Source organism: Schistosoma haematobium, chromosome ZW (assembly GCF_000699445.3).
Source record: "Schistosoma haematobium chromosome ZW, whole genome shotgun sequence".
Classification (NCBI taxonomy): Eukaryota; Metazoa; Platyhelminthes; class Trematoda; order Strigeidida; family Schistosomatidae; genus Schistosoma; species Schistosoma haematobium.
The window spans coordinates 43,086,159-43,149,286 of record NC_067195.1 but is presented as its reverse complement, the minus strand read 5'-3'; the positions used below and the strand labels follow the sequence as shown (position 1 = coordinate 43,149,286).

Below are 63,128 nucleotides of genomic sequence, written 5' to 3'. Positions count from 1 at the left end.
TCTCAGAGAATTCCACGTCGTGCATTATTTGCCGACTCTGGGACTGGTTGGAAAAAGCAGAGAGGTGGTCAGTGCATGACATGGTGTCGTGGCATGAAAGAAAGCTGTAAAGGACTGGCTTGTGCTGGTCCTTCACGACTCCCTGGTTGGGGTCTGAGAGATGGTGCTACACAGTGGCTAGAGACGTTATCAGATATGGCTCAGAATAGAAGCCAGTGGCGATCCTGCTGTAACCTTCTTTTACTTTCTTCATAAAAAGTGGTTCTGTCTCCCTTACCTGAAAGATTTCTTCCGATTGTACCTTTGCGTTCCCTGATCACTAGCACATTACCTTACACCAATCTCTCCGTTATTGTTTTCTTTTTTTGTTGCGCTCCTTAGCTTTTATTTTCTTTCTTTGTATTCCTCTCGAATTTTCAGTGTTTTGTGTGGCGCAGATATATTGGCGCTTTCTTGTACCAATATTCATGTGTCCAATATTCATGTGTTTGGAGCATTTTCTTCTTCGTGATCGGAGTATAGCAGCATCTTTCCCGTACCTAACCTGTGCTGTTCAGCTTGAGTCCGATAGGTTTCGGTGACTCCGAGCTCTGCCGATTTGTATCCCACTATTTAAGTTGCTATTTGACTGGTCCTCCCGGTCTCACACACTGTCCGGACATTCCATGTATCTATAAAAATTGTTGCTCCGGTTGTTAGAAGGGCATCACCCTCGTGACTTCCGAAGAATCTCGGCTTTCATTATGAGGTGTCATAATTCTTGTAAGTAAAAATCCTTCAACTCAAAGATCAAATTTTAAATGATCTAATTTGTTGATTTGATTAGCGTTTTTTAGCAAGGCTGCTTTGTACGAGATTGGGTTGTCAAACCCATGCTCAACTCTCTTCTTTTATTCGAACTTGGGACTGGCAGTAATCCTAGAGTCGCTACAGGCGGAGTTAGGAGTCACAAAAATCAAGCAGAAATTATAGAAGTGAGCCTAAAAATCATGGGGTTAAAAGCAAGAAATCGACTGATTAACTGAACGACATTCTGTTCATTAGAACAGTGGATAATAACCAGGAAATCCAAGTGTAGGTAGCTTGCCCGTGCAATCACATAAGGTCATTTGGATAAACAGAATGAGGAAGCTCACGTGTTTCAAAGTGACTGCATAAATTGCTTATATATGAACGCTGTGGATTTGCGGAAAGAGTGGATGAGTTGAGTGAACTCAGAAATGCTAACAACACTCATATGATTAGAATCTCTGAACCGAGAACGTCCTCTCAAACTGCGTATCAGGAGCTAGCAGTACTCTGTATGTCTTTGTTTCGCAACAACAGAAAAACAGGGATAGCGTGGGGTAGAGTAGCCCTTTACCTATGATCATGTTTGGTAGCCCACTCAGTGTACACACAGGAATTTATCAATCTTTATGAATTTGCATAATGCTGTTTAACACCTTGAGGTATCCAGTTATAGTTGGCTACAGATAGTCCATTGCGAACACGGAGTTAGAAAATCGTATTGCGGGAGGATTATCCGCTCTACTCACCTTTAATACGCTCATATCCCGATTCTAGGGAACTTCAACCTTTCAAAGTCAGGCTTACTGAACATACATTTGAAATAACAACTCTACTGAAACTCGGTTCGTCAACCTCATTGAAGATATTGGATTATTCGAAAATGTCAGGTCAGTAACTCATCGGAAAAGTAGCTAAAAGCCATTGTGCCTAGACTGTGTTTTTACAAACAAAAGATTCCTATTCGACAACCTCTCAATCTTGGCTTCCCCGAGTGAAAGTGATCACTCAACCATAGCCTTCAGTCTTATCTGCAAAACTGAGCTAAGTCATCCTACCTACAACAAGAGTTTAAATTTCAAACAGGACTCTCAGAAGTAGACATGAGAGTTGAATTGGTATATTGGAAGCTGGAGCATCCAGGCAAAGACACTTCTCCTGGTCCTGATATGGTTCATTCTTCCATAATGAGGGAAGCAGCTTCAATCTTGTGCGAACCGCTTAGCGTGATGTTCACATATTCGCTAGGCCTATGCACGACACCAGAAAATTGGAAGCTGACTCATATTACAACAATTTTTAAAGGAAACTGACGCAGCGTGCTTTCAAACTACAGGCTTTTAGCATTTCCCTCAATGCCTTCAAAAAATATTGAACCTATAATATGCGACGGTCTACGCGACTACTCACTATCCATAAACTTCTTTTCACCCCAAAAACACGGTTTCGGGAAAGTCCGCTCTTGCATAACCAACTTGCTAACTGTAGTAGACAGGTGAACAACCATCCTTGGTCGCAAGCGAAGATTTGACCTAATGTGCATTTACATAGTTACGCAATACAGCAGAAGAGACTATATATCCATCTTCCATTCCTTGAGAGTAGCCAAATCCTGGAATTTGCCGCTGGCTGAGCTAATCTAAGCGACTGCCTAGGAGTTCCTAAAAAGGGAACTTGTCATATTCTTGTGGACTAAGGACAGTATCTCGCTTACATTTACTAATTTTATTTTCTCTTATAAACGTATCTAGGTTCTTACCTGTAAGCATCGATGATTCATTACTGCTAGATAAGAGGACATGTTAAGCAAGAGTCTCTTTCATTTAGTCTAGAACCATTTGAGACTATATGATGCATGCTGTGAAGGCATTGGATTTTGAAACCGGTGCTCTTGAGGACTAGGTGCGTAGTTTTATACCTTACGTTACCGTGTTGTTAAGACCATAGATTCAATAGCTGTAACCGTTATTGATGTGTCGGAGTTCATTTTTAGATGTAATTACACTCAATGTGTACGGAATATGCGCCTTATTTCCGAGCCACGAGCCTGATTTTTGTAACAGTGAACCATATACATAGGAACTCCTTATTGTTAGCTTTTCAAACTGTGTATCTAAAGGGAAATTTATTTGTCTTTTCGTGTAATTCAGTCTATACATACGAATCTTGACTTTCTTTATCTGCTTTATCAGCGAACGAGTTAAGGCGTTAGGTGACGCGAGTGTAATAAATTAATTTCTTACACTTGCGTGAACAATTGTTCAAGAGATCGTCGATAATGACATCGTGTGTTAATAGCTGGCTCTTCGTGTACATAACCTAATATCGAGATGATATTCTGCGGTGCATTTTCAGTTGAAATTGATCGTACGACACTGGCAGCATATTTCATGAAATATCAATGTATGGAATTTGTTATAGTAAATCACGTTGTGTCAGTCAGTCAGTCAGTTACAACATAGAACCAGGCACAAATGTGCATCGTTCCAAGTTGCCACACCTCATTAACACAGCAAGAAGAACACCGGATTCATAGAAGCAGTCAACTCAATGGTGTAATATATACAGGAAAGATTGCACATAAGAATATAGTACAGGAAGAAAGAATTAATTCGTAGAAAGATATGAGACGATTTTAATCTCACGGTTGAAGGGAAGAAGGAGAGTGTATACACCTACGCCATTTTGATCGATTCTGAGCCATGTCACTAAGAGTCTCCAACCATTGGTTACGATAGTCACGCGGACCCCAACCAAGTAGTCTGCATCTACCAACATGGCTCAGACCAGAGGTTAGTGACTTCAAGCACTGATGCCACGTTGTTGTTCGGCCACCCCTACTTTTCTTCCAACCGTCTCCAACACTAGTCAGCATTACGCGTCGTGGTAGTCGGTATTCAGGCATACATAACACGTGGCCCAACCATCTCAGTCAATGAAGATTTACAACCTCATCAACTGGTTTGCCATAATTCCCTAATACCATGAGTCTAATCTCATTATTATTTACTTGGTGATCCCAGCAGATTTGAGCAATATTTCTAAGGCATTTGTGATCAAATACTAGTAGCTTACGAGTATCTTCTACCCTTTATAGCCACATTTCGCGGTCGTAAAGCTGAACGGAACGAACTGCCGCGCAGTATACTCGTCCTTTTATTGATAGACGGATACTTTGCCTTTGCCATAGGTGACGTAAGTTGGCAAAAGCCAAACGAGCTTTCTGAATTCGTGCAGAGCTTTCGTCAAACACCAACCCATTATGGCTGATCAGACTTCCAAGATAAGTGAAGTTATCGACGCGTTCGACTACTTTATTCCCTATCCTTAGTTCAGGTGTTGACGAGGCCAGTCCTGAAGCAACAACTTGTATCTGGAGGGAGAGGGACGCATGCCAAACATCCTGGCATTGTTGCTCAGTGCTATCAAAATACTCTGCATTTTATCAGCGTCTTCACCAAACAGGACTATATTATCTGCGTATTCTAAGTCGATAAGTGGACATCCTGGAAGGAGATCGATTCCCGAAAATTCAGTCGACCAGAACCTGATTCCCATCAATATGTCTATGGTGAAGTTGAACAAAAATGGGGAAAGTGGACAGCCTTGACAGACACCACTTGAGGTTGCAAAAGCAGATTACAGTTCGCCATAAGCTCTGACTCCACTAGTAGTGTTCGAGTAAAGAGCCTTTACAAGGTTTTTGTACTCCTGAGGTACGCCTTGCAATGACAGACACTGCCACAGAACCTCTCGGTCTGTAGAGTCGAATGCTGCTTTTAAGTCAAGAAAGACCACCATTGTCGGATGCCGATAAGCATGCCTGTGTTCTAAGGTCTGTCGAATGGTGAATATGTGGTCTATGCGGCCACGACCAGGTCTGAAGCCAACCTGATTTTCTCGTGTTTAAAGTCCACGAGTTTTTGTTAGGCGTCCGATCATTATCGAGGCTAGTATTTTAAATGCTTTATTAGTCAAAATAATCCCTCTATAGTTGTCACAGGATGATTTTAACCCTCTCTCATATATTGGGACGATAAATGATTATGACCAGTCAGATGGAATAACGTCCAACTACCAGATTTTAGCTAAAATATTAGTCAACCTAATTGCTAAAATTAGATCACCATCCTTAAAGACCTCTGGAGCTAATCCTTCTAGACCATCTGCCCTTCCTCGTTTCAGATTAGCTATAGCCTTCTGAACTTCAGGTAGAGTCGGGGGACCTACTTCAATGTTCCATTCAAACTGTGTCGCATTGTGTACATTTTCATTAATGAAGTAACCTAAATTTTAACAAGTGCCAGACCGTTCTAAATGCCAGGTTACTGGAAGTATATAATGGTGACTTGAAGATTTTAGTCCATGAGTTTGTCCTACTTGTTTTATCGCTTTCTCAACGGTCATATTTATGTGGTATGTCCTGTTCATATATTAGAAAAAGTTTAATATCCATCCAATGTCTTTATCCGCAAAATAGGAATATATTATATTAAACGGTAATAGAAATAATCAGTTGCGCGTAGAATAACTGTCTTGTTGAAGATTACTTCGTAATGTCTGCACTTCTCACCTGTTTCCCATAGAGTTGGTGTGCTTGCCAGTTATGGTATCTCCGTAAAAGGCTACAAATTTTTGTTTCTTCGTCCACCAACAGTCATCTACATTAATGATTAATGTTAATAATCCACAATCTTACCGATTCTTAGCCTGGCTCTCCAAAATACATACATGTCAGTATCGTAAATCGTTAAATAAGTGTTACTGGCAACACCGGCTTTTCATATCAGTTGTATGTAAATGCTGAATATAGTTATTTCTATTGACGGAGTCGCTTTTTATATAAATACTCGTTTATGGAACCAGATCCTCACATATCTGATCATACTTACAAACCCGTTTGATACCTACTGACTACGCCGTTGTTCCATCAATTTCTTTTCTCCAAATAAAACGTTTGTAAAAATCGTGTATGTAGGTAAAGAAAATAAAATGTATGTACAAGATTCTGAAATAATTAAACACTTACACTGTGTGCTATGAGGTATTTTTGGAAAATGGTAAATATTTTCTAACTACTTGTTGATAATCAATTGAGAGGAACTCTGGAAAATTTTCGGGTTTGTCCTCAACTTGCGATTTGTTTGTTTTCAATGATACTCTAACTTTCGTATTTTGTCGTTATTAACAAAATTCTAGGCGGTTGATAAAAGTCATTTAAGGCCCTAGCTCTTCATTTTGAACCTTTTTACACTCATCTGGAGGACCGTTCTTGAACCCTTAAGTAATCGTGCCATCTGCCCATTATATTTAGATCTTTTCACAGGTTGAAATCATGAGTCAGTTGAAGCTAGACCATTGAAAACCTGGAAGCACTGGACGGCCGTTTCGTCCTGGTATGGGACTCCTCAGCAGTGCGCATCACTGCTTCAACTGACTCATGATTTCAACCTGTGAAATGTCTAAAACTCTCCACAAAACCCATTCAGATATTTAGATCTGTTGTCTTTTTAACTAACGATTCAGGTGGCTTTAAAATGAAGAATATGTCGTCTAGTAGTATTCACTATTTTCGGATCATCTTTGAAGTGTTAAGTCAGTAATACTATTTTATAACACCTACTTTATTTTATTTTAGATTCTAACGGTCCTGTCTTATACGATACAAAATGTTTTTAAAACCATTCGCCGTGAGATTTAATTCTCAAATTAAGTCTTGTGAAAAGTCAGAGCTTTATTTATTTCTGTACTTAATTTTTATTTATAGGAAGCAACTTCTAAACTCATTCTATGATCAGTATGAATTAGATCCTACAAATATTTTGGAAATCTTTAAAACAAAAGATGTTCACCGTTTAAAAGTTATAACTTCTTCAGAAATAAAAGTGAATATCTACAAATTTGGAAATATTCCTTTAATTATTGAAAATGAAAAAGAACGTCTCCCCACAGGTAGTTTTTCATCTTCTATAGTTCATATTGGATAAGTTTACCTCCTATGGCATCTGCCGAACCTCCTCCCACACTTCAAAGTACATGAGAACTTAGTTTCCGTTCTAATGAAAGGGGCTGGTAAATACAGCTTTTTTAGATTCAAACATTTTATAGACCTTATGCTTCCTGGAGTAGTAACTGATGGTCCAATTCTTCCTTATACTTTTAATAAGATAGAGAAGGGTGTTCTTTGTTGTATCAGCACAACTTCCAACCGGTAATTATATATATTTTATGTATTTGATGTAATATAGCGCACCAATAGCTATCGGGCACACAGCTATGTCAAACTACGATATGTACATGAGTGCCGGTAAGGGGAAAGCTGTATCCGTGTTTCATGTTATGGGTGATCATGTGTGGTACGTTTCAAAGTTTAAGTGTGTTTTCAATTTCTTATGAATATGTTGTACATATTGTTTTGTCATTGTGTTGTTACACAGTTCAACAAAATCAACGTATATCCTCTATCCCGTGCTTTCAGCGGGCTATTTTTGAAGTTCTCAACTGTTGCGTAAGTTCCAATTCCTGATGGTCCATACCATTCCTCAAAATTTTCCAATGCCGATTGTCAATCGATTTCAAAATTTCCAGATCTACTTCCAAAGCACCTTGACAACTGCCTTCAAGTGTAATACCATATTGAACGACTCAGATAATTGTCTATTATACAAAAATGTTAAGTAAAGTAAGATAGTCATTTGATGGTTTAGCAATGTGTAGAAAAGAATACGTTTACTTTACTGGTGTTTCTCGATTCGTCATGTTTCGATGAAAGTCATCATTTTAATGGCACAAGACATCAGATATCATTAAAAACGGAAGTTCAGTGTTGACGTTATGGTCGTCTGTTTTATTTCTATGGAACGTTCGAATGCACCTTCTGAGTAAAAATCTACTGCGGTTATGTGCTTACTTACTGTTGTTCATTTGTATTACTTAATATTCTCTCTCCGTTCTTTTGTTGTAATATTAGTTCGTTTCTAGCAGGAGATTTCCTGGTGCCCTGTGGAACCAAGCTTTGCTTGTTTTACGATTAAAAATAAATTAAAACTGACGCGTTCCATGCGGACAATATTTACAGCTTATTTATATTTACAAACGTGTAGTTTTGTATCCCCTGAGTCCCACTTCTGTATCATCTTATTCTAACAAATTATCCAATAACAACTTGGATCAATCACAACTTATTCAACTAGCCTATAGTGCTTTTGCAAAACACATTACAATGAAGCGCTTCACATTCGTAACATAGCAGTATATCCCCATATTTTCTTGAATAATTTTAGAAGATCATTGACCAATGTTACCACGCTTCATTCCCATAGTTTTATTTGTTTTCCCGGAATAAACTTTTTCCATTCGTTATTCTTGATTGAGTTTGATTTATAGATATGTTGTGTGCTATTTTCTATTTGTACACGTTTAGTTCCCTGGTGTCATCATTCAACCGTCCCATTCTCCCGTGGCCTATTATCGATGAGAGTTCTCCTAAAACAAATGAAGAAATAGACAATGTCGATGATGGGTCGAAATCCCCAGTAAATATATTGTCTCAACAAATATCAGACGATAAAAATATCAGCGAAGAATTGAATGATCTTTATTTGAAAGAAGCAGTTGGTTAGTCACAATATTCAATTGCTAGATGATCAGTATATTCATTTATTATATTGCTATTATAATTACTTAATACTCTTCTATATTTTAACAGTAAAAAACGATGATGTAGAAAATATTAAACAGTCATCCTCTTGCATAGGAAATTGTTTATAACCAGGAATCCGAAGCATTGTAGTATTTGTCTTATTTGTGGATTCGTTTGACAACTGATTTTCTAAAATTGTTTGTTTGTTTCACAAATGTCAGTCAATCATCATTGTCCCACTTCAAAGAACAGTGAGAGGAGAAAAAACAACAAAAGTGGAGTTAATGTGAACAAATGCAACAAATCACTAAACTACACAAGCTGGTCGATACGAAGGATTCACCTACGACAACTGGAAAACCCTAATTCCAAACCAATAGTGCACATGGGCTCTATAATCCTGAGGGAACAAATGGCTAACGTGAGACTGTATCTCCTAGCGTTGCTGCACTGCCTTGTAGATTGGACCTCTGGCTAGAAGGTCCTGGGACTGACCACATAAGAAAACCACCTGCTTCGGTTTGAGCGCACGGGCAGTATTTTAGCCAACAAATAAACTAAATGATGAATGCAACTCGAAAAATTATTCATGCTCTAATTCTCATTCTCTCAAATCGTACTCAAAACTATTTGATAACATTCGTTTTTATTATAGATCGCGTTACTTGTCTATTCCTTTATGCTTCAACTCCTACAGCAGTTCACCTATAGTGAAAATCTTGTCCTATCTAAACGATCTTAAGTCACTGACTGGTCGAAAGTTGAATGCTACCACCGACATTAGAGGTAATTGTCATCTCATTAGATTTATGTGAGCGCTGTGATACTGCCCGGATGCCCAGACCGAATCAGGTGGTTTTCTTGGGGGGGGGCACACCCGGAGCCTTTGACCTAAAGGCCTGATCTACAAAGCAGTGGAGCAACGTAAGGAGATGCAGTCCCATGGTAGCCGGTGACCAACGATTGGTTCATGCGCCCTTTGTTCCCTCGGGATATATTAGAGCCCATATACACCATTGGTTTGGAATCAGGGTTTCTCAAATCCCCTAGGTGGACCCTCTGTGTCTACCGACCCGGTTAAGGCGCCGGAGTTTCGCCTTTCGTCCTCTCAATTTCGTAAACAACACCCCTGCCACGAGAAGGCAGTGAGTATGAAATCCCTGTCAGAAGCTATATACGCGTAGCCATGTGAAAGCATTTCGAGGAGAGTGGTCTCTCCGCACCTTCGGCCGTACCAGGGCATTCGGGAGCCCGATATGTGGCGCATATGTATCTAATGCCCCACCGTACCAATACTTGTGTGTTCAAATAAAATAAAATAAAAATAAAAGCTGCCACCGACTAAGAATACTGAACCAGTCTTTCTGAAACCACGTATGCCATTCAAACTCGCTTCTTTCAACGTCCTTACACTAATGCAGGTCGGACAACAAATAGGGTTAGCTGTGTCTGTGGAAAATCTCAACATCGATGTCTATTGTCTATCTCAGATCCATTTTCAAGACTGTAGTGAGATATTACAAATTCGTTCACCATCTGCCGCTTCGCAAACCATATTTCGTGTCTGTTCATCCGTGGACACTGTGAGATTGTCTGGTTTTGCTGGCGTTAATGTCGCATTAAGCGCCAGAGCTTACGCAACATTAATCGACTGGAGGCAGCTTAAACGTAGGCTGATAAAAAACCTAAACAATCGTGAGCAGTGGTGGATAGCCAAAGATGAAAAAGACAGCAACGATGGCTAACAGTAGACAACTGTTCAGACTTATCAAGGAAATGGGTATTAAAAATCCGGCTGTTAATGTAATTAGCTCGGATACCCATCTACCAACAAAAGGCCGAGTTCTTCATATGGATGAAGTGCGGTCAAACGGATGATCACACTGTGATCCTATCTGTACGGTTTCGGAGATGTAATGTACGTAAATGACTGGAGAGGCTTGTTGTCTTATTCAGTATAAAGTACGAACATTGATAGCTCCAGGATGTAGTTCAGAGCACAATTCGAGACCATTTCGTAAAATCGAATTGTCAGCACTGATGATTAAGTCATATTAATAAGTGATGAATGAATTTGATCGTGAACAAAAGGGTCTTGAGTACTGTTGGTATGTGGACAGTTGTCTCTCCTCGGTTGACTGCACTGTGATGAGGGATTTCCTGAGTTATCTGTAAAGAAAACCGGAATAATAGTAGTGTTTGCGAATTGGGAACATGATCCAATGCCTAAGGGAAAACTGCTCGAGGTTGGTTGCATACGGTTTTTAGTGATACTTTTAGATGTGCTAAATCCGTACGTACAAGCCTTAGCACGGGCGACGAAAATCCGCAACATCAAGTGTGCTATTTTTAGTGCTGAGCTTTTGTATTTTCCTTCTGTTTTAAGACAGCAGTTTGTTGTACAACCTCACTCTCAACCAACGAGCGTCATTTGTGGCGTAGGCGAGATATCCGTCTACCAACCAAAGACCGAGTTTACTGTGCGGCAGCTCTCTCCGTTCAGCTTCATGGACGTGGGACATGGCCATTAGGAATAGGGATGGGTGGTCGATTGATGAGGTAATAAATATTCACCAACTGATGTGGTTGGGACGTGTATTACGTATGATAGTAATGCAGAAGTTCGGCAATGTGAGTTAGGACACAGCGAAGATAATTCGGTTGGAGTCACCATCTTGAAACACCGACTTTGGTGGCTTGGACATTTCTTACTAATCTTGTCTCAACGAATTTCGCATTGCGCATCATTTGCCGACTCTGGGACTGGTTAGAAAAAGCGGTGAGGTCAGTGCATGACATGGTGTCGTGCTATAAAAGAAAGCTGTACAAGACAGGCTTCTGTCAGTCATTGTCGACTCCCTGGTTGTGGTCCTAGAGATAGTGCAACACAATGGCTTGCGACATTGTCAAAAGTGGTTCAGAATAGAAGCCTGTAGTGATCCTGCTGCAACTTTCTTTTACTTCATGAAAATGAGAGTAACTTCTTTGATTGAAAGAGTTTTTTTTGATTGTACTTTTTCTAACTGAACTGCTCTTCCCATCATTATCATTTCAGTTTTATACATTAATTTCTGTTCATTGTTGTTCTCCCTTTTTACTGTATTCGTTTCCCTTCCTCTATTTTTTCACAACCTCATTTTCATTGTGTCGCACATATATATTTGGTGCCTCCCTGCACCAATATTTATATTTTCAAATAAATAAAAAATACACAAGCTGTCTAACTTTGCAATCGTCTCAGTAAAAAAGGAAAGGATTTAACTGTCTCATAGTTGGTACATTGATTTTTTACGTTCATTGATTGGTTTAATAATTTCGTATATGCATATAAATATTACTGTCTATTAGTAAAGTCTGATGAGAATCTAATCGAAAACAATATTGTTCGCTTATATATGTTGTTCTAAATTTACAATATGGGAATTTTTCAAATTTTAACATTCAGTTGACTGAGTAGATGTGTAATCAGTCAGTGATTTAATTTATAAAACTAATACTACTAAAATTTGAAATAATTCATAATAAAGACAGTTACTTTACTCTGACTAATTTTAAGGATTATTGCATATGATCTCTGACCATTGATTTCACTTGTCTTGCTTGTCCCAATGCGAAAGCCCACGGGTCAATAATAATCGATTCTCCACATATTTTGGCTTAACAGACTGAACTTGTCTTCCTATATGCCTGCTTGCTTCGACATCATAAGTTGAGGTTGTTGTTGATTAGTCATGTGCAGCATTAACTATTTTAGCAGTTACAAATTCACGAAACGATACATCGAATTACCCTTTGTAGCTTTTATCCTCCATCTAAGTGTGACATTTGTACTTTTTTGGTTTTATTAATCGTTGCCTGGCTATTCAGATGATTATTAGCCTTCAATTTCTATCTTTTACCACAGCGAAAATGAGCTGATTCCATTCATGTCTGCATTTTTATGCATTCCTGTTTTCTTTTTGCAGAGTTACAACCATCACTTGATCTTGATAAAATTCTACGGGAGTGTTTTTTGAAAGGTCTTAAGTTGATCAAAACAAATCAACTTCCAATACAAGTGAATATTTTTTATTCTCAATACGTTTTGGTGCACAAGTAAGTTCCTCTTTTGTAAATAATAATGTATTGGTGATTTCTTTTCTTCAAAAAGTAATGGACGCTTACTATTATGTTGATTGTTTATTTGCTGTGGAGATCTAAAGGGTATTTTCGGTGTGATTCGGTTAGAATTACAATTTTCTACCTGTATGTGACCCAGCTCACCTGTAAGCTATATTTTTTGATGATGACCAGTAGCACTACTCGATTGCTCGAAACGATATAAGTGGAGCATAATGTATGCAAATCGGAACTATACACATAGATTCAAATTTTATTTGCAAATATCGTTTAAAGCAAAGTATTTGGCCTTAAGGTAGTAAGTAAGTTGCAAGTCTGTATCAAACGAACTAGCATTAGAAGGAATAAAATATTGAACTGATGTTACATCCTCTCTCAACATTCAGTTGTCTCATACATTCGTTACTCTTCTTGAAGTAGAACTCAATAACATTGACTCACTTGGTGTTCAACACTCTGTCCTACACTGATAGATGTTCTTTCTATGATCAGTACTCACAATACCTATCAAAAGGGATTGACTGTCTAGTATTTCACAAAAGTTAAAAAGTTTTGTTTCTGATCTTCTAATTAAGCATTGATACATAATACCGATAAATGTTAGACTAGGAAACTCCTCATTTGTTAGCTTTCTGATAACATCATGTAATAAAAATACATTTTAGTAAATATACATTATAAATCAAAACAGTACAATTTTCAGTATTTTCTTCCCTTTGATCAAACAACTTATTCTACTCATAGTTGGTTAAATTCCTTTTTAGTTATGAGAATTATGGTGTAGGTTTTCATAGTTTACTATTCATTTATTATCATTACAGATCTCCATCAGTGGATCTAGATATCAGGAAAACAAAATTTAAAAAGGTGAATCATTGTGTTACAATTCATTAAAGTTATAGTAACCATACGTTAAATTTATGGAATATCTTTAATAAATATATCTTTTAATAAGGATGATATGATTAGTAATTGTTTTTCATGAACCGAAAATTAAATATTCGAAAATTCTGTATTATTTCCGGAGTTACATTTGTCTTGAGCTGATTTTATACGACTGCTGTTATTACTGCTACATTGTTTCCATTGATCAGCGTCCAAATCTACCACTACTTGTTAGCAACTACTTAAATGGTGCAAAAGATGGGAAAAAATACTAAATAGGAATAGTAAAATGAAGTGAGCTCCCTGTATTTATGTTCGGATGTCCACAGTTATCACAGTTGATTTAACTTTCTAAGTAATTAAATTACTTGATACTCTCAACCACTGCCGCCTCCTTGGCCAGATTAGACATCCATAAAAACCTGTCATAATACGTCTAGCATTTCAAAGTACCAAAAGAAATACTTTTAACTATCCCTCAGGATATTCAAAAGACTTTATTTAATACCATCTTCATTAAACAGAACTGTGTCGCATATGTACTTCAGTTCGTTACACAGATTTCTGAGTAATTGGAAAGTCAAATAAAAATAGTAGTATCTACAGGTGCATATTCAGGACTAAGTTAAAAATAATGAGAGAAAGAGTATAGAGAGTGTTCTACTTTTATGTTTATTCATTCAAAAGCACTCTCATAAGTAGGTTATTTTTAATATAACTAGAATATTCACTTTGGGATTGTAACCGGAGCATAATCAAGTGACCTAGCTAAATCGTATAATTGTAGAATTTCTTCGGTAGATACAATACATGACTTAAAATCGTTTCGTAATTGGCATCTATTCACTTCTTCGAAATCTTAAACGTCCTGTTGTATAACGTTTTAACTATTATATTTATTATTCTTTTACTAATCCACAGTTCAACAACATTTATTATTGCATGTCCCACTATTTCATCTACCTGTAAACTTCTAGTAGGGGTAAGAATATAACCGATTATTCATCTTCTAACTAGGATGAATCTACTTCATTTTCTGTTTTGTTAATCTAGGTTGGCCTATTTTTGAAAGCTATGCAAGATGAAGGTTTCGTCGAGGTGACTGAACCGAAATCTGGTGTATTGATGTTAAATCATATTAATAAAGATCATATTGAGTAAGTATGGAAACTTTTTAGTGTTTCTTCAGTCGATATGTTTTTTCTGACAAAGTGGATCATTGAGTCAGTTTTTGCAAGGTCACTTCAAATTTATGTTATGAAATGCTGAATAATCTGTTACGTTTGGCTTTCAATCAGAACTTCGCACGTTCAAACACCGCTCCACCTGCTTCGATTTAGGCTGTTGGGTGATATCACTATCTCATGCGCAAAACATGCAATCTAAAACCAAATATATAAGCATGTATCTCGGTAAATACATTACATTAAAACATTGTATTTTTATTTTACTTTTGAACTATTCGTCTTTTTAGGAAAATATTAAACATTGATAACGGATTGTATTAAATGTATATTGGTGTGATTTTTAGTTGGATTTTCACCCTTTAATTTCGCATTACTGAAATTCCGTTCCTAGGGGAAACAACGCTGGTCCTTACACAGTATGTGTCAGTTCAAATTTAGTACACAAGTATTGTATTTGAATTCTGAGTTCCATTACCTTTATTTTCTGTATCTGACTTCAAACTTTCATTTAATGTCTTCGAAACAGTATCATGCTAACTTCCTTTAAACCGAACACTATGTGGCTCACTCATCCAGTACAAATTTATATGTTCCGTACTGAGCCGCATCTTTTGTGTAATGACTAGTATTTTTGTGAACGAGGACTCAAGCGGGGACAACCGGTTTACTGTTTAGCACAAAGTTACAGAATATTTTGGCAAAATATGAGAACCATACACCGAATACTTCATTTGCGAATTTCCATCATTTGTTCTTCACGTTCTGTATGATTCTTCCAGTCCACAATTCCTTTCTATTATTTTCAACTCAATCTTCTTAGCCTTCTGTTGCCAGGTTTTCCACTTCCGATTGGTGTTACATACTACTTACGTCTGTCGATATAATTAGCTTACACAACAGTATTACTGTCCAAACAGTAGATTGGGCGCTGTTCAGACTTGCTACTCAGTAGTTTAAAAGCGATCACCTAAACTACCAAGACTTCGACATACTTTAGTTCAGTTTATATTACTTGATATCATTAGCTAACGAACGATTGCCATGTATATACTGAGTGACATCACTTATTTCTTTTCCTTTTTATTTATGTGTTTATTCGCATTTGACAAATTTGAAACCTAGTTCTAGTCCCATAATTAGTCTTTTTATGATTTCAAGAGCTTGAACCAGCCAATGCTCTTTCCTTGCATTCGGCTGAACGTAGTACGTAAAATCCAAAATCAGTGCTAAGGGAACATGATAAGCTGAAGTGAATATATGTAGGTATATATCCCAGAGGACTAAAGTGTTTCTGTTACTAATTTATGATTTAAGATAATTTATTCTGTGGAGACTTTCATGTTATCGATTAGCTTACGCTGTGTAATTCATCACAAAAGTTTGATTATCTTTTTAAAATTTCATATTCTACACTCATCTAGATTACGAGGAGTAACCGTTCCTGCTTCAATAACAAATCCTAAAGTTGAGTGTCATTGGCCAGATGACTATATGGGCCCACCCCAAATTGAAGATATTCGAATAATTAAAGGACCTGTTACAGCTTTATTTTCACAGTTTGGTTATAAGTAAGTTTATCTTTTGTTTCATTAAAATTATGAACCGATATAATTTAGACCATCATTGAGAACCTGGAAGCACTAGACGGCCTTTTTGTCTTGTTACGGGATTCGGCAGTGCGCATCCATGATTCTGCACGCGGAAGTCGAACCCAGAACTCTCTGTCTCGCGTCCAAATACTTGATATCTAAATCACTGAGCTGGTTACCAACAGTAATAATGCCTAACCTCAATCAATTCACGAAATTGCGCGACCACCTTTCATTGTCTGTGGTGGGTAACTGCCTCACTCCTTGCTCTGCTGGTCGCGGCTTCTCACTAGAACCCCGGAAATTTCCTCTTAAAGTTAGTTGCTAGTGAGCATATGATAATTTCCAGTATCGGGTTGTGGAGTTCGTTGAATTTCATTGAAATCATTGAAAACCTGGAAGCACTGGATATATATATATATCTTATTATCTATTCTTTACATTTTCTAGGAATGTAACTGCGAAAACATGTTCTTAATTAAATTAAAGTAAGCATATAGAATTTCATGTTGTTAGATAATGGTTTGAATCCCAACCAAGATTAATACGTACTCATTTTTCTGTGTACGCAGCCTTTAACCGAAAATTATGACGTAATTGTTCAATAGTATTTACTAAAATTCCTAGAAGTAAATAAATCGAGCTAGATTTGTGTAAAAATACTTCATCCCTGTAATGCTAAGTGCCTACATAATGAATGTCACGTTTTCGCAATCTGTTATTTGTCGTGATTTGAGTTAGTGGTTCCAGTTATTGAACTTTTAACCAATTATGCCACCGGTCGATATATCATTTCGTATACTTTGATTGATATAACCATCTAGCATTGTTTGTCTTCACACAAAAAGGTTTGGTTTAAAGTCATGTACATCAGTTTGGATTTCACCATTTTAAATTAGAATTGTTAGGATTAAAGAAAGGTATGTTTGCCTTAGACAATTTTTATGCTGCTGATGAATCCAAATGCAGATCGAATAATTATAGATACTTTTCTAATCCAAATTTACGCTTTTAATTTTTGTGAGATTAAAGTTTACACAAGTAATTTTCTCACTAGTTAGTTACAACTAAAAACGTGTAGAAATAGGGACGTGAAATGGAAGCTTAGTTAAGTTAAATGGAAGTTAGTTTTGTTTGTTGTAAGTTATTCTTAATGATAAAGTATGGTATTAAGAAACACGTTCTGCCAGAGAAGCATGGGCTTTCAAAACATCTTATCTCAAAAATATACATATGCGCCACACATATCATTCGATTTGTGTGAGGGCTGTGATACTGCCCGGATGCCCAGACCGAATCAGGTGGTTTTCTTGGGGGGGGGCACACCCGGAGCCTTTGACCTAAAGGCCTGATCTACAAAGCAGTGGAGCAACGTAAGGAGATGCAGTCCCATGGTAGCCGGTGACCAACGATTGGTTCATGCGCCCTTTGTTCCCTCGGGATATATTAGAGCCCATATACACCATTGGTTTGGAATCAGGGTTTCTCAAATCCCCTAGGTGGACCCCCTGTGTCTACCGACCCGGTTAAGGCGCCGGAGTTTCGCCTTTCGTCCTCTCAATTTCGTAAACAACACCCCTGCCACGAGAAGGCAGTGAGTATGAAATCCCTGTCAGAAGCTATATACGCGTAGCCATGTGAAAGCATTTCGAGGAGTGTAGACTCTCCCCACCCTCGGTCGTGCCAAGGCATTTGGGGGCTACTTAACGAAAATAATTGATGGCTACCATAAAATGTAATTGTTAATTTCAGTTGTATCAACCGAAACCTACAAACGCGTGCACAGCGAACTTATACCTATTTCATTTGAAATCTAAAAACCAAAATGACTAAGCAAAAATGGATGGTGGCTAATAGTAGGATCCGGGACGTGCGTTTCTTCCTAGTTGAGACTCGTCAACTGGATGTACCTGCATCCTAGATTTGATGCTCACTCCGGGACTCGAACCCATTACCGTTCTCCCCAAACACCATCGCATTACCCACTTAGCTACTGGGTCCTTATAGCCACCAGCTTGTGCAATGGGGCTTATTTTTACTTCATTTCGTATTATTTGTTTGAATCTTCTCATTAATGTTTAGGACCGCAATTGACCAGTCTATTGTTAGCATATGTATTCGAGTCCCGGGCTGAACATCAACCATGGGATGCAATCACGTCCATCTGTGCTTATAATGCTTATAACTGAAGGCAATATCGAGGCACCTCACACAGGATACACTTATTCTAATTGCAGTCCTAAACATCAATGGGAAGATTCAAACAAACAATACAAAATGAATCAAAATAACTAAGCACGTTTATAAGGACATTAAAAATGTACGACATTATTCATATAAATCCAATTACAGTGATAAAATAACAACCTTTAGCTGCATATATTCTATCCTTTCCACCCAGAAATCTACCGAATATACATAAGAATTAAGAACAGTTTAGACGAGTTATGGCATTCATTCATCTGATGACAATTCGACGCACAGTATCCAGAAAATTAACTAGAATAGAGTTTTTTCAACATGCTACTATCCACGTTGATGTTTCGAAAATACGCTTACGTAAATTACCTCCATCACAGAAAAACCATCGATAAACAATGAAGTCTCGGATTAAAGCCATGAAAAATTATTCTAACAAAGTCGTCGAGGAACTTAATATTGAATCTTGAATCAAGTTTTATAATTTCCTTCAAGAGGTCCAGACAAAAGTGTGCAGAAACCTTAAGAAGACCTTATCAGAAACCCTTGTCAAATCTCAACTATTTGAAGCTATTCCTGAAAATTATAGAAAGTTTGTGTGCAGTTTATCAAGTCTTAACTTGCGTCGAGTTGAGATGGGACCAGTTTCATTTGGATTTAAATTTGTTTAATCACTTATGTAAACTAAAACCAATAGATGAAAAAAATCAAAGTTGGCTGAAATCTAGTTTTGTTGATATTGCCCGCTAATACAATAAATCTCAGATTCCACAGTGAAAAGTATTTTCTAAAGATCACTAAAAAGCTTTACGGTAAAAATACTACTAACCAGGACGCTGCTTTAGTCCTAAACGGTGACTAATATTCAACGATTAAGGATTTCATTGTGGGAATCTTACTGTGCAAACAAGTCACTAAATATTAAATAGGTTTACGTTATAATCCTAAGTACCTTCTAAATTAATCAGTTTCAACTTGATCTGTCTCCCTAAACTTATCAATCATTTTTTCTGTTCCCTAGATCAGGTGAATGTATTAGCCAATCAGAAGCCAGACGGACTATTGATAACTATGTTCGAAACAATAAGCTTCAATTGACTACAGATCCGAGGTAAACATGCAGAATATGTTTTAGTGCTTATTTGCTGAATAAATGTTTTTCTTTATTATTAACTCTTTTGAGCTAGTTCATAAGCAAAATAGTTTTATTAGTTTCTCAGTCGATTTCATTACTTAATGATTATGCCAATTATCATAGCATTCACCTCCTTGGTTATCTTATCATAAAGTTGGATATTTCCCAATAGAACATTTCTACAATGTTCAACCATTGTAGACTGGTAAAATATATTTGTATACTGTTTTATTTCTTATCGTTTTATCTTATTTTACGAATATATCAGTTGTGATTTATGCAAAAATAAATGTATTCTGACTCAAGATATAAATGCTACTATGACAGAAGTTGCATCTGGCTGTCCATTTAGTCTTTAACCTCACTTCAATGACATTTTAACCATTATTTTTACTACCAACTCTGAATGAAGGAAAATTTCCTCTTCAACTGAAAATAACTATAGAAACAATATTTAGTTACTAAGATGAATGTCCACACTCGGGCCTTTGATCATGAAATCGATTGTCAGTACAGGTATATAAATAATGAATATTTGATCGTGCATGATTCCAAAAAAGGTACATCCGCCATTTTCTCTTTCAAATTGTTTTTATCACCAACTTTAAATTGACTCAGCTGTACACAACTTGAAGATTATTTATTTTCCTTATAGTTTAGTTCATTTAGACAAATTATTAACGAGCATATGTGAGCCGAAAACTTTTATTGAATCCCCTGAAAGTACCATAACAAATCCAATTTTTCACATTCGTTTTGGTGATCTTATTTCTCAAGCTTTAAAGAACTTAACTACTGCTTATCGCATAATTTATCCGAACATGTCCACCCCTGTCATCTGGAATAAAAAAGAGCCACCTCATATACATTTGTATACTGTTACGAAAGCTGGAAAGAAATTGGTAAGTTAGCGTTTGTTTTAAAAGCAGTGATAGTGATCAACATTTTCTTTATGTATCACAAACGTTTGTCCCGAGCACAACTGATTACCAAAACTTCTAACCTGTCCTACCTCAGAAGAACAATCTGAAGAATGACCTTTATCGTTGTTAGGACTGTCAACTAACTTTAAGTTAAAAATCTCTTAATTGTTTATACAAAATTGTCAACCAGTATACTAACATGAATCAAGCGATGATTTAATCTAGAAAACACATGTTTTAATACTTCATAGCTACAACTCCAAGCATATCTTAATTTTGACGAATTGTTTAATGTCAATTTATTTGTAACTATACTATCGAAAAGAGTTCTATAATTTACTTGAATAAAGGGAAGTCTACATACATTGTAATTCCTTGGTCTACAAATTTCTGTATATAGGGAAAATGGTCAGGATAAAATTGTTATCTTAAAATATATAGTAAAAAAACATGAAAGACCTAGTGGTATATAGTTTTGAACTCAGTAAAAAAAAGTGCAAAAACATATAAACCAAGCATTATTTCTAAATGTTCTTTAGGCTTAAGTAAATGATTGGTCCGTAACGCTAATTTCAGCTAATCTGATTATCTTACCTAAAACTCTTCATAAACTCACGACTATATTTATACACCGAATAGTCTACAATCAACTGATTTGTTTGCAAGCTTATGTTTATGTAGCTACCATTCATTTCCGGGTTGATATTTATTAAACGTTTAAGAACAATAAACGCAAGAGAGGTTGGGAGAGTGATAGTTGAATGGATACAATAACTTAAGTTGCTTAGAAAGGAACGAGTTTAGAAACTTAACATATATTGTCAAATATCAACCTATCATCGGAAGTCTTCATTTATATCTAACTATATCAAATACTTATCCATCCATCTCAAAAAGCTATAGTCATCTACGCAAATTCAACTAATATTCAGTTATGCAATTTAGCTACCCTATAGTTCCTGATTTTCTGTGTACAAGAAATATAATCTATTACTCCTCAGTTGATCTATAGTTACTGTCTTATTTTCATCAGGCGAAGAACACGATAATAACGAATGTCAAATAGTAAATGTTGATTATTGAATTATAATTCAGTATGCGTAGTAACCACTACATGTGATAGTTCTGTTCTTTGAATATGAACTGATGAAATAACTCGACGATGAAAAAAGTTGTCATATGTTTCCCGGTTTTTTTTCAATTGTTCTTTAACTGTTATCGCTTCAAAATAGCGAATTTGTGGGAGAAACAGATTAGTAGGAAAAAGTTTTATTTTTAGACGATGATTTTGTTAAATTATATTCTCAAACCTTTCTTATAATACATGTGACTCTTATCTTTAAATAAAAGATAAAATAACAACACATTATCCCGACCACAGCTGCTACCTTGATGCAGTAGTCGAGCTCGCCTATCGTGATCCAACTGAGTTTTATTTTCTGGAATGCATTCCTTTCAGTTCTGTCATTACATGTAGGTCCGTTGGAATGTAATAAGATTAACGTAGGAAAACTAAGATCAAACTACAAAGTCATACTGCCAAATGTGCTAGAATTTGAGTGTAGTAAAGTGTTTCACTTTTAAGCCTTCTCAAAATGAAAGATTTTAACAAAAATAGACCCTAAAATTACCACATTTCAGTTTTCCCTAGGGATTTGCGCTGTTGTCGATGAGGTATGAAAAAATTGGAGCTGATAGATCCAAAACTACTCAAATTTGTGCATGATCAACCTCAAACATCTGTTCCTTGGGCCCTGTGATCATCAAGACCACTTTACTAATCCAGTCTGCTTATCACACCCAGGAAACTATCGTTCCACTATTTGGACAATCTAAAAGTAACAACCGCGCACATACTCCTAACAACAACACTGATGAAAATGAATTGTTAAATTCAGTGTCAATGTATTGACAATTCATTTCCACATCCATTATGTGTTTGTAATTTTCCGCCTCTTTGTATTCTTCACTATCTAATTATTTACACACATCTTATTACGTAATGATTTTAATGTTTTATGATTACTATTCCTAGTCCATTTACCCACGTTTGACCTTCCATTTCCAACGTTTAACTATTGATAAGAGTTTTGTTATTGTATTTTATTATTCTTACTATTATCAGTTCACCTGTCTTCCTACTATAGGCTTGTACTTTTACCTATTATGTGTAGAGACTTATTCTATTTTCAGAAGGGGTTTGTGGAGAGTTTTTAGAAATTTTCACAGATTGATGCGCACTGCTGAGGAGTCCCATACCAGGACGAAACGGCCGTCCAGTGCTTCCAGGTTTTCAATGGTGGTCTAGCTTCAACTGACTCATGATTTCAATCTATGAAATTTCTAAAATCTCCACAAAACCCATTCTAGCTTCAACTGACTCATGATTTCAATCTGTGAAAACTTATTCTATTTCACTGTGATTATTGACCCATATTGCCTTGATTGGTTTACATTTTCGTATAAATATTCATGTATATTAGAGTAAAGCGTGATGACGATCTAATTGAAAACAATTGTTCGCTTATATGTGTTGTTCTAATTTTCACAATGGGAATCTTCAAAATTCATTAGTCATTATTAGAAGTAATTTTGTAAACAACTTATTCTATCCTACTGAAGGAAAAAATAGTGATTGAAGACTACTGTTATTAATGATGACAAGTAATTTCTTTAATTATCATGTTTATTAAACTTATCTATGCGTTGATTATCTGTTCATTTATGGGTTCATCATATATTTAGACTCGAATAGCGGAATTGGAAGATTTTCACATTAATCCAGATTCATTTTCTAAACAACTGAAAGTACATTTAGCCTGTTCAGCCGGGAAAGCGGACGATCAACAATACCCGGGTAAAACTGTCATTCAAGCTCAAGGTGTTCACCTTGCAGCTATCTCGAAATTACTTACAGGTATGATGAATAAAATCTAAGAGCAAATAATAGCTGCTGTCTGTTTATATATATATATTTCATACGTAATTGCACAACTCATTGGATAATAAGTTGAGTAATTGGTGTTAATGTTCCTCGATCTTTATTTCACTTTATTAGATGAATGAGTAGTTGTTGACTGTCATATTATATTTAAATATTCTCAGGATTTATGTAACATTCTATTTTGTTATTACGATAATTACAAAGACCGCAATCAAGTAGACTGGACTTACTAACATAACTCAGTTTGACAGTCGATAACTTTATGAACAGATCCGACTTCTTAGCTTGACCCGCTTAAATTTCTTCCATCCTACTCTTACTCCAGCTTAAATTGTATTAAGTGATTGATCATACATCTCATAATATTTGAACTAATTTCATATTCAGTAATAAAAGACTTATAATTAAATAAAGTTGAATATTTGTCTTATACAATATCCTAAATAAACCTAATATGCAGACAAATATGTCGTACATGAAACGTCATGCAAAAATATGTCTATCCAAGTTTGCATATTTCACAACAACACAAAGAGCAAAACTCACTACCTAAAAATATGTACCCAACTCAAACATTGTTAAGTATATGCCTGAAAGAACCAATTATTGAGTATCGATACATGTTTTCTACTAATAGAGAGATCGTCTCACAACCTGAAATTATTTCGAAGTGGAATGTTACTGTGAATAATAGCTTTTCGATAACAATGAAATACTAGCTGCTACTTATATATGAATTCTTAAAATTATTTTAAATTTCTAACCTATTTTCGTATTTTATGTACAAAATGTTGACCGATATGATGGAATCAGTTGATTAACCATTCAGCAAATTAAATAAAAACTACGGTGAAATAGTATTGTGCTATGCTTCCCTGGCTTTCAATACTTGTCCATTTGATGGAATTCAATGACCAAAATCATCTTCACATTGAATTAATGTTAAGCAACCGATTAACGAAGCGCATTTTTTAAATTGTAATTTCAGAACTAAATACTAACAGTAAAATTATGATCTACTTTAAATTTAATTTCCTTTTTTCATTACAGAATCGTATTCAATACCAAAGCGATTTATTAAAGGCTACACAGAACCAGATAAAAAGAAGTAAATGTTAGATTTAATCACTGACATATACTTTTTTGTATACAAAATAATTGGAATTTCTCTGTAGAACTTGCTGAATTCAATGTACATTTTTTAAAAAGTAATATAATAATCTTATCACTTTCAAATGTTGGACTTAATCATCTTAATGTGAATAGAGTATTAGTTATTGAAATCCCAGAGAGTATGACAATCACAAGGTGAATTCGCTTACTACACTACAAAATACAGAATCACTATATTCAGATGCTAAGTGGTTGGAGACATTCGGCAAAAAACCCTGAACCCACGTTTCAGGCTAGTCGCCACTATTCAGCAAGGCGTATACGCAATTCTGAGGGGAATGATGCTCCATGTCGGATTCGAACCAGCGCCACTCAGCTTCACTGTCTAAGATGTTAACACTGAGCTATTCGAGATGTGAATAATCAGTGAGACAGACATTTATAAATAACTAGTCACTGAATAGTACTCAGTATCATGTTTGTCTAGTCCGTTGGTTCCGACCAAATTCTATGAATAAAGTTGCAACTTGATATATATATTTATTTATTTGAACATATAATTGTTGGTACAAGAGGGCATCAAATATATATGCGCCACACAAAACAATGAGAATTTGAAGAGAAGAAGGAAAAAAAGGAAAGGTAAGTAGCGTAAAAAAACAATAACGAACAGATTAGTGTAAGGTTGTGTAATAACAATAATAATGAGGGAAACAGAAACGTACAATCAGAAGAGATCTTTCAGTTAAGGAAGAAGCAACCACTTTTTTATGAAGAAAGTAAAAGAAGGTTACATCAGGATCGCCACTGACTTCTATTCTGAGCCATATCTGATAACGTTTCTAACCACTGTGTTCCATTATCCGTTGGACCTCAGCCATGGTGTCGAGAAGGACCAACAGAAACCCGTCCTGTGTAGCTTTCTTTCATACCACTACACCATGTCATACACTGACCACCTCTCCGCTTTTTCCAACCAGTCCCAGCGTCCGCAAATAATGCACGACGAGGAATTCGCTGGGACGACATTCGTAAGACATGTCCAAGCCACCGAAGTCAGTGCTTCAAGATGGTGACACCAATTGAATTATCGTTTCTGTGCCCGAACCTCTGCATGGGCATTATCGCACAGTAAGAAAATATCATCAGAATACTCAAGGTCGATAAATCTTTCTCCAGGTAACAGATCCACACCGCCATTACTTACAGCAATCAAAGCTGTTTCCAGAATGTCATCGATGGCGAAGTTGAAGAAAAATGGTGAGATTGAGCAACCCTGCCTAACCCCACTGCTTGAATGGAACAATGAAGAGAGGTGGTTGTATTCCCTCACTCTGCCTGAGGTGTTTGCATATACATATATGATGAAATGTCGATAATTATGATATATATATATATACTGGTGTGTCCTTCAGATAGTTCTTAAAATGTATACAACACTAAACCATTTTTCTGAAAAACATTGACCATATATTGTTTTTCAAGCCCCCGTCACGCAAAAATAATTCAACACTGATAAACTTTTTTCTGGTTTTGTTCATCAATTAAGTAATAATACGTATCAACGAATATTAGGAACGGTCGATACCGATTACGTTTGAAACAATATACAAATCGAAATATTCAGTGTGAGTGGTTATGTTGATTTCACGATTTTGAATGATTGCTAAATGCATTGGGTATCGGTTTTTGGCAGTATATAGATATTGCTTCCTACACTTATCCATTCGGAATAAACAAATTAAATTAGAGAGCTAGTGTTTTATTTAATTATTTGAAAATATAAATATTGGTGCAGGGAGGCACCAAATATATATGTGCGACACAATGAAAATGAGGTTGTGAAAAAATAGAGGAAGGGAAACGAATACAGTAAAAAGGGAGAACAACAATGAACAGAAATTAATGTATAAAACTGAAATGATAATGATGGGAAGAGCAGTTCAGTTAGAAAAAGTACAATCAAAAAAAACTCTTTCAATCAAAGAAGTTACTCTCATTTTCATGAAGTAAAAGAAAGTTGCAGCAGGATCACTACAGGCTTCTATTCTGAACCACTTTTGACAATGTCGCAAGCCATTGTGTTGCACTATCTCTAGGACCACAACCAGGGAGTCGACAATGACTGACAGAAGCCTGTCTTGTACAGCTTTCTTTTATAGCACGACACCATGTCATGCACTGACCTCACCGCTTTTTCTAACCAGTCCCAGAGTCGGCAAATGATGCGCAATGCGAAATTCGTTGAGACAAGATTAGTAAGAAATGTCCAAGCCACCAAAGTCGGTGTTTCAAGATGGTGACTCCAACCGAATTATCTTCGCTGTGTCCTAACTCACATTGCCGAACTTCTGCATTACTATCATACGTAATACACGTCCCAACCACATCAGTTGGTGAATATTTATTACCTCATCAATCGACCACCCATCCCTATTCCTAATGGCCATGTCCCACGTCCATGAAGCTGAACGGAGAGAGCTGCCGCACAGTAAACTCGGTCTTTGGTCGGTAGACGGATATCTCGCCTACGCCACAAATGACGCTCGTTGGTTGAGAGTGAGGTTGTACAACAAACTGCTGTCTTAAAACAGAAGGAAAATACAAAAGCTCAGCACTAAAAATAGCACACTTGATGTTGCGGATTTTCGTCGCCCGTGCTAAGGCTTGTACGTACGGATTTAGCACATCTAAAAGTATCACTAAAAACCGTATGCAACCAACCTCGAGCAGTTTTCCCTTAGGCATTGGATCATGTTCCCAATTCGCAAACACTACTATTATTCCGGTTTTCTTTACAGATAACTCAGGAAATCCCTCATCACAGTGCAGTCAACCGAGGAGAGACAACTGTCCACATACCAACAGTACTCAAGACCCTTTTGTTCACGATCAAATTCATTCATCACTTATTAATATGACTTAATCATCAGTGCTGACAATTCGATTTTACGAAATGGTCTCGAATTGTGCTCTGAACTACATCCTGGAGCTATCAATGTTCGTACTTTATACTGAATAAGACAACAAGCCTCTCCAGTCATTTACGTACATTACATCTCCGAAACCGTACAGATAGGATCACAGTGTGATCATCCGTTTGACCGCACTTCATCCATATGAAGAACTTGTGTGATCTACTCCTCGTGTATCTGAACACTTCTCCCACTACACATGACCGAACTGGAGTAGGTACACTAAAATACGATCTGTTATACTGAGTCCTTTGAACGGTCACCTGTGCACTGTCCGGAACACTAAGGACACACAAAGACAAATATCCATCTCGTTGTTTCCTGGTCGTCTCTGTATACGTTCTCACTGACTGCATGTAAAATGCGATAGGTAAACAAGCTCACCAATGATAAAGTGAGACGCCCACCACCACATTAACTTTCCTTGACCTTGTACGACTGCGTCTTATTTATTCACCAATCACATTTTGAACTCCGCCTGGAGTCCCTCCGGGGGCTACTGCCGGTTCCAAGCCCGGATAAAGGAGGAGGGTTGGGCATGGAGTTAGCGACCCCATCCTGTAGAAAACTAACTCGCTAAAAAAACGCTAACCAGAAAAAATTATTCAAACCTTCTAAACTCTGCCCTGGGAGTCAGAAGGTCTTCTTTTAGAAGAACTATGACGCCTCATGATGAAAGCCGAATTCCTTCGGAAGTTACGAGGCCGATGCCCCTTCTGACAACCAGAGCGACCATTTATTCAGGTACATGGAATGTTCGTACAATGTGAGAGACCGGAAGAGCCTTCCAAATTGCTGCAGAAATGAAAAGATACAACCTAGAGGTACTTGGGATCAGTGAAACACATTGGACACAAGTTGGACAACAACGACTAACTACAGGAGAGCTCCTGTTATACTCCGGCCATGAAGAAGAAAATGCTCCACATACACAAGGAGTTGCATTGATGCTGTCTAAACAAGCGCAAATGCGCTTATAGGATGGGAATCTCATGGACCAAGGATCATCAAAGCCTCTTTCAAAACAAAGAAAGAGGGCATTTCAATGAACATCATCCAATGCTATGCGCTTACCAATGACTACAATGAAGAAGCTAAAGATCAATTCTACAATAGGCTGCAGTCAATCATCGAGAAGTGCCCAACAAAGGACCTGACCATTCTGATGGGAGATTTCAACGCCAAGGTTGGAACGGACAACACTGGATATGAAGACATCATGGGACGACACGGACTGGGAGAAAGAAACGAAAATGGTGAGAGATTTGCAAACCTGTGTGCCTTCAATAAACTGGTCATAGGCGGCACCATATTCCCACATAAACGCATACACAAAACCACATGGACTTCACCGGATCACACCACGCAAAACCAAATCGACATCAACAAAACGTTCAGGAGGACGATGGAGGACGTGAGAACCAAGAGAGGAGCTGATATAGCATCAGATCATCACTTGCTGGTCGCCAAGATGAAATTGAAACTCAAGAAGCACTGGACAATGGGGCGGACAATATCACAAAAGTTCAATACGGCCTTTCTTCACGATACTAACAAACTCAACAAATTCAAGATAGACCTCAGCAACAAGTTCCAGGCCTTTCATGATCTACTCAATGGAGAAGGAACTACTGTGGAGAGCAACTGGAAGGGGATCGAAGAGGCAATCACTTCAACATGTCATGAGGTCCTGGGCCACAAGAAGCACCATCACAAGGAATGGATCACTGTTGATACACTGGATAAGATTCAAGAAAGGAGGAACAAGAAGGCAGCAATCAATACCAGTCGAACAAGAGCAGAAAAAGCCAAGGCACAAGCTGAATACACAGAAGTAAACAAACAAGTGAAGATGGGCATAAGAATCGACAAACGTAAATATGTGGAAGATTTAGCAACGACCGCGGAAAAGGCTGCAAGAGAAGGAAACATAAGACAATTGTATGACACGACAAAGAAACTCTCTGGAAATCGCCGCAAACCAGAACGACCAGTGAAAAGCAAGGAAAGCGAGGTAATCACCAACATTGAAGAGCGACAAAACAGGTGGGTAGAACACTTCAAAGAACTCTTGAATCGACCGGCTCCACTGAACCCACCCAACATCGAAGCAGCACCCAAGAACCTCCCAATCAATGTTGGCCCACCAACAATTGAAGAAATCAGCATGGCCATCAGACAAATCAAGAGTGGCAAAGCAGCGGGACCAGACAACATTCCAGCAGAGGCACTGAAAGCAGACGTAGCGGCAACTGCAAGGATACTCCACATTCTCTTCAATAAGATTTGGGATGAGGAACAAGTACCAACAGACTGGAAAGAAGGACTTCTGATCAAAATACCGAAGAAAGGCGATCTCAGCAAGTGTGATAACTACAGGGGCATCACTCTTCTCTCAATACCGGGAAAAGTCTTCAACAGGGTATTGTTAAACAGGATGAAGGACTGCGTAGACGCCCAACTTCGTGACCAACAGGCAGGATTCCGTAAGGATAGATCGTGTACAGACCAAATCGCAACTCTACGGATCATTGTGGAACAATCAATTGAATGGAATTCATCGCTCTATATCAACTTCATTGACTACGAAAAGGCATTTGATAGCGTGGACAGAACAACACTATGGAAACTTCTTCGACACTACGGCGTGCCTCAGAAGATAGTCAATATCATACAGAACTCATATGATGGATTACACTGCAAAATTGTGCATGGAGGACAGTTGACAAAGTCGTTTGAAGTGAAGACCGGTGTTAGGCAAGGTTGCCTACTCTCACCCTTTCTCTTTCTCCTGGTGATCGACTGAATCATGAAGACGTCAACGTCTGAAGGAAGCACGGGATACAATGGACATCTAAGATGCAGTTGGATAATCTAGACTTCGCAGACGATCTGGTCCTTCTATCCCAAACGCAACAACAGATTCATGAGAAGACGAACAGTGTGGCAGCAGCCTCAGCAGCAGTAGGTCTCAATATACACAAAGGGAAAAGCAGGATTCTCCGATACAACACAGAATGCACCAATCCAATCACAATTGACGGAGAAGATTTGGAAGATGTAAAAACCTTTACGTATTTGGGCAGCATCATTGACGAACAGGGTGGATCTGATGCAGATGTGAAGGCGCGGATCGGCAAAGTAAGAGCAGCATATTTACAACTGAAGAACATCTGGAACTCAAAGCAACTGTCAACCAACACCAAGGTCAGGATTTTCAATACAAATGTCAAGACAATTCTACTGTATGGGGCAGAAACCTGGAGAACTACGAAAGCCATCATCCAGAAAATACAGGTGTTTATTAACAATTGTCTACGCAAAATACTTCAGATCCATTGGCCGGACACTATTAGCAACAACGTACTGTGGGAAAGAACAAACCAGATCACAGCGGAGGAAGAAATCAGGAAGAAGCGCTGGAAGTGGATAGGATACATATTGAGGAAAGCATCCAACTGCGTCACAAGACAAGCCCTCACATGGAATCCTCAAGGCCAAAGAAAAAGAAGAAGACAAAAGAACACATTACGCCAAGAAATGGAAATAGACATGAAAAAAATGAACAAGAATTGGATGGAACTAGAAAAGAAGGCCCAGGACAGAGTGGGTTAGAGAATGCTGGTCGGCGGCCTATGCTCCATTGGGAGTAACAGGAGTAAGTAATCACATTTTGATGTTCATTATAAAACAATATTTGCTTTGTTGACTCATTTTTCCTCTCCTCTAGCTACTGTTCGGTATGCTATTTATGTTTCTGTTTTTCCCTGTACTGTTTGTTTTTGTACACTAACGGTGTTAATTTATATTTTAGAAATAGATAAAGTTTATCAAGCCAAATAGCTTACTTGTTCTGACTTTGGCTAAACCAAGACTCTGTTCGACAGTCTAGGGAATAGCTTAGAGTTGAACCTGTAGGAAATTGCTTTCTACACTGCTGTTCTGGCCAAGTAAGGTGAGTTTCGCAGGAAACTTGTTCCACTCTAATAACCTAAACGCTGAATGTCATAACTGTACTGAGGGGCTTTAACGCCCAGGTGGGTATACTATACAATACTAGAAGACACAGGTGTGTATTACTGTATCCGAGCTTACGAAATATATAACGGGGAACCGGATCCTGCAACATTGCCCAGACAACCGTTTCTTCCGAGCACCCACTAACTTTAAGTTGAAGGAGAAACATCGTCTGACGAGGTGATCTGCAACGATGGACCAAATCTTAACAGTGAGATAGCTGGAGTTTGGAAACTGAACATAATCCTATCTAGCTGAACGTTCCAGATTGTAGGAAAGGATAGAGACCCTCTTGTAACAGAAGAGGCATGTAGCGTTTAACACACTAGCCTCTATAATCATCCATCATTCAACTAAAGTTCTTAAAGAACAGACACAGGAAAACCAGGGTAGTTTTAAACCTGAACTTGAAAGTGATGAACAAATATCCACTTTTCCTCAGGTTTCAAGGAATAGACACATGTACCGACGCTCATCTATAATTTTGTTCCTTAACCTCAATAATATCCAACTCCGCTGATCGTGAGGTTTTGTTGAAGTGTCTGCACTGAGAAGCATACCAAGATAAACCCAACCATGTACGGGCTCTTCACTCAAACAATTTTTCGAGTCTAAGTAAACTGTTATCAAGCAGTATGTGTTAGCCTTGATCACTCCCCCGAATTTTATTCAATCTTATCACATACATACTTCCTCATTTAAATTCTCAAAGATTGGTGTACCAGATTTAGAATACATAATCCCATTTGCTGAAGACGCTGACAAAATGCAGTTCTGCGATTGGTCAACCATGTTTGGAATGTGTCTCTCCTAAATACAAAAAGTTTCATGATTGATCTACTTCAATGTCTAAACTTAATGATAGGCGTTGTGTTTATCTAGCGTGTTGATCACTTTAATTAACCTTGGTAGTCTCATCAGCTTTAGTGGCCTGGTGAAATCTATGTAGAGTCAGAAGTCTCGGCTGGATAACGTCACTTGTAGCTTAAGCAAGATGTTCGTTTAGCAACCACAACAAGTATACTGTTCAACAATTCGCTGTTTTAATTTATGGCTGTGGAATGTGACCCTTAAAAATAGAGGATAGATGTAGGTTACTACTATTTGATCATAGAAGCCTTCGAAACACTCCTATAGACTGTTGGGACCTTCGAGTGAACGATGTTAAGGTTACACACCGGACATAAGATTTAAAAAAACTAAGCTGCAAATATTCGTCAACTGAGGTGGTCGGGACATACTAAAGCAGCCTATAGACCGTCTACCTTCATGCACGAGGATGACTGATGTAGTACGTTTAAAAAAAAGCTAAGAGTGATCAAACCAAGGCCCAGCGGAAGACACTGACTGTTGGGGTTAACTATTGTAAATAAATGCAAACTGCCGGGTGGTGTGTGCTTTTCGTAACCAATGGTTAGAGATTTTGAGTGGCACGGCTTAGAATCATTCGCGATGGCGCAGGTGCATTCATTCTTTGTCTTCCCTTAGATCCTAAGATTCTATATTCTTCATAAACTTTTTTACTTCACTAATTCATATATCCTGGAATCGTATCTTTAATGCCTAATCTTTTATCTTACCGTTAACCCTACTACTGTAGGGATTTTCCCTGACAATTTTATCTCGCTGCCCTTATGGGGTGTAGGAACTTTAACCAATCCACATATGTACCAGATCTTACATTTCATATAAATGGTTGATTGTTCAACATGTAGACTATAATAATAAAATACACGTTGGCGAAAACTATCAAGTTTCTTGGGATTGAATACATCCCAACGAACATTTGTAATTAGGGCGGAAAAAGTGGGCAAATTATCATTTTGCTGAACGTTGTCACATCACTTATTCAATCACAACCGATAGGTGCAGAAATGCCATACCAATATTAAAACGTCAAGTTCCCCAATATTGGAAGCAACCTGTTTGTACTCATCCTTCCCGATAAGTTTCTGAAATAGCCAGGAAGTTCGTGTATCTCTATAGCTATATGAGTACTGACTGCTGTGCAAAATGACTTAAGTGATAATTATGAAGTCCAAAGTTATAACAATTCACGCTTTATATACATAGTGATAAATTCTTCGAGAAATATCTCAGGTTATATGCTTAATTTGTAAGTTGAAATCGTCCGAATACGAAGTTGGGAAACACTGTTACTAAGAACTAATTAAAACTGACGCTTTTAATGAATATATCAATAGTAAATTACTACATATTGTACCTCATCTAACATAAAGTCAAACATTTAGAAAAATAGTGATCTATAATCTGATTAAAAAATATTAGACGATATATACGACCGTTTACAAGAAAAGTAGCAGTCGAAAAAATTTTTCACATGTTTAGATGAAACAATCGAAATACAAAGTACAAGAGCTGTCCTGATGCTAATCCTGTTGCTTGACGGGACTCTGAAGTCGACGACGTAGTGCATTTGTAATCCGCTCAAAAACACTAGGTTGAGTTTGTGAATCGATACGACGTTGTAAACGGGATAAATAGTTGGATGCTTTTTCTTCAGTACCAAAGCGTAACCAATACACATCTGGATGAGATTTGCGAAACTGTTCATTGAAAGATGTAAACAAGTAACGAAAATTAAATAACAAATGTATAAATGAGAAAACTTTCCGGATTAATTCTTGTAAATTCTTAACAGTAAGATAATTATGAGTGAATGACAAACGTAATTCCTGACTGTTGAATACACTGAGAAAAACTATCGTTCGTATTACATCACCTCAGAATATATATTTTTTATACGAAAACGAAATGGTAGGAAACAACAGTACTTCGTAAACAAAATTAATTTGAACTTACATCTTGAAGACATTTCATTTTTCTACGTGGATTCATGTCACGGTCATTGAGAATCTGATTTAAAAGCTTGATCAAATGAGCTGTATTACCTAATGCAGCTAATCGTTTGGGATCTAGATCAGACTATAAAATTGCAAAAAAAGTGAGCAGGATAAATTATGGAACATTTAATTAATAGCATTACAATTCTTACTTTAAAAAATCATGAATGGTGAGGTATGAAAATGAAAAACGCTTCATGAACCTTTAAAAATATAAACTGGTTGGAGAAAATCAAAACGAACCAATGGTTTGCCCCAGCTGACACTAGCCAGCGCGAGATACCAACGACTGTTAGGTTGTTTAAACAAAATCCAGGCTATGCACTTTGGTACCCAAAACCTAACGTATTATTGAACGAAATGTGATCGAAACTGGACGAACACCTACAATTAATCTTCCACACTATGCGCCAAAACCCCTTGATCCAATCCCCAAACATTAAGAAGACAAAACCTATACTGCAACTGCGAATATATTTTATGCTAAAAATATTTCTTTTATATACAGATCTCCTTTACGGTGATTGTTGATTACATTTAAATGATTTGAATACTGAACAAATGTCAAGACTGCGCAAAGATATAACAATAGTATTCCATTATGAAATAATTAATAACCAATCGCCATATAACTTCCTTTCGATATTTGATTTTTGTATAAAAATTAATGACATATTACTATAATCTTTCAGAATCACACAGCATTCTTCTATCTAATCGAATGTTAAAGTGAACGATAATAACATTGGATTAATCAGTAATTTTACTATTGGGTTCTTACTATTTTTGGAGCTTATCTCGTTTATTTTCATGATAATAAAAAGTTTCGAACCACATTCAGATTATGGGTTATCGTAAAGATCAGTCAGTATTTGACTTAAAAATGTTTTTTTCGTCTCAGGACAAAACTGTGACGCAAGACAACACTAAACGATTTTCTGCGTTATACGTCCAGTGGTTCTGAATTGCTTGGGGTTTTCTACTACTACTGTCTCCAGGTAAATTATTTCTTTTATTTGTGTTATAGTACACCAGTTTTAATATTTCTCGGTGTCTAGATGGGATTTATAAAACATTTTACCGATTTTCATGACAAGTGAATAAGGAGAGCTGACGGACAACTTCAGAAACTGATTTCCATAGGGTCAGACGATGAATGTAAACCCATCAAGGTGTTGCCGAAACCCCAAAAAACTCCCATGTAGATAATAAACGTAACTAATAATGACCTAATACCAAAAGACCAGTAACATGGACATACCTGAAAAAATATACTTGAATTTAAACCAATCAGAGAATTTTCTACACTCCAATTCCCGGAACGACCAAACCGACCGGAAGACTCTTCACTGATAAAAAGTGTAGAATGTGATTTTATACTTAGATTTCCAATACCTAAATTACTTTCATCAAATATACGACGACAACTAGAAGTATCGGTAGAACGTGGAGAGTTTTGTAAACTGCTACTTCTACCATTTTTTGTAGGAGTTGATGCAAATTTGATTAGATTATCTCGTGATCCAATTAATTTTGACAATCTACCATCTAAACTAATACTGGATGCTGATCTGATTGGTGGAATAAATGCTGGTAAAGATGATGACGATGATGAGCGAGCAAATCCGGACTTTCTTGAACCCTGTGACTTGATACCATCTAATCCAATAAGCTAAATCGATCAAAAATGAACAAATAAGAAAGCTAGTTACTCGCTACAATTAATAAAATTGATGGGAGTCTAAAATATATGAATGACTAGGTTTATACTACTAAAACACTTGATTGCGAGTAGCAACAATAATTCGACAAATTATAATTGAGAGGATTAATAATCGTGAAAAATTATTATCATTTTTAATATGATTCAGTCATGAATATTTTACTACAAAAAATCTTGACAATGAACATAATACTAACCTCTTCAATGTGTAGAATATTTTCTTGTTCTGGTTTAATATTATCGCTTGTCGTATTATTATCATTATTTACAGATCGTAAACAAGACTGTAAACTATTGGGTGATGTTAAGAGGAAGTTTTCCGGGTCACAAAGTAACAAACAAAGAAGACATTCTCTCCAACGAATCCGTGAAGTTGTTTTGTTGACAGCGGAATCACTTGATACACGTAAAAGTAGTGGGCCGAAGCGTTTTACAATCTTTGGGGAAAAACATATTGAAGAGTAAATATCTCAGAATAAATTGATACAAAGAAATGACGAAATTTTATTTTATATGGCATGCACGCACAATGAGTGCTTTGATGGGAAATGAAAAAGGGAATGATCACATCAAACAAGAATATCAAACCACAGACTGAAATGTAAACCTTTTGATTAAGCGCCATGAGATTACTAGTCTTAAAAAATATCGGGTGGTTGATTATCGCATCGGTAGTTCGAAGCGAAAGCTGGTGTAAACACCAGCATTGGAATGCAGGTACACCCAACTGACGAATCCCAAAAGGGACGAAAAGAATATCCTGATATCTACAGTTAGCCACTGTAAAACCCCAATTAATACGAAATGGTATGCTTTACTAGTTTATATTAATATTACTACTTCTCATTTATTTTGCCTTCATTAACATTATTTTTTTCCTACTGTTAGTGATACTGTTGGTTTAGTAACAGTTTATTTAAATTTGATTCTTCCTTAATTATGCGGACAATGAATACACGTCTATACTATCTTTCGTCATTTGTTTATGTTTAATTGTATTACACTGAAATTTCTACATAACTATAAAACCGTATATTCGAAATATAAAATATCATAAAAATTTAAAAAACCGAGATATTTTTGGTGACGAACTCATATTTCTATTACTGATTTTTAAAGTGTCGATAGAATAGAAGACACGCTTTTAACTACCGTGCACTAGAGAGGGTGATTTGACATTCGACCACTGGGTCGCAGATTTGAACCATATTTTACACCTAACTCATCTGAATAAAATAACTACTGAACCATAAGTCATAACTAAATAATAAGCTAATGAAAATATGATTCAGAATTCAATCCATTTACACCGAAAACATGAAATGTAATAATTATAATAGAAACGTTTTCTTTCGTAACAGAAAAAACGAATACTCATATGACTTTTTAATGACAACAGATTCATATGTAAAGAAAAAATCTATTCACATTGTCCATCTAACATAACAAACACAAATGTATTTTTAGAAAATTATGGACATAGAAACCCCACATGTCAAGATATCATACTACTTCTACTAATACATGTATCAAACAAATGGTAATTTGTATTAAAAAGGAACTGACGAGGTTAGGTTATGTTAGAAAAGAACGTGTGATTCAGCTATTAAAACAAAACTATTGCATGAAATATTAATGGTAGGTTAAGAAAAAGTTCTTCTTTTACAAAAAGAGGAAAAATCAGAATTTCTTAAAAATATGAAAAACATTAAAATTTTCCAGATAGAAGTTAAATGAACAACTGCAGTATTTTTTATTTAATTACCTTATCCCTATAAATGCTGTACACCGATAGATGATTTTGTTGATAGATACTAAGTACTCGTTATATGACTAATAAATGGGCTTCGCAAGAGAAACGGTGCACATTTGACTCTCGGGATCTATTTCACACATACCTTTTTGCACTAATAGTGACTAGAATACTAAGTATAGAGAGATGGCATAATGAGTGGGAAACTAGCATTTTAGGCAGTAGGGTAAAAATCTGAACCCACAGGATCTACTTAGTTTCATTTGAGTTACCGGGTAATATTAGTAGAATTTAAATGAATTGTGATATACAATTCTCATGAACTTACGCTTGATTAGTGGGTTATAAAAAATTGAAATGAATAAAACACATTGAGTGATGCACATCATTTAATTAGAAATGAACGGTTGTTGTGATGGTGATGGTTTTTTGTTAGGCAGTTGATAAATTTAGCCGACTGAATTAATTTAACTTATGAATGAACCGAAGCCATGAAAATGATGAGACAACATTGCATTTGGACAAAAACAATCCTCAGATAAAACTAAAACAAATCGTTATACACAGTTGTAATTAGGACAGACAAACACATTACATTAACACGAAGTGGTTTAAGATGTCACACAATGCAACAGTGAAGAAATAGAGAAACGAAAGTAGTGAAAGGATATTAAGATATGAAATATGAGTAAGAGTAAACACAGCACATAAAGAATAATAATAATTACATCATGCATTTGAGGTCGGTTGAGGTTGATTTTAAATCATATCAACCAGACTCTTCAATGTTTGATTCTTTATTACTCAGGACCCTAAACAACCCATTACTCCATACCCGATTAAACAGAAATATTTTTTACAGTTCTCTTGTGGAGTAACAAATACACACACTTGCTCTATATGTACCATAAACTTTATTGGAGTTAATTTACATTTAATGAGTAAAAACAACTTATTACAGCATAGATGAAACATGTTCTTTAAAGAAAAAAAACAGATATCGTCATATATGCGGAAACCTACCACATGCAATGTAATTTCCAACGATGATAGAGTATCGGATGGTAAAATGTTTTCAGACTTATTTTCAATATTTTCACGTGAACCATAGTTTACCAACCACGAAGCTAAGCGTTCATGATTTGATAGAACTCGACGCAATAAATCAACCATTATTTTTAACCGGGAAAACATTACAGGTGGTAAAAAAAGTAAAACTAGTTGACAAGCAAGAGCTAAATCATAACTTTCTATGATCGGCCAATGGTGTTGGATAGACGATATTGGATCACTAGGTATACGATTAGATGAACAATATGCACCACGATCCGAATGTTGGGTATATGAGGTAGTAGGCAAATTACGATCATTGTTAGATTTACCAGAATCTCTTTGATGATTGGTTGTGTTATATCCGTTGAGGTGATGCAACTCACTGAAAGTAAATGTGATTACTACATAGATGTAGGCTACGGGTAAAAATTAACAAAACTCAAATTTCAGAAGTGTACTTAGCAAGTATCCAAGGTCGAATAAAACCAAGAATTCGGTTAAGGAATATATAAATTGTATTATTATGAAAAAAATTAGATATGACTGTTCCAATAAACTTACTGTTAGCCCACACATTCTTACATAACTAAAGAACAATAAACTCAAAAACGAAATTCAATGGACGAAAATGTGTTGTAGTTAGAAACATCACCCAATTATTTAAATTCAGTCAACACAAACAAATTGCAAAAATATTTTGGATTCAAATATCACAAAAGAAAAAAATACCATTTAGCGATTCATTTAATCTCCAATCGATTGGGAACTAGTGCCATACTATTTTGGTCCACTGATTAATATAATCACCGCATGTAGCATGAAAAAACAACATTGAGTATCTTGTGTAGAAAACTAGTTATAAATACTCGAACATATTTGATGATGGTTGTGGTAGTTCTGCACGTTCCAGCTCTGTACAGTAAAACTGTCTTGACGTATGTGTTGGAGATCCTCACTTTGATATTGCTTTATTTTGAGTCCCATATATTCTTCAAATGTAGAATTATAGCCCTTGCTTTGCCAATCTTAGCCTTTATGTGTGCATCGGATCTTTCTTGTTCATCGATGATGCCGTCTGCGTATGCGAGAGCATCCATTTCTTCCCGAGTTTCCCCATCAATAATTATTCGGTTTGTGTCCTCCATTTTGTATTTGGGGATCATGCTTTTCCCCTTGTGTATGCTAAGCACTACTACTGCTACACTAGCTATCTTCGTCTGCATTTGTTTGTGTGTATAGGATAGAAGGGCCAGGTCATCTGCGAAGTTCAAATCTTCTAATTGACTCCGAGCTGTCCAATGTATACCGTGCTTCCTCTGAGATGTGAAGGTCTTCACAATCCAGAAGATTGGGGGAGAGTAAGCAGTCTTGTTTGACGCCGATCCTTACTTGGAATGCGTCTGTCAGCTGTTCTCCATGCACGACTTTGCACTGTGGTCCGTCGTATGAGTTCCGGATAATGATGACGATCTTCTCAGGTACACCATGGTGTCGAAGACGTTACCATAATGTTCTGCTATCCACGCTGTCAAACGCCTTCTCATACTCAAGGACATTGATGTGTAGTGACGAGTCCCATTGAATTAATCGCTCGACGATGATCCGTAGTGTCGCGATTTGGTCTGTACACGACCGATCCTTATGGAATCCAGCCTGTTGATCTAGAAGCTTGACGTTTATGAACCTTCCACCCGGTTCAATAGCACTGTTGGAAACGTTCCTGGTATTGATAGCAGTGTGATGCAATTTTAGTTCTTACAAGCTCTGAGATCTGCTTTCTTTAGTATCTTGACGAGGTGCTCATCTTTCCAATCTGTCGATGGCACTTCATCCTCCCAAATCTTTCCGAACAGAACGCAGAGCATGTTTGCAGTTGTCTGCGTTTCTGACTTTGGTGCTTCGGCTGGTATATTGTCAGGTCCTATCGCCTTCCCACACTTGATTTCTCTGATGGCCATCCTGATTTCCCCGATCGCTGGTAGAATGATATCTATAGGAAGCTTATAACGAGAAGAATATAGAAAAACATAATCTGAATATTTATACTATGAGAACATATAGATAGTATTAGTCCATTATTAGGTCTCAGAAGTTACTCGTACTTTAATCTTCACTGGGATATAACAATTTCCCTACCAGCTTCTTCGTTGTGTCATATAGTTGTTTGATATTCCCTTCTCTGACAGCTTTTTATGCTGTCATTGCTAGATCTTCCACGTATTTCTGCTTCTCGGCTCCAAAGCTCTTCTTCACTTTCTTGCTTGTTTCTGTGTATTCAGCTTGTGCCTTGACTTTATCTGTTCTTGTTCGACTGTTGTTAATTGCTGTCTTCTTGTTCTTCTTTTCTTGACTGTTGTCTAGGGTTTCGATAGAGATCCATTACTTATGATGATGCTTCTTGCTGTCAGGAACCTCTTGACTTGTTGAAGTCAGTGCTTCTTTGATCCCTTCCTAGTTGTTCTCCATACTAGTTCCTTCTTTCAGTAGGTCTTGTAAGGCTCAGAACCTGTTGTTGAGAGCTATCTTGAATTCGTTGAGTTTGACAATATGTCGAAGTAAGGCTGTATTGAACCTTTATAATGCTATTTTTCCAGTTGTCCAGTGCTTTTTAAGCTTCAGATTCATCTTGGTAACCACCAGTTGGCTGTGATCTGACTCTATGTCGGCTCCTCTCTTGGTTCTCACGTCTTCCATTGACCTTCTGAATTTTTTTAATGAAACAGAAATGATCAGTCTGGTTCTCTGTAGTGTGATGATCAGGTCATTTCCTGAGCACTTATATATGGTCGACTGCAGCCTGAAGAAACTGCTCTTCATCGTGGTCATTGATATCATTGGTGAGTGCACAACACTGGATAAGCTTAATTGTGATTTTCTTCTCTATTTCGAAGGACACTTTGATAATTCTGCATCCAAGAAATTCCCATCCAATAAGTGCTTTTCGTGTTTCTTCGGATAGCATCAGTGCATCTCTCTGCGTGTGCGAAGCATTTACTTCTACAGACCAGAGTCTCTCTCGAAGCTAATCTTTCTTATCCAGCTTTGGTCTAATGGACTTCACTTATTCCGGGCTTCAATAAGTTGTATCTCCTCATTTCCGTAGCTATATGCCTGGTTTTCTCGGTCTCCCTCATTATCCGAACATTCCATGTACCCATACTGACTGTTGCTCTGCTTGTAGAAGAGGCATCGGCCTCATGACTCCCGGAGGATCTCGGCTTTTACTGTGAAGTGTCATAACTAGTAGCCAGTTAATTTAATTTGTTTAACTCCATTCCTTATAGATATGCACATATACTTTTTTGAATATATTCACTATTTTTGCTCCTTTCTTTCTTTATTCACACGCATAAATTTATATTAGATCAAGCCTTTGTTTATATACATTAAAAACTGCATGCTGCACATAGATTGTTGAAACCATACTCGTCCACACACAAAATCACTCAGTGAAAATCTATATCTTTTAACTGATTTGTTATGCTCATCACAAGTTCTGAAGGTTTGTCTTCTAGTTTACTGGCACCACTATTGTAAAATATTCAGGTTACAAGCAACCCTAAATGAAACTGTATGTTACAGAAATAAGTCATCAGGAAATAATCATGGTGATAACCTGCTTTTACAAATGTGTAACTTATAACCAGAACAGCTTCGCGTTATTGAGCGCAAGTCATATTACCCGGTAATCTTAATTATTATAGATGGAAGAATATTCGAACTTTTAAAGAAACGGTTGGAAATTGAGTCGTTTAATCACTAAGCCATTGGTTCATGATACTATAGATAAAGAAACCCTAAGGATTAAAGAATTCTATATTATGATAAGCGAAATGAAACTGTGTCGTACAGAATGGCGTTGTGGTAGATTGATAACCATCAAGCACTTCAAAATACAATGAAACAGCTGTTCGATGACCTTTAGCAATTGTATAACATAATATCAATTTCGGATAAAAATAACATTTAGTTATCAATATTTTTTATCTTTTAAATCATAAGTTAACAACATAATACATTTTTTGCATGGTAACTCACTGATGAACTGGTTCAGAGACACTGTGACTTCTTGATTTCCCCGTTTGAATTAACATACTACTTAACTGAATTGAAACAAATAGACAATAAAATCTCATGACGACTGACTTGATGTTTACATGATTTTACACAAGTGTTTAAAAAAGAATTTTACCCATTTAGAATTCACTTTGACTAATTTCGTTTCTAAATGATCAGATGTGGTGTTCATAACTTTGACTGAATATAGGAAAATACAATTTAATCTGTATAATAAATAGAAAGAAACTGAGAAATACAAATACTGATGTATTAAACATGAGAAAAATGATGTGAATGATCAATAAACCACTGACCAATCATCGTTTTCACCAATATCTGAATTATCTATTATTTTTCAAAAGTAAATTATCAAATGCTTTTAACTTAACTAGAGAAACTTTCTGTTTTATGCACGTAATGAAATTACATCACAGGAAAACTTAATACTTTTCCATCAGTTATTCTCATGTGTTCTGTGAAATGGTCAGGAATACAAAGTTAATAATAATAAATAATAATAAATAGTAATAATAATAATAATAATAATAATAATAATAACCCATAGTGTCATTGAATAAGAAAAAGAGAATTCAGCGAAGAAAATTTTCTTTTCGACGAAATCATTTACTTAAGCTGTACATTCGTATATATAGTTATATGGAAAATGTATGTCTATAGAAGGATAGAAAGGGTTGTATCACAAAAAATGGATTCGACAATAAATAACAAATGAGGTTAACGTACTAATCAAGGGGTAAGGAAGAACAAAATTTAAGGGTCAGATAATAGTCCAATTGACAGATTGACAGATATGAAGAAAACGACAAAACAACAAAGGTCATAATAATAAACTGAATGATAATCAAGAAAACTTGTAAAAGGTAATAATAATAAATGATTAAAGTTTAAAGTGCAAAATAGTAATTTAAAAATATGGATAATAATAAAAGTGCATTAGGAAAGAAAAAACAACAACAACCTAGCAACATACCCATTAAGGCCAAGGAAGGATAAGAGGCTGGACAAATCGTTTCTGCACGCAAAGTTCAGGCTTTAGTTTGTGGATTGCCAATGCCTCTGCGGTGCATATTATTATTATCCATATTTTTAAATTACTATTTTGCACTTTAAACTTTAATCATTTATTATTATTACCTTTTACAAGTTTTCTTGATTATCATTCAGTTTATTATTATGACCTTTGTTGTTGTGTCGTTTTTCTTCGTATCTGTCAATCTGTCAATTGGACTATTATCTGACCCTTAAATTTTGTTCTTCCTTACCCCTTGATTAGTACGTTAACCTCATTTGTTATTTATTGTCGAATCCATTTTTTTGTGATACAACCCTTTCTATCCTTCTATAGACATAAATAATAATAATAATAAAACACATCGAAGATAGTATAAAAAATTCACTTGACAGCTTTGATTTTCCACAACTATTTACAGTACATTATATCCAGAGTCCATCTACCGTTTATTTCTCAAATATAGAACAAATGAGAAAACTAGCTAAAACCAATTTAAAAAATGGTAACTTATCATTTTAATGGTGTTTCATCAAATGATTAAGTAAGTAAGCGTGTATCGAGTTCATATACTAAATTTTTGAAAAAACCGCAAAACAGGAATAAATCAACAAATTTCATGTATTCGAGAAAATGAAATCGAATCATTCACAAAATAATTCAGTGTACGAAAATGAAAATATGTATAGTCATTAAAGTATACTGATACCAATAAAATAGGCTTACATTTTCACAGTCGTGACCAGGATCAGATGCCCTTACATCAAATCTTAGACAGTTTACAATCGGAGAAATAGGATGGTATTCAGTGACTAAAGGGAAATTATAACATTAGCAAAAAGGGAGATAATTATATTTTACAATGATAAATTAAAACATGGAACATAATCGTATCGAACAACTTAAATAACGTGCAGTTTAACCAGCTCACAAGATAAAAAATAACTTGAGAGAAATATCATACGTCAAAATTAACAAATAACAAGAAGTTGCGTTTGTATATAATTTTTATTTTCATTTTTGAATTTTTCAAGTTTCAGCAACTCAGAATAAAAGCGATTCTACTTATTTTGAAATGACTACGCACTAAACCTTCAAATACAAGGTAGCAAGTTTGACCTTACCTCAATATACTTAGTTTTAGGCGCCTGTGTAACATCGATGTCCTTGAAAAATGAGCGTGACTTAAACCTCGGAAAAAGAACAGTTAGGCGAGAATGTTGCGAAAAGGGTTGCTGACAGGTCTATAAATACTTTTAATGAATTAAGTCAAGCCGTTGTCATGTGCGTCGAAATACAAATTTCTGTATTTGGTCTACACATTTAGCCACAATAATAAGTTAATTTATACATGATTATGGAAGTGACTGACAACGATAGTTTTCCCCTAAATATGTATTCAATATGGATGTTACATAAGGCGATCCGAATTGATCAGCACCGTACAAATTTCCTACTATTGAACATAACAATCTCGTGATGTAATCCGACTATGATCACTGAAACGTAAGTTGCCCATCTAAATCACATGCCATAAAACGAACATTTAGCTTAAAGGTATAACTAACGATAGACGCTAGATGTGATTCCATTGCTCCGACATGGATATAAAACACAGGTGTCACTTGAAAGAAATATGCGTAAAGAAATGAGAATAATGGAAACACAGACTAACAGATGACAAAAAACTCCAGTGTTTTCGAAAAGCTAGGATAATCAGGTCAAATGTTCGACTACACATTATTGCACAGGCACCAAGCCTCCGTCGAAACAATTATTAGGTACAAAATAAAATAACATATTAACTTTGTGATGCACATTTAAGATTATAATAAAACATACATAAACTTACATGAGTTGTCGTCAGGTGTAAAAGCTTTAGATAATGAATGTCCATAAACTTTTTTATGCAAATTGTTTGTATCCCTTAAAGGTGTAGTTAAAGGTGGGAGTGAAATATTTTGGAGATTATTTTTATCACCACCATGTGAACTTATCACATTAGGAGAATATGTTTTTTCAAACGGCTTTAAGACATTGGCGTTACTTGAAACGGAATTAATCCAACCTTTAAGAAGACTATTCATTGTCGCTAAAAGTTTCGCATCTGGAAAGCTGCCTAAAAACAAAATCGCACCAATCATTACTTTTCTTAAAAAGAACTAAAGGTATTAGACTGTTCCATTATATAAATGGAAACTCAACTGATTACTAATAATAATTATTTATGTTGGTTTGTGCTTAGTTATTACAGAAACGATTAGAAGTGATCCCGATATGATATAGTTTGTATAAACTAACCTTAAATTCTAGACAATAATAACTATTAATTCACCAAATATGAATAATATATTTCGATTTATAGAAAACACATTTTAAAAAAGAAAGAATAGCTTAATTAGTATAAAGGTAAACTGATTATGAAAATAAAGCTCATCTAGAAATGGATTTATTTTAAGTTGTAAAATTAGACAATTTGTGAATGATGAAAAGTATTCAGAGGTTGAAAACACAACTTTTACACCTTGGATCAAAGATTAATTCAGTTACTGTCAACCATATTTCTGGACTTAACAAAAAATTATTTAGACACTAACCTTATGATCACAAACTTAAATGCACAAATATACACATTAAGGACAAAATGTTTCAAATAAGCAGGACTTTCGCAATCTCCACAGAAAATACATTCAATCAGCATGGAACTCGCCATTTGACTTATTACTGAACATGAGACCAACAAAAAGCTAATAGCTTAACCAGATTCTGAAGTATGGAAATCATTAGATGAATGAAGATACAATCGAAAACAAAGATTTTTGAAAATGTAAGACAATATGCACCACAGTATTTTTTAACTGTCAGCTACAGTCAATGTAAGATGTAGCATAAATGTGAAACCATCCAACTTGTCATAACCCCGACAATACAGTAAGATGAGATTGATTAGATGAGCAGTCAAGAATGGAAATCATAGTAACATCAATGATAGAAAAAAAAACTAAACACGAATATCATTCAAAACGACAGAAGTGGAGTCCTAGAGATAGTGCAATTCAATGGCTTGAAATCTTATCAAACATGGATCAGAATATAAACCGGTGTTGATCCTACTGTAATTTTCTTTGCTTTCTTCATGAAAGTGAGAGGGACCTCCTTAACTGAAAAAAATCTTTTTTGACTGTATTTTTCTTAAGTGAATGGTTTTTCTTATCATTTGCTACTCTCACCTTCCTTTATCTCTCCACCATTTCATTTTTATTGAATGGAGCATACTTTGGTGTTCATTTGTATCAGTGTTTAAATAAATAAAAAATAAATGCAAGTTCGTCTCTTATAAACACAATATTTCGACTATACTCGTCACCTTACTTTTACTGTTCAATTTTAGACCTAGAACAGATGATAATCTATAGAAAGTGCAAAGCTTATCTACAAATAGTTTAAAATATACACACAAAAGACTATCACCAACTCACAAAAAATATGATCCAGAAGTAATTCTGCTGTCTTTGGGATGCAGCAATGTTGAAAGTTTTCCAAATGGGAAATTGTAATGGATAGAAGTGAACTTGGTAGACGTTTTCTTTCACAAACTTTTGATTGATGACCGATATTATTTGGCCCTATAAAAACAACCATAGTTTGAGTTCATAATTAATGATGCTTACATTTGGACAATGCATCTAGACAAGTAATAGCCACATGACTGACTAATTTCCCAGTTGAATTCTTTAAGCAATTATGCCAATTTTCTAACGCTATACTGTTTGTGTAAGCGGCAGTACCCATATCTATTGAAAAATCATTAGGCAATGATGAGGTAGATGAATCAGTGTCCGACGATCCCATTATTGACATCAGCTCATTTCTATTTGTTTCCATTACGCAGGACAAACTGATCATATAAAAATAAAGATGAAGAAAAATGAAAAGACTGTGCTAGCGAAAAATCCAAATGTTCAACTACATTATAAAGTAGGTAAATGATTATTATATTACTCCATAGTGTTTTATTTTGTACGAATAAGTCAGATTATAAATTTTTAAAGTTTAAGTGTAAAAAACCAATTTTTAGTAGTTTACCGTCTAATTATCTCTTCGAACCATAAGTGAGATTTTGTATTGGTTAAGACAGATTTACAACAGATATTATTTTCAAATACATCTTCTTGAGAATTATCGAGAGATCGGATACCAGACTCATCAGCACTTTTTAGCTGACTTTTGCCTATACAATGAATAACAGAAAACATTATTAATGAACAAAATAAGTAGGAATATTTGATATGCAGATGGTTTAAGTTGTTTCATAGTAGTCCAGCATAAATAAGATAAAATTTATCAAAATTGGTTACTTTGATAAAAGTGGATTAAACTGCCTCAATTTAGACAAAATAGATGCAACTCAATTGTACTCAACTATGAGTCAAACCATTTTATACAAAAGCTATAGATAATATCGTGTCATCAAAATCAAAATAGGCGAAGCGGCGTTCGAACCGACAACTAAATAACTAGAAGCTGAGGGCCTTAATCACTACGCTACTACTCCTCAGTGAAGTACAATCAGAGGAAAAAGTCAACTAACTCCTGTATTCCTCTTTATATGAATTACTACGATTCCAAGAACTATTATCTTCTGAATGACAGATAAACACAATCCTACCACCACATAATTTAAGAACTTAAGCATTTTACTCTTTTTGAATCAACTATTGTTAACTACATAGAATAACAGTTTATGTATGATCAGACAAATATAAATTAACTAGAACAATCTAGCACTCACTTCCAAAGCTTACGGAGAAATATTCTAGCCAGTAATGATTAGAACACTTTTCTGGGTAGTGGTGTTGTGGTTGGGATTAAACGAAGAGTTCATTCCAATACGCGATCTACACAACCTAATTTACTTAAGTTTGAAATCGATATAGATACGGAATTATTTGACTCATCATATCATCTAACAACATATCTGAAGACATACAAGAAAACAGGAGCGAAGGCCATGTCCTTAATCATCTTGAACTAGAAAAGCCCACTTACAATTATGTCACTTCAATAAACACAGCCTACTTACGTGGTTATAACGAAAACAAGAAACTTCAATATTTCTCATAAGTGAGTTTTGTCTCGTTGAACAATTGTTCTGTATTAACTCATTTACCATCTACAGTACTCACGAATGTCAGATATGACTTCCTTTTTGTACTCTGTTATTAATATTAGACAGTAGGTTAAACACAAGTCCCCCAGTATACAAAACATTGTGATAGGACCCACAAATTAATATGATTTTGATAACTGTTAAGCAGAGAAATAATACGGAACGAAAGACTTGACCAACTAACAGCTAAAGGTAACTTAAACCTTATAGAAAAAGTGAAACTAACCTTCTGTGGAACTTCCATCTGTCAATCTGCAAAAGGTGCTAAAAAACTCCTCAATCCTTTTCACGTTAAAACTAGAAAAATATCTGGAAAGAAATAAGACCTTACTAGTATCTGGAAAAGAACATGTTTTGGTCAACCTGATAAACGAATCCCAAACTCAGGATAAATTCTAAAAACACGCCAACAGTTTCGACGTTACCACCCTCACGTAGGAAGTAGCTTTCACACCATCTAGTCGCTTCAGCGAGTCGGAACGGAGAATTGAACCGTGCTTGAAATTCTTTTAAGATTTTGAATAACTAAAAACTAGTATTTTTACGAAGACAATACTTTTTCTTTGGAAGCGAAATGTTTTGCTGACATTATTAAATAACAAGACGTCAAAATATATTTTTATCAAATCAATCTACAAAAGACAATGTTAAAACAAAACCACGAAAAATACATTTACGCTTAACCAGCATTTTACAGAATTTAAAGTATAGAGAAAACTGCTACCTGGTATTACCTGTAGTGCCATTCAGAATACCATGCTACAGAGTCCCAGTTTAAAAACAGCTAGTTTGAAGAGCATATAATTACACATGGAATCAAACCATCATAATATTAAAATATACATAAGGTGAGAACAATGACGTAAGCACCATAAATTTGTTTACAAAGTGAGAGCTTGATATAAGATCACCACCAAAATGTGCCATATAAAACGAAACGATGTTGTGAAGGAACGGAAGGCATGTGGTAGTAATAATCACGATAATATTAAAAAAACACAACTCAAATGATAAAATGGTCAATGTTTTATTCATCTCAATTACAGTTAAGTAGCGCTCACATATGGGTTTAGAAACTAAGAACGAGAAGTGTCACTATAGAATTGCATTCAGATTATTGCTTCAAATAGACATATTATTCACATTATTATATGGAAAGAATAAACAGAATCATGGTCACTTGCTGAATTATTAGATATGAGACTAATATTTTGTGAATTCCTAAGTCTTATGAACTTGTTCGATAAACTCATCACACTTTCTGAAGAATGTTCCATAATTACGTGTATTGACCAGCTGACAGATACAATCTGAGTAGCTATTATGTGACCGTACGACAAGACAGTATTATCAATATGCTCAAGGCTAAAAAGAAACTTTTCTCAAGTGACATTACCACCACTATCACTTTCTTCAGTGCTGTTGACAGCACGCCATTGCAGAAGAAATTGTAAAAGAATAGACAGATGGGATGTTATTTAACTTTAATGATAAGTAGTGATTGTTGTCCCTACCTGAGATGCTTTTGCAAAATGACCTTCAGTGTGTTACCAAATTTTAGACCCATCAATCCAAAGCTCCGTATTTTTTGACTTAAGCCTAATCGTGACATTTTTGAGTCCCCACTTTGAAACATTTAGTATCACACCTGATGAATTAAAATACTGTTTGGCCTTTCATATTTTGCTCTACAATCAAAATTGCCTGCCATTAGTCAACCATCACTTTCCTAAGCTAAGTTCATTTCCATCTCAATAAAAGTAGAAATACTTCGTGTTTAATGAGTGCCGTTTAGTGAATTATTCAAACACACACCAGCAACGATACACTTGTGATTGAGTACATATAAGCTAACTTTTTCCTACATTCAAAGCAGTGATTATAGTTACGAAGTAAATATGACAAATCAGGTCATTTACCAGATATTTAAGCACAAGAAACACTAGGTGTGAGCTAGTGACACTTCATAGTTTCCTTAACTGAAGCAGACTTCGAACTCCGGAGTAAGTGGCGCAAAACGGTCGGACTTAATGGTCAATAAGAAAGTTCCGTAATATAATTGTTTCGGAAGTACATTGACAAGTGACATGGCTCAGAATCGATCACAATGGCGTCGGTGTATACACTCTCTGTCTTCCCTCAAACTGTGAGATAAAAATAGCTTCATATCTTTCTTTCTATGAACTAATTCTTCCTTCCTGTACCATGTCCTTATATGCTATCTTTCTTTTACATATTACCACCATTGAATTAACTACTTCTATGAATTCGATGTTCATCATGTTGTGCTAATGAGGTATAGCAACTTGGACTAATGCACGTATGTGCCTGGTCCTACGTTGTAGCTGACTGATATATCTTGTTCATTCATATATTTACTGATCCGAGTTGTCACACTTTATTAGCAGCGAGACAAAATTACCAAGACATCCAAGAGAATTAAAACCAGTAACAGTAGGAGCAGTAGAAAAGATTAGGAATAGAAATGAGAAAATTATACGGAGATTTCGGGACTCAGACTCCAAGGGAAGACAAAAAGTGAATATACCTGTGCCATCGAGAACGATTTTAAACCATGCACAGCATCTCCAAACACTGGTTGCGATAATCGCATGGACCCCAACCAGGTAACCTTTATCTGTGAGCTTGGCCCAGTTCCTGAAAACATGAACTGATGCCATATTTTGGCCTGGCCACCCCTAGCTCTTTTCAATCTATTCCTACACCAACGTGGTAGTTGAGTACACGTAACACATGTCTTGATTACATCAATGGAAGACTCATTAACTGACTAACAAATTCTTACATTTACCTTTTACCCTATCCCTAACTTCACTACATCTCACTTGGTGGTTCGAAAGTAAGCAGGCGACACTTTGACGAAAACTATAACTAAATACCGATAACTTACAAATATTCATCATTCCTAATCTTCATGGTTCATACCCACAAAGTACAGCAGAGCAGTGCTGCACAGAGTACTCGTTCTTTGCCTGGTACGAGATGAAGTTGACAAAACCTTATGTGCGTAAACGATGAAATGTGAAGCTAAGAATGGTGAAGGTTGAAGAGTAGGATGATGGAACCCAAAAAGGCAACAAAAAGGACAGATAAATCGTGTAAATACAGAAAATTTAGTAAGAGACCCAGGATTTCCAACTTTTATTCTTGATACACAGATCCCATAACCCGCGTAGAATACTACAGGGGACCACATTAAAGAGGTGAGTCATACTGCCCTTGAAACCGCTTAAAGTTTCTATTTGTACCCACTAAGAAAAGATAAGACCTGACGACCACCATTCATGTATATGAAGATTGTAAATATAGTCACCCGTAAGATTCAACAAACTACACAAACCTAACGTGTTCACCTACCAATTTGTTTATGTATAGCGCTACATGCTCCAAAGAGCCTTGAATAGCTAGACGGTAGAGTAGGTAGACTAAAATACCCTAGATGATAAAGATGGCTCCACTAATTAATAACTACCATATGACCATAAGCCAGGCACAAACAAAGCACATGAAGTAATGGACTTTCCAATTTTCTGACAACCTCACAAAAAAAGCCCTCAAGCGTTTCCCTAACTTGGAAGCTGGTACTAAAATAAAAATACTCTCCAGCCCGTCAACTTCTGGAGTCAATACACAAATGAATAAACAAAAGTTCTTAATACATTTGGCATGCAACAAAGTGATAGTTAAGAACTCAACAACTAACGAGATAACGCGCGAAACTCCAGTGGGAACAAAATAATTCGGGATTATGCTTGGACGCGCCAGAACTCTAAATGCCGCCGGAATTGTTATTTAATCCAATCCGCTTCATTCCAACAAAACCAAACACCATAAGTGTCTCTATTTGTTGTCTTTAACAATGTGAAACTATCTGCCGAATCTATTACCAGCTCTTAACATCTTGAATTTTCATGCCAAGAGTTTCATGAGGTCCTATTTTTCAAACTTAAAAATCTACTATACGGGACAATCAACTGTTACTTTCTTGTAATCTTTGCTCGCATTATAGGGGAGGCATCTTGGACACTGAGGGATAAACTTCTTTTATCAACCTCCTCGCGAGAACTTGAAAATATCAAAATTTAGTACATATACCCTCAAAAGTTATCGAGTCTCTCATACATACTGTGGTCTATGTAACTACTTAGTATCCGTAAAACATCTTTTCACCTAGTAGCTGTAAGTAAATCCTCAAAATCAATAGTTCTGTGAGTTTTCGATATTCGATGCTGACCACCTTAGTTTTAATGGACTCACCTAGCTGACGGTGCTCTGCCATGTCCCCGGACGAGGTCACTAGTGGGAACGCCGTGCTCAACATCCCCTGCAATCGCTAGCCAGTCTAGATCAGTCAATCATCGACATATTGACAGCCTAACAAATGTATTTTTGAACCTCCTCACCTTTGACTTTTGACTTCACTTGGTGGGTACGATTCATAATGGAAGGTGTTACTGGTTAAAGCGTTGTCAAACTCCCAATACCTGTGGCATCTTCAGCCCCAACAGCACAGTTTCAGGAAGATTCACTCCTGTATGATCAACCTGTCGACCATGGTGAGCAGATGAACAACTATCTTTGTTCTCAAAGGGAAGGTTGATGTCACGGACCTTGATTTCCAAAAGCTTTTGGTAAGCTATGTTCCACATGTCACATCGATAAGCCCAAACGATTAGACGTCAAATCACCATTGATTGATTGGCTCACTTCATATCTAAAAGCTCGATCTCTCAAGGTCGATATTAACTTCAATTTTTCTCAGGCCATGCAATGTCCTATCGGGGTCCACCGACCCTCAGTACTAAGATATATTCTCTTAATTCTCATAAACGATCTTCCACAGTAGAGTAACTAATTTTTGCTGATGTTTTTGAACTCTGTAAAGAAGTTTGCGACCAAAAGGATCATCTTGAGCTTCATGAGTACCTGACTCAACACCAACAGGATTATCTTTAACATTCCAAAGTGTAAAGTAATCCGTCTGCAGACCACGAATAAAACTTAAATAACTCCCTCTCTAGAGGTATCCCAAGAGTGTTGGTGCCCTATAATTTGAATTCTTGCAATAACTGTGACAGAAATCCTTTTCGAGCAAACCTTTTACTGGTAAGGTTGAAGTGCACTTTTGGTCAGTATGACGAAAGAACTTTCTACCTTATCTTGAACAGTTTTATTCGACTCCATTTAGAGAATGGAAACACCGTGTTTCCTTCTCACTCCAAAAGAACAAGAATACACAGGAAAGTATCCGATGGCGAGCCACGAAATCAGTTGGGAAAGTCGAATTCAAACCTTATGAAGAGCGCCTCAAATCATCAAATCTACACTCACTAGAGTATAGACGTCTCACAGGTGACTTTCTAGCGACTGACAACATCCTAAACACTGCTGGACCCCTCCCCAAACAACTACTTAGGCTCAATCTCAACACAAAGTTTGGGGTGACATCCAGAAATTAGAGACAAAACATGATAGAACGGACTGTAAGTACACCTTTTAATCATTATGAGTTGAGCTAATTGAACCATAGACCTGATGCAGTACCGCAGAATTGTCATGATATGGTTATCTAACTTATGAGATCCTATATAGAAATCACAGCCTTGGGTAATTCGACTCGTCTCACCTTGACAGCCAGTAATGCATTTTTCATCAACCCCTGAAGAACGCAGTTGAGCTGGGGATGGAATAATGTACTTAAAGTACAAGTGGTTACACAGAGTATCTACGCATCCATCTCTGAGCCATTCCGTCCCGATTAGGGGTTCCCACCCTGACCTCTTCTGATCTACTCCAAGTGTTCAATGTTTAAGTTAAGTCCTCTTCTCGCATGTACAGCTTCAAAGACCACGTGATTATGATCCAATACTATCAACATTATCCGGAACTCATACGACGGACTACAGTGCAAGGTCGTGCATGGAGGACAGCTGACAGATGCATTCCAAGTAAGGACCGGAGTCAGACAAGGCTGTCTACTCCCTCCCTCTTTCTTCTGGTGATCGACTGGATTATGAAGACCTCAACATCTGAAGGAAAACACGGAATACAATGGACAGCTCAGAATAAATTAGACGATTTGGACTTCGCAGATGACCTAGCCCTCCTATCACGTACACACGAACAGATGCAGATGAAGACAGCCAGTGTAGCAGCAGTCTCTGCATCAGTAGGCCTCAGAATACACAAAGGGAAAACTAAGGTCCTCAAATTCAAAGCGGAGAACAGCAATCCAATCACACTTGATGGCGAAACTCTGGAAGATGTAGAGTCCTTCACATACCTGGGAAGCATCATCGATGAACAAGGAGGATCCGATGCAGACGTAAAGGCGAGAATCGGCAAAGCAAGGGCCACATTCTAACAGTTGAAGAATATATAGAACTCAAAACAACTTTCAACCAATATCAAAGTCAGAATCTTCAATACGAATGTCGAGGCAGTTCTACTGTACGGAGCTGAAACTTGGTGAACTACTACAACCATAATCAAGAAGGTACAAGTATTTATAAACAGCTGTCTACGCAAGATATTCAACATCCATTGGCCGGATACCATCAGCAATAGCCTTCTGTGGGAGAGAACAAACCAACTTCCAGCTGAAGAAGAAATTAGGAAAAGACGATGGAAATGGATAGGATATACATTACGCAAATCGTCAAACTGCATCACGAGGCAAGCCCTAACTTGGAATCCTGAAGGGAAGCGAAAAAGAGGAAGGCCAAAGAACACATTGCGTCGGATAATAGAAGCAGATATGAAAACGATGAATTACAACTGGACGGAGCTAGAAAGTATTTCCCTGGACAGGGTTGGATGGAGAATGCTGGTGAGCGGCCTGTGCTCCTTCACGAGGAGTAACAGGCGTAAGTAAGTATGTAAGTAACTATCACAGGTACAGCTGTAATCATCTACTTTATTACACCATATTAACATGGTTTAATTTACACGTAGTAGTAGCAAGAGCAAGATATTGAGTTACCATCAACAACCTATCACTTATCCCTGGCCCTATTCAGGAGTAACTTCAAATTCAAGAATAAGGACCCTAGACGTATCTCAAAGTAAAACACTGAGGTCAAGTAAATGTACTTCGTTCTAAACGACTGCCACAAGCACTATTGTAGACGCCTTGACACAGAAAACCAACAAAGAGCAGGAGCATATATTCCAGACAGAGGAGAAGCCAGTGAGGTAAAAGAACAACTTAGTGCGGACATATGAAAAATGTGCAACTACCTAATCATCAAAGTGACCCTATATTTGTGCATGACTTCCGTAGATGAATAAGCTTCTCTTGTATCTCAATGTTACCCAAGGGATTTTATGACTATGAAGAACCACATGAGTCTGTCATTATGGCAAATGACTTCCGTGTGTAGGATCTACCTCCTTCCTGATTATTATCATTTTCACTATCACTACTGCCATTACTATTTGTAGTAGTACTGTTATGAAATACCTTATTCGTGTTAGTGTCGTGAGGAAACAATTTCAGGTTCCGTCATAAATGCAGCTTTGCGCAAGAGTTTCAACGACATTTGTATAACGTTTATAGTAGTATAACAGGTTCTGTAATGTCTGAAAGAATATTATTATCATCATCATCAGCTTTATTCAATACTATATTTTTGGTACAATATAGAATTCTCAGCGTAAATTATTTCAACAAGTTTCCGTTTCTTTCTTCTTGGTCGGTCCTGGCGATAAATATTGAGTGATCGCCAGTTAGATGTTAGCAGTTCAGTAAATGAACATCTGAATAATGTGCATTCTTTTCGTTGTATATTGCCAGCAACCACATTGTCTCTTATTGAGTTTTTTGTAACTTTGACAACGAAAGGTTGTACACTTTTCAGAAACGCAGCAGAATAAATCATGCGATTAATAAACATATTGATATATTAAAACAAACAAAAATAGATAACTTGTTGAAATATCTGGATGGCAGGAACAGGTAGCCTAGATGCTCAAGCAGGCCGCCCTTGTTGTGCAATTAAGTCAATGTCAAATACCATGTGCATATGTTTCAATAACCATGTTTGTGAGACAGAATATGAATAAGTAAATCATCGTTGAAGATTATGTAAATGGTTGCAAAGCGTTTAGGGGGAATGACGAATCTAAGTGTTTGCGTAACAACGGAAACGCCAATATTTCGTTTGAACGCAGAATTAACGAACAAAATGTTATTCGATTAGATCAGACTACCTTCTTCTGTTTAACGTACAAAGAGTTTTTGATTTACTCGTATCGAATTATATCAAAACACAAACCCTGTGCTCAATTTAAGCAGTTCTAATTGAAGAAAGATTATATATATATATATATATATATATATATATATATATATAATACCAAATACCTCCAACGGTTCAGCTTGTGCTATACAGTTGAGGGTTTCTCTGGCACAATCTAACGTGCTGAGAACCACTAAAAATATTCCCAACAAGATGGTATCAGTTATCTACCCTCACGGATTCTAGAAATTTTTCCAACCAGACAGTGAAAGATTAATAGTTACAAAACAAACCACGCTGTGACTCTGAGCTTGGTCAAACACGACCTTATTGTCAATAGTTCGGTAACATGCAACAGAAAAATTAGGTAACGAAAGGTATGTCTTTGGTCAAAGTCGCATAATAAAAGCCCAGACGAGGAGGACTAAAGAACACAAAGTGTGGTTAAAAGAGATCTGAATGAAAGTTAAAATACACAACAGAGAAAATGAATAAATAAATGATAGTACTGCCCAACGAAATGCTGTGGATGGATTTTCAGCGCTTTTTCCGTTACAGTTTGAATGACAATATGTGAATTTATGGAATAGGATGTAAAACAAGACTTGACAGTGTAATAAGAGTATAGACAGTAAAAATTTAGAATAATGTGGTGAAAGTCTTAAATGCAGTAAAAAATCATCAAATAGCATTACGTAGGGGTCATATTTACGTGACGAAGATAAATTGAACTTGTAAAGCCAATCCATCTGAGTAAGTGTAATTGAAAACGTTATATTTCTTAATTAGGAATACTTAGGAAATAAGAATAAAATATCTGGTTGCGAACCACGTGACCGTCGGCACTAGTGTCTGGTAAAGACATGATACGTCAGAAGTGGGCATTACAGCTACACAAACAAACTCCTAGTATTGTAGACTTTTTAATTCACAGCACTGAATAAAATAGTAACCGGGGATAACTGTAGGTGTAAATAATTCAAACAGAAGTAAAACCAATACATTAATAGTTAGAGACAAAAAGAATGGTCGTCGTTAGCAACTGGCGATTTCCTTTTGTATTCCAATGTCAGGAGGCAGTTTACTGAAAAGTTAGGAGTTTTTCGATAATCATCAGTTTCATAAATACGGAAAATAGTATAGATTTAACAGAACACCAGTCATACTTTGTCCGTTGTTTCAAAAAACTATTCTACATGGGTAAAACTCTTCTTAAACTATTGCTGAACTCATTACAAAGAGCTAAAGATTTTGTTAATATCTCCGAATCTAACGGTTTAATGGCTCTGCAGCATCAAAGTTAAACCTGACAAATCTACAGGCGCCGTCACACTCTCTTGTGCGCATCCAAGTGTAGGGTCGTTTGTGCACACAGGAGACGACACAACACGACCAACTTCTAGTCAAAAGCTTCTACACTCATATCATCATAGGTAGTATTGACCGCTCTGCATTCATAGTCGATATAACCCACACAGAGATATTACATTAGAAGGAGAACTGTCCATACCTCATCCATAGTCAGGAAAGCTACTCGACGGTTATGGAGCGTCTTCAGTGCTGACTGCATCCCCAGAACCTTGATAGTTGTAAAAAGAAATTCGCCATGGAGCTATTTTAAGTACTTTGAATCTAACGATCAAAAGAGTATACAAGAAGAGGTCTCAGCAACTTAGAGAAATATGAAGTCCTCACCACTCACTCTACTACACAAGTAAACTAATCACGTATGTTAATTAGAAGTGATGTGCGGTAGTGAGAGTAGAATGTGATTAGTCACTAAGCTCGAACAAACAGTCATTTAGCCTACAGACCAATAAACGCGTGATTTTCTTTCGTCTCACGGATTTCTACTTCAGACCCACTGAGTGCGACTGCTTGTGGCTGTGTTGAATAAAGCATTATCTAGTGTTAATCTGGTTCTCTATTCTGGGTCAAGATTCCTAGATTTAACATAGTGTGACTGGTCATATAATCGCATAACGTATTATCGTAGTGTACCTGAAGGAGAGAAAAGCATCATAAACCATACGTCATACTAAGAAATAGTCAGATTGGTTTATTAACTATTACTTACTTACTTACTTACGCCTGTTACTCCCGATGGAGCATAGGCCGCTGACCAGCATTCTCCAACCCACTCTGTCCTGGGCCTTCTTTTCTAGTTCCATCCAATTCTTGTTCATTTTTCTTATGTCTATCTCCATTTCCCGGCGTAATGTGTTCTTTGGTCTTCCTCTCCTCCTTTGGCCTTGAGGATTCCATGTGAGGGCTTGTCTTGTGACGCAGTTGGATGCTTTCCTCAATATGTATCCTATCCACTTCCAGCGCTTCTTCCTGATTTCTTCCTCCGCTGTGATCTGGTTTGTTCTTTCCCACAGTACGTTGTTGCTAATAGTGTCCGGCCAATGGATCTGAAGTATTTTGCGTAGACAATTGTTAATAAACACCTGTATTTTCTGGATGATGGCTTTTGTAGTTCTCCAGGTTTCTGCCCCATACAGTAGAATTGTCTTGACATTTGTATTGAAAATCCTGACCTTGGTGTTGGTTGACAGTTGCTTTGAGTTCCAGATGTTCTTCAGTTGTAAATATGCTGCTCTTACTTTGCCGATCCGCGCCTTCACATCTGCATCAGATCCACCCTGTTCGTCAATGATGCTGCCCAAATACGTAAAGGTTTTTACATCTTCCAAATCTTCTCCGTCAATTGTGATTGGATTGGTGCATTCTGTGTTGTATCGGAGAATCCTGCTTTTCCCTTTGTGTATATTGAGACCTACTGCTGCTGAGGCTGCTGCCACACTGTTCGTCTTCTCATGAATCTGTTGTTGCGTTTGGGATAGAAGGACCAGATCGTCTGCGAAGTCTAGATTATCCAACTGCATCTTAGATGTCCATTGTATCCCGTGCTTCCCTTCAGACGTTGACGTCTTCATGATTCAGTCGATCACCAGGAGAAAGAGAAAGGGTGAGAGTAGGCAACCTTGCCTAACACCGGTCTTCACTTCAAACGACTTTGTCAACTGTCCTCCATGCACAATTTTGCAGTGTAATCCATCATATGAACTCTGTATGATATTGACTATCTTCTGAGGCACGCCGTAGTGTCGAAGAAGTTTCCATAGTGTTGTTCTGTCCACGCTATCAAATGCCTTTTCGTAGTCAATGAAGTTGATATAGAGCGATGAATTCCATTCAATTGATTGTTCCACAATGATCCGTAGAGTTGCGATTTGGTCTGTACACGATCTATCCTTACGGAATCCTGCCTGTTGGTCACGAAGTTGGGCGTCTACGCAGTCCTTCATCCTGTTTAACAATACCCTGTTGAAGACTTTTCCCGGTATTGAGAGAAGAGTGATGCCCCTGTAGTTATCACACTTGCTGAGATCGCCTTTCTTCGGTATTTTGATCAGAAGTCCTTCTTTCCAGTCTGTTGGTACTTGTTCCTCATCCCAAATCTTATTGAAGAGAATGTGGAGTATCCTTGCAGTTGCCGCTACGTCTGCTTTCAGTGCCTCTGCTGGAATGTTGTCTGGTCCCGCTGCTTTGCCACTCTTGATTTGTCTGATGGCCATGCTGATTTCTTCAATTGTTGGTGGGCCAACATTGATTGGGAGGTTCGTGGGTGCTGCTTCGATGTTGGGTGGGTTCAGTGGAGCTGGTCGATTCAAGAGTTCTTTGAAGTGTTCTACCCACCTGTTTTGTCGCTCTTCAATGTTGGTGATTACCTCGCTTTCCTTGCTTTTCACTGGTCGTTCTGGTTTGCGGCGATTTCCAGAGAGTTTCTTTGTCGTGTCATACAATTGTCTTATGTTTCCTTCTCTTGCAGCCTTTTCCGCGGTCGTTGCTAAATCTTCCACATATTTACGTTTGTCGATTCTTATGCCCATCTTCACTTGTTTGTTTACTTCTGTGTATTCAGCTTGTGCCTTGGCTTTTTCTGCTCTTGTTCGACTGGTATTGATTGCTGCCTTCTTGTTCCTCCTTTCTTGAATCTTATCCAGTGTATCAACAGTGATCCATTCCTTGTGATGGTGCTTCTTGTGGCCCAGGACCTCATGACATGTTGAAGTGATTGCCTCTTCGATCCCCTTCCAGTTGCTCTCCACAGTAGTTCCTTCTCCATTGAGTAGATCATGAAAGGCCTGGAACTTGTTGCTGAGGTCTATCTTGAATTTGTTGAGTTTGTTAGTATCGTGAAGAAAGGCCGTATTGAACTTTTGTGATATTGTCCGCCCCATTGTCCAGTGCTTCTTGAGTTTCAATTTCATCTTGGCGACCAGCAAGTGATGATCTGATGCTATATCAGCTCCTCTCTTGGTTCTCACGTCCTCCATCGTCCTCCTGAACGTTTTGTTGATGTCGATTTGGTTTTGCGTGGTGTGATCCGGTGAAGTCCATGTGGTTTTGTGTATGCGTTTATGTGGGAATATGGTGCCGCCTATGACCAGTTTATTGAAGGCACACAGGTTTGCAAATCTCTCACCATTTTCGTTTCTTTCTCCCAGTCCGTGTCGTCCCATGATGTCTTCATATCCAGTGTTGTCCGTTCCAACCTTGGCGTTGAAATCTCCCATCAGAATGGTCAGGTCCTTTGTTGGGCACTTCTCGATGATTGACTGCAGCCTATTGTAGAATTGATCTTTAGCTTCTTCATTGTAGTCATTGGTAAGCGCATAGCATTGGATGATGTTCATTGAAATGCCCTCTTTCTTTGTTTTGAAAGAGGCTTTGATGATCCTTGGTCCATGAGATTCCCATCCTATAAGCGCATTTGCGCTTGTTTAGACAGCATCAATGCAACTCCTTGTGTATGTGGAGCATTTTCTTCTTCATGGCCGGAGTATAACAGGAGCTCTCCTGTAGTTAGTCGTTGTTGTCCAACTTGTGTCCAATGTGTTTCACTGATCCCAAGTACCTCTAGGTTGTATCTTTTCATTTCTGCAGCAATTTGGAAGGCTCTTCCGGTCTCTCACATTGTACGAACATTCCATGTACCTGAATAAATGGTCGCTCTGGTTGTCAGAAGGGGCATCGGCCTCGTAACTTCCGAAGGAATTCGGCTTTCATCATGAGGCGTCATAGTTCTTCTAAAAGAAGACCTTCTGACTCCCAGGGCAGAGTTTAGAAGGTTTGAATAATTTTTTCTGGTTAGCGTTTTTTAGCGAGTTAGTTTTCTACGGGATGGGGACGCTAACCCCATACCCAACCCTCCTCCTTTATCCGGGCTTGGAACCGGCAGTAGCCCCCGGAGGGACTCCAGGCGGAGTTTATTAACTATAAATTACCATAATAATTCAATTTCAAACAGATAGAACCAGATGGGTACAGCTTAGCGTATTATATTTGGAATTCGCAATGTACGCTCAATCAAGTACAGTGGAAACACTAATCAGTACAGATATCAAAATCCTCACAGTTTAAATGGGAATCTAAATTCCTGTAAACAATTACGCGTCTTCTACATAGGTCCACCAAGTGTCTGTTCTGCTGCGTACTGAGTATAGACTATATGATCTAGATTCTGCTCAATATTGGCAACGGAAATTGGAGTGGAATCACCTAGTTCCTGGAATTGTATTTAATCAACATGTTGGTTTTGTGTGCTCGATTCATTGGTATCAAGAAGTTGAACCATAGATTTTCCAATACTCTCCGTCAAAATCCCCGTGACTGGTGGAAGCTCGTCTCC

General features: G+C 36.9%; 2 protein-coding genes across 3 annotated transcripts; one reads left to right on the top strand and one right to left on the bottom strand.

Moving 5' to 3' along the window:
* Positions 1-2,697: 2,697 nt before the first annotated feature.
* On the top strand, positions 2,698-24,942 carry EIF2D_1 (Eukaryotic translation initiation factor 2D). Of its 2 annotated transcripts, none has more exons than XM_051211464.1 (14): positions 2,698-6,384; positions 6,428-6,514; positions 6,557-6,741; positions 6,778-6,861; positions 6,898-7,000; positions 7,038-7,145; positions 8,213-8,406; positions 12,397-12,526; positions 13,372-13,417; positions 14,489-16,190; positions 19,432-19,521; positions 20,201-20,447; positions 23,214-23,385; positions 24,463-24,942. In XM_051211464.1, the coding sequence occupies exons 2-10, from the start codon at positions 6,459-6,461 to the stop codon at positions 14,594-14,596; spliced, it is 1,014 nt and encodes a 337-aa protein (XP_051071527.1). In that variant the 5' UTR covers positions 2,698-6,384; positions 6,428-6,458; the 3' UTR covers positions 14,597-16,190; positions 19,432-19,521; positions 20,201-20,447; positions 23,214-23,385; positions 24,463-24,942. The 2 variants fall into 2 exon arrangements, with proteins under 2 accessions (XP_051071527.1, XP_051071528.1); XM_051211465.1 differs by having other exon boundaries at positions 2,698-6,514; positions 14,489-14,592; positions 16,044-16,190.
* A 7,157-nt stretch (positions 24,943-32,099) lies between these two features.
* Positions 32,100-52,969, bottom strand: MS3_00003620 (uncharacterized protein). Its single transcript, XM_051211463.1, has 15 exons — positions 52,894-52,969; positions 49,726-49,801; positions 49,501-49,694; positions 49,396-49,466; positions 48,086-48,230; positions 47,671-47,897; positions 47,479-47,625; positions 45,852-46,118; positions 44,726-44,811; positions 42,949-43,013; positions 38,881-39,292; positions 36,302-36,541; positions 35,643-36,053; positions 34,341-34,463; positions 32,100-34,084 (listed from the first exon to the last, which is right to left on the bottom strand). The coding sequence occupies exons 2-15, from the start codon at positions 49,756-49,758 to the stop codon at positions 33,908-33,910; spliced, it is 2,598 nt and encodes an 865-aa protein (XP_051071526.1). The 5' UTR covers positions 49,759-49,801; positions 52,894-52,969; the 3' UTR covers positions 32,100-33,907.
* Positions 52,970-63,128: the final 10,159 nt, after the last annotated feature.

Bases quoted from the DNA above. Each gene is read 5' to 3' on its own strand.
- EIF2D_1 (XM_051211465.1), top strand. From the start codon at position 6,459: ATGTTTTTAAAACCATTCGCCGTGAGATTTAATTCTCAAATTAAGTCT. The intron at 14,593-16,043 runs GTAAGTATGGAA...ACACTCATCTAG, and splicing joins ATTAATAAAGATCATATTGA to ATTACGAGGAGTAACCGTTC. The intron at 19,522-20,200 runs GTAAACATGCAG...TTTTCCTTATAG, and splicing joins CAATTGACTACAGATCCGAG to TTTAGTTCATTTAGACAAAT.
- MS3_00003620 (XM_051211463.1), bottom strand. From the start codon at position 49,758: ATGTCAGCAAAACATTTCGCTTCCAAAGAAAAA. The intron at 48,231-49,395 runs GTTAGTTTCACT...TTCATTGTATAG, and splicing joins AGATGGAAGTTCCACAGAAG to GCAAAAGTCAGCTAAAAAGT. The intron at 47,626-47,670 runs GTAAGCATCATT...TTGTTTTTATAG, and splicing joins TCTAGATGCATTGTCCAAAT to GGCCAAATAATATCGGTCAT.